Source organism: Arachis hypogaea, chromosome 16 (genome assembly GCF_003086295.3).
Source record: "Arachis hypogaea cultivar Tifrunner chromosome 16, arahy.Tifrunner.gnm2.J5K5, whole genome shotgun sequence".
Taxonomy (NCBI): Eukaryota; Viridiplantae; Streptophyta; class Magnoliopsida; order Fabales; family Fabaceae; genus Arachis; species Arachis hypogaea.
Window position 1 is genome coordinate 123,279,301 of NC_092051.1, and position 72,089 is coordinate 123,351,389.

The window sequence follows — 72,089 nt, forward strand, 5'->3', positions numbered from 1 at the left end:
TTTGGATATGGGAGTTCAACACCAAACTTAGAGTTTGGTTGTGGCCTCCCAACACCAAACTTAGAGTTTGACTGTGGGGGCTCTGGTTAACTCTGCTTTGAGAGAAGCTTTTCAAGCTTCCTCTCCATGGTTGCAGAGGGAGATCCTTGAGTTTTGAATACAAGGGAGTTCTCATTCCATTGAAGGACTATTTCACCTCTGTCAACATCAATCACAGCTCTTGCTGTGGCCAGGAAAGGTCTTCCTAGGATGATGGATTCATCCTCTTCCTTTCCAGTATCCAGGACTATGAAATCAGTAGGTACGTAAAGGCCCTCAACCTTTACTAATACATCTTCTACTTGTCCATAAGCCTGTCTTCTTGAGCTGTCTGCCATCTCTAGTGAGATTTTAGCAGCTTGCACCCCATAGATTCCCAGTTTCTCTATTACAGAGAGGGGCATGAGGTTTATTCCTGAACCAAGGTCACACAGAGCCTTAAAGATCATGGTGCCTATGGTACAGGGTATTATGAACTTTCCAGGATCCTGTCTCTTCTGAGGCAATGTCAGTTGATCCAGATCACTTAGTTCATTGATGAACAAGGGAGGTTCAACTTCCCAAGCATCAATGCCAAACAATTTGGCATTCAGCTTCATGATTGCACCAAGAAACTTGGCAGTTTGCTCTTCAGTGACATCCTCATTCTCTTCAGAAGAGGAATACTCATCAGAGCTCATGAAGGGCATCAGGAGGTTCAATGGAATCTCTATGGTCTCTAGATGAGCCTCAGAGTCCTTTGGTTCCTCAGAGGGAAGCTCCTTATTGATCACTGGACGTCCCAGGAGGTCTTCCTCCTTGGGATTCACGTCCTCTCCTCTCCTCACAGGTTCGGCCATGGCGCTTATGTCATTGGCCTTGCACTCTCCTTTTGGGTTCTCTTCTGTATTGCTTGGGAGAGTACTAGGAGGGATTTCAGTGATCCTTTTACTCAGCTGGCCCACTTGTGCTTCCAGATTTCTAATGGAAGACCTTGTTTCATTCATGAAACTTACAGTGGCCTTAGATAGATCAGAGACTAGATTTGCCAAATTAGAAGCATTTTGTTCAGAGTTCTCTGTCTGTTGCTGAGTTGATGATGGAAAAGGCTTGCTATTGCTAAACCTGTTTCTTCCACCATTATTAAAGCCTTGTTGGGGCTTTTGATCCTTCCATGAGAAATTTGGATGATTTCTCCATGTTGAGTTATAGGTGTTTCCATAAGGTTCACCTAAGTAATTTACCTCTGCTATTGCAGGGTTCTCAGGATCATAGGCTTCTTCTTCAGAAGATGCCTCTTGAGTACTGTTGGATGCAGCTTGCATTCCATGCAGACTCTGAGAAATCATATTGACTTGCTGAGTCAATATTTTGTTCTGAGCCAATATGGCATTCAGAGTATCAACTTCAAGAACTCCCTTCTTCATAGGCGTCCCATTACTCACAGGATTCCTTTCAGAAGTGTACATGAACTGGTTATTAGCAACCATGTCAATGAGTTCTTGAGCTTCTGCAGGCATTTTCTTTAGGTGAATGGATCCACCTGCAGAGGTATCCAATGACATCTTTGATAGCTCAGATAAACCATCATAGAATATATCCAGGATGGTCCATTCTGAAAGCATGTCAGAAGGACACTTTTTGGTCAACTGTTTGTATCTTTCCCAAGCTTCATAGAGGGATTCACCTTCTTTCTGTCTGAAGGTTTGAACATCAGCTCTAAGCTTGCTCAGCTTTTGAGGAGGAAAGTACTTGGCTAAGAAAGCCGTGACCAGCTTATCCCAAGAGTTCAGGCTGTCTTTGGGTTGAGAATCCAACCATAATCTAGCTCTGTCTCTTATAGCAAAAGGGAAAAGCATGAGCCTGTAGACTTCAGGATCTACTCCATTAGTCTTAACAGTATCACATATCTGCAAGAATTCAGTTAAGAACTGAAAAGGATCTTCGGATGGAAGTCCATGAAACTTGCAGTTCTGCTGCATCAGAGAAACTAATTGAGGTTTCAGCTCAAAGTTGTTTGCTCCAATGGCAGGAATGGAGATGCTTCTTCCATGTAAATTGGAATTAGGTGCAGTAAAGTCACCAAGCATCTTCCTTACATTATTATTATTTTCGGCTGCCATCTCCTCTGCCTGTTCGAAAATTTCTGAAAGGTTATCTCTGGATTGTTGTATTTTAGCTTCTCTTAATTTTCTCTTCAGAGTCCTTTCAGGTTCTGGATCTGCTTCCACAAGAATGTTCTTATCCTTGCTCCTGCTCATATGACAAAGAAGAAGGCACAGAAAAATAATAATAATAATAGAGATCCTTTATACCACAGTATAGGGATCCCTTTGTGAGTGGAAGAAAAGAGGGGGAGACAAAGAATGTAATATAATGGAAGAAACACAACTGTGAGGATGGAAGAGAGATGAAATGAGATGTTAGGATATGAATGAATAAATAGAATGAGATGGGGGAGGAATAATTTTCGAAAATTATTTTTGAAAAGGAGTTAGTGATTTTTGAAAATCGTTTTTGAAAAATATTTAGTAATTTTTTTTCGAAAAATTTTTTTTGAAAATAGAAATAAAAATAATTAGTTAATTAAAAAGAAATTTTTGAAAAAGGGGGAGGTATTTTCGAAAATTAGAAAGGGAGAATTAGTTAGGTGGTTTTGAAAAAGTTAAGAAACAAACAAAAAGTTAGTTAGTTAGTTGAAACAAATTTTGAAAAGATAAGAAGTTAGGAGGTTAGAAAAGATATTTTGAAAAGATATTTTTGAAAAAGATAAGATAAGAAGATATTTTTGAAAAGATATGATAGAAATTAGTTTTTGAAAAAGATTTGATTTTTAAAATCACAATTAATGACTTGATTCATAAGAAATCACAAGATATGATTCTAGAACTTAAAGTTTGAATCTTTCTTAGCAAGCAAGTAACAAACTTCAAATTTTTGAATCAAAACATTAATTGATTAGTTATTTTCGAAAATTTTATATAAAAATAAGAAAAAGATTTTTGAAAAATATTTTTGGAATTTTCGAAAATAACTAAGAATTTTGAAAAAGATTTGATTTTTGAAAAAGATTTTGAAAAAGATAAGATTTTCAAATTGAAAATTTGATTTGACTCATAAGAAACAATTTGATTTTAAAAACTTTTGAAAAAGTCAACTCAATTTTCGAATTTGATGAGAGAAAAAAAAGGGAAAGATAATTTTTTGATTTTTGAAATTTTTATGAAAAACATGAAAATTATGCAATGCATGAAATTTTTAGATCAAAACATGTGATGCATGCAAGAATGCTATGAATGTCAAGATGAACACCAAGAACACTTTGAATGTCATGATGAACATCAAGAACATATTTTTGAAAACTTTTTGATGCAAAGAAAACATGCAAGACACCAAACTTAGAATTCTTTAATGCTTACGCACTAAGAATTCAAGAATGCATATGATAAACATGAAAAGACACAAAACAAAAAATCATCAAGATCAAACAAGAAGACTTACCAAGAACAACTTGAAGATCATGAAGAACACTATGAATGCATGAAATTTTCGAAAAATGCAAGATGCATATGCAAGTGACACCAAACTTATGATATGACTCAAGACTCAAACAAGAACACAAAAATATTTTTGATTTTTATGCTTTTCTAATTTTTTTTTTGGATTTTTTTCGAAAAATTAATTGAAAAAAAGAAAAAAATAAGGATTCCAAAATTTTTAATATGAATTCCAGGAATCTTGCCATGTTAGTCTAAAGCTTCAGTCCAGGAATTAGACATGGCTCACTAGCCAGCCAAGCTTTTAATGAAAGCTCCAGTCCAAAACACTAGACATGGCCAATGGCCAACCAAGCTTCAGCAGATATGGATACTTTTCATGTATAGAACAACTAAGTGTGTGAGAATCTCTTCATTTGTGATGGTAAGTTGAAACCCCAGTCCAAAAATTAGACATGGCTTACAGCCAGCCAGGATTCAACAAATCATCATGAAACACTAGAATTCATTCTTAAAAATTTTGAATAAAATTTTTTTTTTTGAAAGCAATTTTAAAATTTTTTTTTTCGAAAACAGATGAGGAAATTTTAGAAATATTTTTGAAAATAAAACAAAAAGAAAATTACCTAATCTGAGCAACAAGATGAACCGTCAGTTGTCCAAACTCAAACAATCCCCGGCAACGGCGCCAAAAACTTGGTGTTGTTGCCGGATCAAAAGGGAATCTGGCACTGATGTTACCGGACCAAAAGCTTGCCGAAAACTCAAACAATCCCCGGCAACGGCGCCAAAAACTTGGTGCACGAAATTCTGATGTCCAGGCTCGGCTCCAAAGCTTGGTGCTTTGATCTTAATTCATAATTGTCACAACTTCGATACAACTAACCAGCAAGTGCACTGGGTCGTCCAAGTAATACCTTACGTGAGTAAGGGTCGAATCCCACGGAGATTGTTGGTATAAAGCAAGCTATGGTCACCTTGCAAATCTCAGTCAGGCGGATTTAAACATGATACTTTATTAGATTAAAATAAACAATAAAAGGGATAGAGATACTTATGTAGATTCATTGGCAGGAATTTCAGATAAGCGAATGGAGATGCTTTTCGTTCCTCTGAACCTCTGCTTTCCTGCTATCTTCATCCAATCAGTCTTACTCCTTTCCATGGCTGGCTTTATGTGATACATCACCACTGTCAATGGCTACTTTCGGTCATCTCACGGGAAAATGATCCAATGCCCTGTCACGGCATGGCTAATCGTCTGGAGGCATCAGCCTTGTTAATGGCTTCATCTTATCCTCTCAGTGAATAATATGCTCACGCACCCTGTCACGGCACGGCTATTCATCTGTCAGTTCTCGATCATGCTGGAATAGGATTTACTATCCTTTTGCGTCTGTCACTAACGCCCTGCAATCGCGAGTTAGGAGCTCGTCACAGTCATTCAATCATTGAATCCTACTCAGAATACCACAGACAAGGTTTAGACCTTCCGGATTCTCTTGAATGCCGCCATCATTCTAGCTTACGCCACGAAGATTCTGGTTAGGAGATCTAAGAGATACTCATTCTAGCTTAATTCATGTAGAACAGAAGTGTTTGTCAGGCACGCGTTCATAAGGGAGAAGGATGATGAGCGTCACACATAATCATCACCTTCATCACGTTCTTGGGTGCGAATGGATATCTTAGAAGAGAAATAAGAAGAATTGAATAGAAAACAGTAGTACTTTGCATTAATCTTTGAGGAACAGCAGAGCTCCACACCTTAATCTATGGAGTGCAGAAACTCTACCGTATGAAAATACATAAGTGAAGGTCCAGGCATGGCCGAGATGGCCAGCCCCCAAAATCTAAGAACAATGCGTTCAAAGATGATCCTAAGATCCTAAGATGATCAAAAGATACCTAATACAATAGTAAAAGGTCCTATTTATAATAAACTAGTCACTAGGGTTTACAGGAGTAAGTAATTGATGCATAAATCCACTTCCGGGGCCCACTTGGTGTGTGTTTGGGCTGAGCTTAAGTGTAGCACGTGCAGAGGCCATTTGTGGAGTTGAACGCGAGTTTCTATGCCAGTTTGGGCGTTCAACTCTGGTTTTGGATCCTTTTCTGGCGCTGGACTCCAGATTTGGGCAGAAGGCTGGCGTTGAACGCCAGTTTAAGTCGTCAATTCTTGGCCAAAGTATGGACTATTATATATTGCTGGAAAGCCCTGGATGTCTACTTTTCAACGCAATTGGAAGCGCACCATTTCGAGTTCTGTAGCTCCAGAAAATCCACTTTGAGTGCAGGGAGGTCAGAATCCAACAGCATCAGCAGTCCTTTTTCAACCTCTGAATCTGATTTTTGCTCAAGTCCCTCAATTTCAGCCAGAAAATACCTGAAATCACAGAAAAACACACAAACTCATAGTAAAGTCCAGAAATGTGAATTTAACATAAAAATTAATGAAAACATCCCTAAAAGTAACTAGATCCTACTAAAAACATACTAAAAACAATGTCAAAAAGCGTATAAATTATCCGCTCATCACTCTCTATTTTCTCTGATATGGTGGAAAAATTTCTGGAAGTCTTCATGGATGACTTCTCAGTATATGGAGACTCATTCAGCTCCTGTCTTGATCACCTAAAACTTGTTCTGAAAAGATGCCAAGAAACCAACCTAGTTTTAAACTGGGAAAAGTGTCACTTCATGGTGACTGAAGGAATTGTTCTTGGGCATAAAATCTCAAACAAGGGAATAGAGGTGGATCAAGCAAAAATAGAGGTAATTGAAAAATTACCACCACCTGCCAATGTTAAGACAATCAGAAGCTTTCTGGGGCATGCAGGATTCTATAGGAGGTTTATAAAGGATTTTTCAAAAATCGCAAAACCTCTAAGCAATATGCTAGCTGCTGACATGCCATTTGTGTTTGACACAGAGTGCCTGCAGGCGTTTGAAACGCTGAAAGCTAAGCTGGTCACAGCACCAGTCATTTCTGCACCAGACTGGACATTACCATTTGAGCTAATGTGTGATGCCAGTGATCATGCCATTGGTGCAGTATTGGGACAGAGGCATGACAAGCTTCTGCATGTCATTTATTATGCCAGTCGCGTTTTAAATGATGCCCAGAAAAATTACACAACCACAGAAAAGGAATTACTTGCAGTGGTTTACGCCATTGACAAGTTCAGATCCTACTTAGTAGGATCAAAGGTGATTGTGTACACTGACCATGCTGCTCTTAAGTATCTACTCACAAAGCAGGATTCAAAACCCAGGCTCATCAGATGGGTATTGCTTCTGCAAGAGTTTGATATAGAAATAAGAGACAGAAAAGGGACAGAGAACCAAGTAGCTGATCATCTGTCCCGGATAGAGCCAGTGGAAGGGACGTCCCTCCCCTTCCTTGAGATCTCTGAGACGTTCCCTGATGAGCATCTATTTGCCATTCAGGAAGCACCATGGTTTGCCGATATTGCAAACTATAAAGCTGAAAGGTTCATACCCAAGGAGTACAATAGAATACAAAAAAAGAAACTAATTACTGATGCAAAGTACTACTTGTGGGATGAGCCCTATCTCTTTAAGAGATGTGCAGACGGAATTATCCGTAGGTGTGTCCCCAGAGAGGAAGCACAGAAAATCCTATGGCATTGCCATGGATCTCAATATGGAGGCCATTTCGGAGGTGAGCGAACAGCCACCAAGGTCCTCCAATGTGGCTTCTATTGGCCCACACTCTATAAAGATTCCCGAGAGTTTGTACGTAATTGTGACAGTTGCCAAAGAGCTGGTAATCTGCCTCATGGTTACGCCATGCCTCAACAAGGAATCTTGGAAATAGAGTTGTTTGATGTATGGGGAATTGACTTCATGGGACCTTTCCCACCATCATACTCAAACACTTATATTCTGGTGGCAGTTGACTATGTATCAAAATGGGTTGAGGCTATTGCCACACCCACCAATGATACTAAAACAGTGCTGAAGTTCCTCCAAAAACATATCTTTAGCAGGTTTGGTGTCCCTAGAGTGTTAATCAGTGATGGGGGCACTCACTTCTGCAATAAACAGCTTTACTCTGCCATGGTTCGGTATGGAATTCGCCACAAAGTGGCCACTCCATATCATCCACAAACCAACGGGCAAGCTGAAGTCTCTAACAGAGAATTAAAGAGAATCCTGGAACGGACAGTAAATACCCGTAGAAAGGATTGGGCAAGGAGCTTGGATGATGCTCTGTGGGCTTACAGAACAGCATTCAAGACCCCTATAGGGACCTCTCCATACCAACTCGTGTATGGTAAGGCATGCCACTTGCCCGTGGAACTGGAACATAAGGCCTACTGGGCAACCAGATTCCTAAACTTAGATGCCAAATTAGCAGGAGAAAAACGATTGCTCCAGCTAAATGAGCTAGAGGAATTCAGATTCACAGCTTTCGAAAATGCCAAGCTTTATAAAGAAAAATAAAAAAAATGGCATGACAGAAAGCTGTCATCTAGAATCTTTGAACCAGGACAGAAGGTCCTGTTGTTTAACTCTAGACTCAGGCTATTCCCCGGGAAACTGAAATCCCGGTGGAGGGGACCATACGTGATTACAAGTGTGTCACCATATGGTTACGTGGAGCTTCAAGATATTGATTCTGATAAGAAGTTCATTGTCAATGGACAAAGAATCAAGCATTATCTTGAAGGCAACATTGAGCAAGAATGCTCAAGGCTGAAGCTAGATTAAAAGCTCAGCAAGGTCCAGCTAAAGACAATAAAGAAGCGCTTTCTGGGAGGCAACCCAGCCATGGAGCATTAATCCTCTAAGTATTTTGCCCTATTTTTCTTTTTTATTTGTTTATATAAAGTTTACTGACACTAAGGTAAAGGATCAATTGCATAAGTTTACAGGGTTACAGAAGGAATTTGCACACAAAACAGAGATTGGAAGCTCAATGGCAAGAAAACGCCAGTAATGGCAGCAATTGGGCGTTCAACGCCAGAAATGGCCACCCACTGGGCGTTGAACGCCAGGAATGGCAGCAACTGGGCGCTGAACGCCCAGGAGATCAGCATTTGGGCGCTGAACGCCCAAAACAGGCAGTGTTTGGGCGTTCAAACGCCAGGAGGACAGGGAGGAGCCAAATCCAGTAATCCCACACGTATTTCCATTTTAATTTCAAATTTTATGCTTCAATGCATGATTTTTACATGAACATATCAAGAACCCTGATTTCTAAAATCCTTAATTTCTAAAAATCCATCTTTCCAAATTCAATCCAACTCTTTTCAAAATCTTTTCTGAAAACAAATCTATCTTTTTCACTCAAAAATCTTTTCAACTAATCCATATCTTTTTCAAATATCCATATTATCTTTTTCAAATAACCCACCCCCCACCCCTTTAAATTGGGTTCGGCCCCCCCTCCTTCATCAACAAGTGCTACTCAATCTCCGTCTATCCCTCTCCTTTCTTTTCTTTTGCTTGAGGACAAGCAAACCTCTAAGTTTGGTGTGTTTATCCGAGATCACTACTAAGATTATGGCTCTCAAAGGAAAACAATCCACTCCAAGAGGCAAGAAAGAGAGCGTTCCAAAATCACTTTGGAATCAAGGGAAGTTCTTATCTAAAGAACATTCAGACCATTATCTTAAAGTAATGAGTCTGAGATCAGTGATCCCGGAAGTGAGATTCGATCTGAAAGAAGATGAATATCCGGAGATCCAGGAGCAAATTCGAACCAGGAACTGGGAAGTCTTAGCTAATCCTGAAACGAAAGTAGGAAGGAACATGGTCCAGGAGTTCTATGCTAATATGTGGCAGACTGACAAGCAAAGACTATCTGGAACAGCCTGCTACGAATTTCGGACCATGGTCAGGGGAAAGATTGTTCATACCACCCCTGACAAGATCAGAGAGATATTAAAGCTACCTCAGCTAAAGGATGATCCAGACTCCTTCAACAGGAGGATGATGAGAGTAGACATTGGCCTGGATAAGATTCTAGAGGACATATGCATCCCTGGAGCCAGGTAGACCACCAACACAAAGGGCGTCTCAAATCAACTCAAGAGAGAGGATCTCAAACCAGTTGCCAGAGGATGGCTGGACTTCATTGGGCGTTCTCTGTTGCCCACTAGCAACCGTTCTGAAGTCACAGTTAAAAGAGCAGTGATGATTCATTGCATCATGATGGGAAAAGAAGTGGAGGTTCATCAGCTGATTTCAACTGAGCTCTATAAGATTGCTACAAAAATTCAAAAGAGGCCAGGTTGGCTTATCCAAGCATGATTTCTCTGCTCTGCAAGGACGCTGGAGTCAAGATGGGAATAACTGAATATATCCTAATTGAAAAGTCAATCACCAAAGCATCAATGGAGAGACAACAAGCACAGGAGGATCTTATCAAGAAGAGAGCACAGGAATTCCTCCCAGAGATTCCTCAAGCGGAATATTGGGAATATCTTGAGACGTCTGTCACCAAGATACAGGAAGCTATGGAGCAAATAATAAAACAACAGAAGGAACACAGTCAAATGCTGACCCAGATGTTTAAAGAACAAGAGGAGCAGGGACGTGACTTAAGGGAACTGAAGCGCCAAAAGTCTTCTGTAATACCAAGCCTCCCAAGGATCAGAGGAACCCCCATACCCCCAGAATAAAGGTTGTTAATTTCCAATTTCTGCCTTAACTCTGTGACAGTGTCCTTATAAAAAGTTTACCTTAGAAGTCATATAATAGTAATTAGTATCTATTTGATTTTATCTCCAATTAAGCTGTAGTTTATTTTTCTCATCATCATTAAACATGAATAAAATAGTAGATCTTTTGAATAAGAAGCAATAAAATTTCGAGTTTAATAAAAGAAATTCTAATTGGTTAAATGTGGTGGCAATGCTTTCTGTCTTCTGAATGAATGCTTGAACAGTGCATATGTCTTTTGAATTTGTTGTTTAAGACTGTTAAATATGTTGGCTCTTGAAAGAATGATGAACATGAGACATGTTATTGATAATCTGAAAATCATAAAAATGATTCGTGAAGCAAGAAAAAGCAGCAAAGAACAAAGCTTGCAGAAAAAAAAAAGGAGAGAAGCAAGCAGAAAAAGCCAAAAGCTCTTAAAACCAAAAGGCAAGGGCAAATAAAAAGGATCCCAAGGCTTTGAGCATCAGTGGATAGGAGGGCCTAAAGGAATAAAATCCTGGTCTAAGCGGCTAAACCAAGCTGTCCCTAACTATGTGCTTGTGGCGTGAAGGTGTCAAGTGAAAACTTGAGACTGAGCGGTTAAAGTCAAGGTCCAAGCGAAAAAAAAAAAAGAGTGTGCTTAAGAACTCTGGACACCTCTAATTGGGGACTTTAGCAAAGCTGAGTCACAATCTGAAAAGGTTCACCCAGTTATATGTCTGTGGCATTTATGTATCCGGTGGTAATACTGGAAAACAAAGTGCTTAGGGCCACGGCCAAGACTCATAAAGAAGCTGTGTTCAAGAATCATCACACTGAACTAAGAGAATCAATAACACTATCTGAATTCTGAGTTCCTATAGATGCCAATCACTCTGAGCTTCAATGGATAAAGTGAGATGCCAAAACTGTTCAGAAGCAAAAAGCTACTAGTCCCGCTCATCTAATTAGAATCTGAGCTTCATTCAAAAACTCTGAGATATTATTGCTTCTCAACCTATTAGTCTTCTATTTTATTTGTCTAGTTGCTTGAGGACAAGCAACAGTTTAAGTTTGGTGTTGTGATGAGCGGATACTTTATACGCTTTTTGGGGTTAATTTCATATAGTTTTGAGTATGTTCTCGTCAGTTTTTAGTCTATTTTCATTAGTTTTTAGGAAAAATTCATATTTCTGGACTTTACTATGAGTTGTGTGTTTTTCTGTAATTTCAGGTATTTTTCTGGCTGAAATTGAAGGAGCTGAGCAAAAATCTGATTCAGGCTGAAAAAGGACTGCTGATGTTGTTGGATTCTGACCTCCCTGCACTCAAAGTGGATTTTCTGGAGCTACAGAACTCGAAATGGCATGCTTCCAATTGCGTTGGAAAGTAGACATCCAGGGATTTCCAGCAATATATAATAGTCCATACTTTGCACAAGGATAGACGACGTAAACTGGCGTTCAACGCCAGTTCTCTGCCCAATTCTGGCGTCCAGCGCCAGAAAAGGATCAAAAACTGGAGTTGAACGCCCAAACTGGCACAAAACTGGCGTTCAACTCCACAAATGGCCTCTGCACGTGAATTGCTTAAGTCTCAGCCCCAGCACACACCAAGTGGGCCCCAGAAGTGGATCTCTGCATCATCCATCATAGTCCACTCATATTTTGTAACCCTAGGCTACTAGTTTAGTATTTAAACGACTTTTAGAGACTTATTTTATATCTCATGACATTTCAGATCTAAACTTTGTATTCTCTGACGGCATGAGTCTCTAAACCCCATTGTTGGGGGTGAGGAGCTCTGCTGTGTCTCGATGAATTAATGCAAGTATTTCTGTTTTCCATTCAAACACGCTTGTTCCTATCTAAGATGTTCATCCGCGCTTAACTGTGATGGAGGTGATGATCTGTGACATTCATCACCTTCCTCAAATCATGAACGTGTGCCTGACAACCACCTCCGTTCTATATACGATTGAATGAGTGTCTCTTAGATTCCTTAATCAGAATCTCCGTGGTATAAGCTAGAACTGATGGCAGCATTCATGAGAATCCGGAAAGTCTAAACCTTGTCTGTGGTATTCCAAGTAGGATTCAAGGATTGCATGACTGTGACGAGCTTCAAACTCCTGAAGGCTGGGCGTTAGTGACAGACGCAAAAGGATAGTAAATCCTATTCCAACCGGATCGAGAACCAAACGGTGATTAGCCGTGCTGTGACAGAGCGCGTGAGCGTAGATTTTCACTGGAAGGATGGAAGGTAGCCATTGACAACGGTGATCCACCAACACACAGCTTGCCATAGGAGGACGTGCGTGCGTGAACAAGAAGACAGAGGAAAGCAGAGATTCAGAAGACAAAGCATCTCCAAAACTCCAACATATTCTCCATTACTGCATAACAAGTAACCTTTAATCCATGCTCTATTGTTTATTCGCAATTCAACTGATAAACATAATTGACTTCCTGACTAAGATTTACAAGATAACCATAGATTGCTTCAAACCAACAATCTCCGTGGGATTCGACCCTTACTCACGTGAGGTATTACTTGGACGACCCAGTGCACTTGCTGGTTAGTGGTACGCGTTGTGAAAAGTGTGATTCACAATTCGTGCACCACCAGCCAATCGGACATCCCCTCGGAAACTCTGGAAGACATCTCTACAATGTTATTGCGAGAAGACATGAGGCCAACTAAATCCTACAAGTAAGAAAAAGAAGAGGGGATTACTAAAAACATCTCGGACAAGGGAGAAAACAACTCAATACGATGCAGGAGATCACACAGAAAAGGAAAACCCCAAGACTCAAACCAAAATCTTGGGGCATCCTTTGGAGGCAATAATCAAGCAAAGTTTCCAAGAAAAATCTACAGCTCGCACCCCGACATCTCTCAGAAAGAAAACAAAAGAAAGCGAAAATGCAAAAAAAGATCACCCTCATACAGTTTATCAGAAGAAAGCACTATTTCTACAGTTTAGTAAAAATAACCAAGCGGAAAGGCGCAAACTTTTTCGAAATCAAGCAAAAAGCAAGCACCAACACCGAGCATACCAAACAAGAAATCATCAAAGACACCAGCCCCTTTTCCAGAATCAGATACATTATCATCAAAAGCACAAACGAGAAATAATATGTAGAAGCCCTAAGCACATTAAAGCAATAGGAAAGGCGAAAAAGATTCAAAGCACGCATTACGACTATAACCAGGCACAGTAGAAGCAGAAAGATCCAAACTTCCCTCAAAGCAAAATCGCAATTTAATCACGAAAAGCCAAAAGCAACGAAAAAGAAAGAAAATGCGAATGGAACTCACCTGGAGAAGAGAAAAGCTTCAAAGGAAAGAAGGAGAGGCAAGTTGTCCCGAGAATCGTCAAGCGACGCCGCCACGAAGGAAAAGAGGAAACGAGGGTGAAAAATAGAGAACGAGAAAAACGGAGGAAAATGGTGAAGAAGTTACGAAAGAGCAAAGAAGAGAAACCGTCTCTGAGCTTTCAAAAATCAAAATAAAGAGCCAAAGGAGAAACGGAGCAATTAATACTAATTAATTAGGGTATTAAACCCTCGCACGTTCCCCAGGACAAAGCGCTAATACAAAAGGGCGCGCTTTTAGAAGGAAAACGTTCTACATTAAAAAAAGCTTCTGCAAAGGAATCGACAAAATGCTTGAGTTCGGCTTCACTAAAGAAGGACCGAAGTCAAAGAACTCGACCTTAAACGGAAGACCGAGCTCAAGCAGGGGCACTGTTCATACCCAGGGTCGAGCTATCCGAACCGGGATGTTCAGTAGCGAAGCGATCGACTTGTTCAGGTCAAGCGGACCGACTTCTTTATGAAGAACTCGGCCAAAACGACAGCAAAGCCCAATAAAAGGGCCCAAATAGAGGAACACGACCCAGAATCCAAAGGCAATCCCAGCCTATAGAGATAAAGGCGGTTCCCTTGAAGATAAGCTGACTTCACTCAAGATAAGATAACTAACTTATCTTATCAGAAAGATCAGCCCACTCTACTATAAATATGCTGGAGCACCCAGGTATAACTCATACTCTGATTCTACATAAAAAACCTGCTTAATACCCGTGCTAACTTAGGCATCGGAGTCTCTTGCAGGTACCCCCCACCCTCCGGTGGCCAAGGATCAGCAAGGCAGTAAGTCCAACGAGTCGGACCCAACAACTCCGGCCGTCATCAGCCAGCCGGACACGTTATCTCCGACCAGTACAGAAGATCTCATCTGAGATCGACCTCCAATTTTAGGTAACCCTCGGAACAGTTGTGCATACCAAGTACATGTAAATTGCCTTCAAAGCATTCTAAAACTTTTGAATTGCATGTTTTGGCCACCATGTGATTTGATTTCATTATATATCATTAGGTAATTACTTCTATTCAATGCATTTTTTGTTAGGTGATGCTTGTTTATGATTGATCTTTATTTACATCGCCTAGTTCATGCATTGAGATTGTGGAATTGTGAAATTGGATCGTATGCTTACCTAGTGACATATTTTTTAGCTTTTTAAGCTTTGTGGACCATGCTTGCTATGTGATTGATTTTCAACTTCTACCTCTCTTTTTCTAAGTTGCATAGCACCCATGTCTCCCACTTTATGTCAATTAGGTTGCACACAAACTTCAAGGTGTGTCATTGTTTGATGTGCGCATTCCATATTTCATTTGTTTCATTGAATTCTCATGCACATCAACCAATGTCCATTCAATATCCATTTCACAATTGCTTGATTATTGCTTGAATGCTTTTATGCTTCTTTATTACTTGTTTGGCTATCTTAACCTACAAGTTTTTCTTTAAAGGATCTCAAGCACACTAGAATAGGTGAAGTGCATGCTTCTTTTGTGTAGTTGTGACGCACTATTTTCATCAATGTCACAACCTTATTAATTCACTTCATTTTAGTGATTATTACCTCATTCCAACAATTTATGCTCCCTTACTTTTTCATTTACTCGTCTTACTATCCTGTTTTCTATCTTTCAGGATGACCCACCATAAGCAAAAAGAGAAGCAGAAGAAAGAACATGCAGTAGCCGGTTGATCCACCAGCTGAAGGTGGCAATTCATGAAGTCGCCATACCCCCCTTTCTCATCTTTGAATGCACCGAGGACGGTGCAAACTTTTAAGTGTGGGGAGGTCGTCCGACCAATCGGCCAATCTTGGGTGAAAAGTTCTAATCCTAACACTTTCACATTTTAATTTTTCTGTTATTACTAGGTCTTTTAGAATTCTTAGTTGCATTGTCTTGATTTGCATATATATATAATAAGTTTAGTCAAAATAATAAAATTTTCCAAGGAATTTATCTATAGGGCATTCCAAAATTGATTTGAGTTAAAATATTTTTTTTTCATTGAAACATGCTTGAATTATATATTGTGGAACATGATTTTTGAGCTAGAACACACAACCTTGTAAGTTTTGAGCCTAATTGTGTGGTTACATCATATTAACCACTATTTTCATTCTTGTGTGTATTATTCTCTTTCTATGATTGTAATCTTTGATTTGTTTGATTCTTTATGTCCATTATTTTGTGTATGAATGCATTTATATGATTGAGGCCTTGATTCCATTTGAGCTCACTTACCCAAGTAGCCTACCTTGCATCAACCATTGTTAGCCAATTTTGGGCCTATTTTAATCCCCTTTTGTTCTTAATTTTAGCACATCACTACCCCTAACTGAAAAACAATAAATGTTTCTTATTTGGATCTTTAATTAGCTTAGACTAGTGAGAGTGTGTATTATTTAAGTGTGGGGAAGCTTGGGAACATTAGTTCAGGTAAAAGTGTATTTTGGGCTTTCATTGAAAATTTTAGAAATTGGGTACATACTCATGCATTAAATGTTGAACCATATGCATTAATCTCTTTTGTATATATTATGCTTTTTAAAAAAAACATAATAAGAGAAAAATAAAAAATAAAAAAAGAAAGAAAGAAAGAAGAAAGCAATAAAAAAGAGGCAAAATGTCCCAACGTAAAGTAATAATAATAATGCATATGGGATGTGAATTAAAAATGAAATGCATGATTGTGTGAAAAAATGAAGAATGGGTAGTTAGGTTTGTATTTGAATTGTATAGGTTGTTATATGTGTTAGGTGAGAGTTTAAGTTAATCAAAGATTCAAATTTTAAGCTCACTTAGCCATATGCATCCTCACCTTTACCCTAGCCCTATTACAACCCTCAAACGTCCTCATGATATTTGTATGCATGCATTGAATAATTGTTGATTGTTAGATGAAAAACAAATCTTAGAAAGCATGATTAAAGGAGAATTGAGTGAATCAACCCTATACACTTGAGCGATTAGAGCGTATACACATCCGGTGAGGGGTTCGATTGCTCAATTCTATGTTTTCACCTGTTATTATTCCTTATCTTGCAAGTTTATAATTCTTTTCAATAACTCAATTAAATTGTAGATTTGATTTGATTATGATTTCCTTAGCCCTTGTGTTCATATATGTATTCTTCGAAGTTAATTTATTTTGACCAAGTAGTTGCATTCATGTAGATAGGTTGCATTTAGATAGTGTGCATTGAATAAATATTAATACCCCTTTCTTGTCTTTCTTAGGTTTAGCATGAAGACATGCTATTGTTTAAGTGTGGGGAGATTGATAAACCACAATCTTATGGTTTATCTTGTATTGAATTTGGTGAATTTTATCAACTTTTCCTACATTTATTCAATGAAATAGCATAGTTTTGTGAATCTCTCCTAATTTGTGCTTAAGAGTGAAAACATGCTTTTTAAGCCCTTAATTTACTAATTTAATTCACTTTAATTCCATTCGATGTCTTGATATGTTTGTTGTGTGATTCTAGGTTTATAAAACAAGGATCAGATTGAAGAAGTGAAGAAAAAGCATGCAAAGTGGAGAATTCATGAAGAAATAAGGAGTTGGTGAATGCAAGGCCACGCGTATGCGTGACGGAGGAATTTGCCAGGCCATGCATATGCGTGACACTTGTCACGTGACCTCATTAAAGGAATACGCTGGGGGCGATTTCTAAGCTCATCCAAGCCCAAATCCAACTCAATTCTGAAGTATTTGAGGTCAAATTCAAGAAGGAACAGGAGAGAGCAATTAGGTTTAGTTTAGAACATGTTTTAGGTCATTTCTAGAGAGAAAAGCTCTCTCTTCTCTCTAGAATTTAGGGTAGATTAGTTAGATTTCTCTTAGATTTATGCTTTGATACTTGTCTTGATTTAGTTTTCCTTGCAATTTCTTGTTATTATATCTTTGCTCTCTTAGTTCTACTTGTTATTTCTTTTATTTGGTCATTTTTATATTTATAAACCATTGTTGATTTTAATTTTTATTAAATGCAATTTGATTTTTTTTTTTTATGTTTAATTGAGTTGTTATTATTATTTTCTTGCATTTGGTAGCTTTAGATTTTATTATTAGTGCAATTTAATATGCTTTTGTTTTCATGCACACCAAGTGTTTGATAAAATACTTGGGTTAGTTTTAGTGTAGTTTTTCACACTCTTGGCTTGGAATTGAGGATCTAGGTGACCTTGAGATATTGATGTCCATTCTTGATTGATAGATTAGGGTAGTTAGTTGATTTGGTTTTCACTAACGCTAGTCTTTCACTAAGCTAATTAGTGAGTTGGCTAGAATTTGTGGATTGAGATCAATTATGCCTATTTGACTTATCCTCGATGTTAGGGTTGACTAAATAGGATTAACTCTTCATAATCATCTATGTTTGTGGTCAATGGCTAGGATAGATAACCTTAACTCTCAATCCTTGCCAAGAGGTTTTTTAGCACTTGAATTTTCCTTTCTTTTGATTAATTGCCTTGAGTTTAATTGCTTTTGATATTTAGTTATTGTTTGTTTCTTTAATTCTTACTATTTACATTTCTCGCCTCTTGCTATCAAACCCCTTCCCTCATAGCCAATAATTGAGTACTCTATTGCAATTCCTAAGGAGAACGACCCGAGATTTAAAACTCTCGGTTTATATTAGTTTGTATTGTTACAATTCCTTATTTAAACTTTGATTAGAGTCAATTGTTGGTTTGGGACTATACTTGCAACGCCAATTCTATTTTGTGAAATTCCAAACCTACTTTTGGCCTTTGTCAAGTTTTTGGCTCCGTTGCTGGGAAATTGCATATGTGCGCTTGTTATAATTGCATATTCCGACTCCTCGTTTGGTTCTTGCTCTTTGCCTCTGATCAAAGATACTTTGTCCTCTCTTTGTATCTGCTTGTTAGGTGACCTCCTCTCCTTATTCAGCTATGGATAGGGGCCCTCTATGTCTACATATTCTCATTGTGCTTAGACCACAACTCTTGGAATGAAGGGGGCTCTATCGTGAAAACTGTGTCGAGAACGGCTTCGACTGCCACTTTTGCTATCTTCCCCTTGTCAAGAAGCAGCTCCTCTTTTTTTATTTGCAATCCAATTCCCAAAATCGACTCTAGGGACATAGAAATTATAATTCCTTGAGTAATTTGGTGCATTATTCTGCATCCATTTGTTGTTCGACACATTGTCAAGAGCCACTCTAGTCCAATTATTCATTCCTTGAGGATTTTGATTGACCATGACCACAATATGCATTTGTTTTTTAACAAGAGCACTTGTTAGGTATTGGCCCTTCCCACCACCCTGTTTTTATCAAGCTTGCCTTAGCTCTTCTTGATGAACGTGTATTACCTTACCACCATTATATTGCATCGAGGACATACAGCAACATTACCTTCTTCTTCCCTCTGCCTTAACAAAAAATCCAACAAGTCCTCACCTGCCTTTGGATAAATAGGCCTTCTACCTCAGACATGTCTAGTTCGAACTGTTCATCCTTCCCAATAGGCTCGACATTAGCCATGTTGATCGAGAAAATCATCTCTTATGTTTCAAGAAAGTTTGACGTGACATGGAAAGGATCAGAATGCACTTTCAGCTCAGGTTTGTCTGCAAAATTTAATCGAGTATCCTCAATAGCCTTTTGTTTTAAATCCCTGAAACATATACAATTATTAGTATAATGACCAGGATCTTGATAAGATTTACAAAACTTCTTATTCCTAATTTCAGAAATAGATGGCATTCTTTTTTCTTCCGGAAGCGTAAGTTGTTTATCTTTTAAAAGCATGTCAAAGATTTGTTCAGCTTTTGTTAAATCGAACGAATAACTACTTTCTCCTAACAAAGGGGTTTTGTCTTTTGCTGGATTAAGAGATCGACACACATAAGAAAGTCCATTTTTTAATTCTGTAGTAAAAGTAGACTCATTATTCGACTCCGCTTCATTCATACAATCAACATAAGTCACTTTTTTATTGAAGAAAGTCTTTCTTTTGCTCGACTCATGTTATTCTTTTTCTTTGTTTAATTTTTTAACTTTTTGGACCTTATCAGCCAACTGAGCCAAGTCAAGGAACTGCTGGTTTACTTCTTACGAATATTGAAATCGAGACCATTGATTTCCATCCTAACTACTTCAGGTTCAGGAATAAGAGTGAAATATTTGTTCCTGATATTCTTGAATCGTATCAAGTAGTCATCGGTTAATTCTACTTTTTTCCTTTTTGCTGTAAATAAATCAGATAAAGTTACTTTTGATTCTCCCCTAAAAAACTGATTATAAAAACTTCTTTCTAAATGAATCCAACTATGGATATCGAGTTAGGTTGTAAATTTGAAAACCAGGTAAACGCACTTTTTGTGAGGGAAGATGGGAAATATCTCCTTTTCAGATATTCATTACCAGCTAATTCTCCAATTTCGACCGTATAACGAGTTACATGCTCGACAGTCGATTCTCTACTTTCACCTGCAAATTTAGTGAGGTGCTTTGGAATTAACTCCTCTGGGAAGTTCGATTTGTAGAATATAGTCAGAAAAAGGAAAATAAAATAGGGCTGATTTGTTACTCTTGTATTAAATCCTACTCTATTCAAAATTTGCTTTACAGCTTGGGTTATATTTTGACCATAAGTTTAAGCAGTATTGTTTGCTCTCGCCCATTCAATACCCTATTTGGATCATCTCCTCTGTTCAAAATTATTGGGGGATTATTTGCATGAATCTCGCCTATCAGAGGTACAAATGGTCGATTGATTGCCCTTGCAATATCATCGACCCGTCGAGCTACTTGCTCTATTCTTTATTTTCTATCATTGGATCTAAAATTGTAGTTATCTGGTGGGTAAGCATATTAACTATGTCGTAATGGCTATCTTCAATTTGTTGCCTGAACACAACTAAAGATTCGATTGTGTTAGGAGACATTGTTCTGACCGAAATCTGTCTCGACATTTCTGAAAATATAGATTCACGTCCCACATTTGTTGGCAACCTGGTAAGGGTTGTCCCTGTACCTTGTGTCAAAGAGACATTTGACAACATTACAGTGGGTTGTAAAGGCATAGGTACTAAGCGTAAATATGGATGATTTTTTATCAAGTGTTGGAAAGGTATTATAATTTACCATATTAAGATCGTAACTACTTGGTATACCCACTGGAGGGTATCCTGGAGGAGGTCCAGGGTTGTATAGAGGATTATTTCTTGTTGTATTTGCACCTCCTATGCTCCCAACATTAGAATTTTCCAAAGTTGGAGAATAGTTTAGTGGCAACCCATACGGAGGCCATGTAGTAGCTGTAGTCGATGGGATTCCTTCTATTATTAGAGGATGCATCCGTCGACTTGTAGTTTCTATTGATGGGGCAGCTTCTGCCTTTGGACTGCTTATATGTTCTCCAATATTCTTAGCATCATTGTTTGATGTATCAGTAGTGGAAGTCTTATCGAACATTATTAACTTATCACTATGTAATCGCATGCAAGATTTGACACGTTTACTCAATTTCGGGATCCCACTGAACGTGCTAATTTATTTCGCTTGATTTTTGTCAATCTCAACACAGGTTTCGACTCAAGTTTGTATCAAAGATCACAATTCAGGAAATAGATATGACTCCTTTAAAGAGGAGGCTCGACCTGGGGTTTTACTGAGCGTGTCGAAGATACAAGAATTACTTATGAAGTAACTATAGAAAGAAATAAATTAATAATCAAAATACTCAGTGATGGGAACAAACAACGTAACTATAACACGGATAACAAAAGGGATCAATGAAAATGTGAATAAGAAATTTAAATCAATAAGAAAGAAAACTAAAAGAAATAAATGGACTAAAGAAAAAGAAAGAAATAAATAAATTCAAATTTGACTTCAAACACTCATATGCACTTGCACTCCATAGTCTTTTTAGACGTAAGTGTGACTTGAAACTTTTCAGAATTTCAGTGAAATTTTAAAGTGTTTTCAATTGAAATTCCTTTAATTCTCCTTGACTTCTCTATTTATAGACAACAATGCTGGATGACTGAGTTCTTTTCTCTTTTCCACGATTTAGCTTCAATTTTTCTCGAGTTCATCTTGTCTACAACCTTGCCTTGACCACTAAGGACCTTAATTTTCAAGTAATAGCCTCACGTTTTTTATTTACCACAAGCCAAATAATTTTCTCACGTGTCGTTAACGAAATTCGATCTGAGCCATTTTCGACTCATATCATGCATGGTGTAATTGACATTTTAATTATCATGGTGGATTCATACAAAGCATCAATTTTTTGCACTAACAACATTAAATTATAATGTTATCCTTTCAAGCATGTTTAATTTTTTTGATATTTTTTTTTAATATGTTTTTTATATAGTATTATTTTCTAATTTTTTTTAATATACTATAATTTTTCACTATTATTATTGGTTAATTTTTTATTTAATTTGCTCTATCTAATGGATCAATAATAATAATAATAACTAGCGGCTCAACAGGCACTATCGTGCCTGTTCAGCCGCTTTTCTATTATTTTTTAAAAAAATTAAATTTATTTTTTGCTAATATATTATTTATTTTTTAAATTTATTAAATAAATATTTTTTATTATTTTAATATTGGCATGACTTTATTTATATAATATTTTGTTAAAATTAAAACTATTATAAAAAAATTTTAAAATGTTAAATTATAAAAATATACAATAAACCCTAAACCCTAAACCCTAAACCCTAAATATGAATCTGAAGAGGTCTTCATTTTCTTATAAGTAATGAAAAAAAAAGAAGAAATGAGAATGTTTATTTTTTTATTTTTAAATATCAAACTATAAGAATAATTAATAAAAAAATAGGAGAATATAAAAATTGTGTACCTGAAAAAAATCTTCGTAATTCATCATATATATCCTTATTAATAATTTTTTGAGTCTTGAAAAATTGTCAGATTTATTGATTATAAAAATAACTATATAAACGCTTCAAGATTATTCAATTAAATTGATTCCTTAATATATTGATTCCTTAATATAGTAGGGACAAATTCAATTAATTCAATTAATTATAGATTTGATAAAATAATTTAAAAATAAAAAATTTATTTAAAAATAAATATAAAAATTTTATAAGTTATTTTATTTTTTAATTTTATATTCATAATTTTAATAGATAAAAAATATTTTATTTTTTAATTTTATATTCAATTTATTAAATTATCTTTAATTTAAATTTTTTTTAAATTATTAATGTATACTTTTATTATATCTTCTTATTGTATCACACACTATTATTTTCTCTTACTATTATTTCTATCGTACACTATTATTGCCTTATTCTCTTTTCTCATTTTCTTCTTCTCCTCACACCTTCTCTTTACCCAATCGTAATTAATTATCACAAAGTACTATTATCGCAACTTTCAATCTTGTCTATCACTTTGATCTATAATCATTTATTATGTTAACTTTTATGAGTCGTTGAAGTGTTGTTAAAGAATTGGTTTTTGTGTCTTCTGAATATCTAAATGTATGAAAACAGTAGTTTTTTCTTGATATGAATTTTAAGTTGTCTTATTATTCTATTAAAAAAATGTACGAAATAAAACATTCAAAATTTTTGCTCAAATTATCAAAATTTGATGTCAGTAATCCTTAAAAATAATATTAAATACATTATTTTAACTAATATAACAAAAATAGTATATTAATGTAAGTTTTTAACTAATAATTATAAAATTAAGTTGCAATTTAATATAGACCCTTAGAATAAAAGACTGTCATTACTTCTTACATTTGACTACTATTATATAAGTTGTATGTTTGTTTTATTCTTAATCATCACTTGATATAACTCATATTTAATAGGTTAAAAAATTCTTTCTTTCTCTCTCTTATATTCTTAACTTCTTCTATAATAAATTTTTTACATTATCTAATACATAAAATGTCACATCCTTACATTTATCTTAAAAGTTAAAAGTTAAAAGTTAAAAGTAAATTATATTAGTATTTTTAATAAAATTAAAATAAAAAGATAAAAAGCTACTGAAAAGAATAATATTAAATTTGAGTTATGCTATGTGTACACCAAAGTCCGCCACCCGTATAAAATACATGCTAGAATACAAATATACATTGAAAATAAATTAAACTACACATATATTTATTATACACAAATACATTGGTGGCTGATTTTGGTGTACAAATAGTATTTTTGATTAAATTTTATGTTCTTTTGTACCAGAATATTACAATTTATTAGATTATTATATTATCTTTGTACTACAGAACAAAAAATAAAATTCTATATCTTCTTATTGTTACTTATTTTACTTTATTTTTATTACAGTTTATTGTATTATTATATTATTTTTGTATTATATAACAAAAAGTAAAATTCTATATCTTCTTGTTGTTATTTATTTTAGTTTATTTTGGCTATCTAAATTAGCCTGTATAATATTGTAAAGGTTGAAACTGTTTTTAACAGAAAATTTAGATATTTATTGTGTTATCAGGTTATTTAAAAAAACTAACTCATAGATATTATTATCCTACCATATCTTTAATGTTATATGTCAATCTAATATTTAATAAAAAAAAATATTAACCGACATAGAACTGATTAAAAATTTAAAAAATAATTAGCAAAATATCCTTTGAGAGTTTTTTCACTTTACTATTGATACATACATTTTCTTTTCCATCTTTTATATGCCAATCAAATAATCAATACTATATACCAAATAAATAATATTTAATTAATTAATTTTTTTGAAATATAAATTATTTATTTTAATTGAATTATAAACAAATTTGCATATACTTAAATGTCAGAACTTTACATCATTAACAGTTTAGGAAATAAACATATCAATATTTTAACAAATCATTGGTAGTTACAATTTTTTTTGCGTCTTTTTATGTCAATCAAATAAGAATTTAATTTTGATATCCTATTAGTGTAAAATAGTTTTACATGTACATCTAATCACCATCAAAATTAAACTCATCAAATAATCAGGACTATATGCCAAACAAATAATATTGTGGAATAAAAAATTAGTAAATTTTTTGTTGTATAATTGATTTAATTTAATTTAAAAATAAATATTTATGTACTCAAATTTTAATTACAATACTTTATATAATCAATAATTTAGAAAATTAAAAAAATAACATCATTAAATACAAAACAGTTTAAAAAAATGAGATTTAACTAAAAGGTAAATATTGATGCACTTAAAATTTAAAAAAATATTCTACATAATTAATACTTTAAAAAATTTAAAAATTAATTTTATCTTGTACAAAATCGTTTAAAAAAATAAAAAAAATTAACAAAATAATTTATAAGAGTTCTTCGGTTCATTATTGATAGGTATATGCATATAAAAAAAATTAAAAAACAAATATCAGATAAAAAATAATTTTTTAAAATTAAATTGATGAAAGAAAACTTTAGATGTGAAAGATAGATTAAAAATATATAAGAATTAATACAGTTTGGTAAGTAAACTGAAGAGAAAGGAAAATGAAGGTGAAAGTTATGCGTGAAATTAATAACTATAGCAAAACGGTATAAAATTTGCAATTGTAGTGAATGGAAGCGAGGAAAAGATGGAGGCGATACAATCACGATATTGAAGGAAGGAGAATGATGGCAACAGTAATAATACAGAAAAGTGCACCTAATGGTGAGAGGAGAAGCACTAAAAATTGAATAATGAGATTAACTATTGGTATAAAGTACTCACATAAAGAATATACCCAAAATAAAATGATAAGATCGATAAAAAAATTATTTATCACTCCTAATTATTTTTTTTCTCCTTTCATACATGGCGTCTAAAATCAACATTTAGCATAGTCACTATCTAGTTCAGAAAATCACAAAAACTTATCCAAATAATTGTTACATGCAGAGAAGCAAATTCAGAATTGGAAAGAGAAATAAGAAAAATTGAAAACGGATAAAATTAATAAACGAATAAATTATTGGAATAAAGAATTAAAAAAGAGGTTAATCCGTATCGACATTATATATTGTTATAGATTTTTATTTGCCTGTTTTAATTGTAGTCAATCGGGCTACTCTTATGTTTGTGGTACCTCCACTTGTGTTTGGCATTGGAGTTGGAATTGGAATTGAAGTTGTATCAATTAATATGACAACTTGTTTTCTTGTCGAATCATCTCCAAATAAGTTGCTATCTTTGTTCTTCGGTCAGGTGTTGCTATCTTTGTTCTTCGGTCATTTTCTGTCTTCTTCGCCTAGCAGATTCTGTCCAAGTGGTCGACGTTGACGTGATTGTTGATTTCGTGATAGCAAGATGCAGAGAAGAAAAACGTTTGCGAGACCAAAATTGAAAGTGAAAGAGTAATTTAATTTTGTTGGGAGTTAAGTACGACTGAAGGTGGATCAGTTTTTTATTGAAAGTGGGTCAGTTTTTAAATTGAGTACGTAGTGGTAACAGTTTTTTATTGGAAGTAAATCAGTTTTAAAACATGTGGTGGGGTTGAAAGTGAATTAGTTTGATAAATTATTTTTTTGATAAAAAAAAATAGAGGACGTAGTAACAGTTTGTTATATTGAATTCAGTGTTTAACAAACTTAAAAAAATAGGGGTAAAATAGAGAGAAAAAATTGGATACTAAATTTTTCTATCCCATTATATATTGGTATAATCCATTATATATTGGTATAGATTTGATTAAGGAGTACTCTTCTATATGTAATTTTTTTTTAAATATAAACAATAGACATCAGAAAAATATATAAACCGTGTATTATAATTTAATAAATTGGTATAGATTTAATTAAGAGTACACGTTTATATGTAATTTTTTTTAAGATAAACAATAGACATCAGAAGTATTTAAACCGTGTATTGTAATTTAATTAATTTTGTTATAGAATATCAATAAATTATGTTATTATTTGAAATAAAATGAATTAGTTTTAAATTTTGTCATAGGTAAAAATAATTTTAAAAAAAAATAAAAAAATTAAATACATAGTAACAGTTTTTTTTATATTAAAAGTGAAGTGGGTAAAATATTTTTTTGAAAAAAAAGAAGAAAGAGGGTAAAATGGGAAGAAAGAATTGGATACCAAACTCCTATATCCCCATTATATATTGGTATAGATATTATAGATTATAGATGAGATTAATTTTTATAATCTAACGTGAATTTTTTTTATTATTTTGTTTGTCATTTGAATACTATCCATAAAAAATAGTTACTTAAAGTAAAATACTATATAAAGAGAGACAACGAATTTTTTGATTTATCGTTCTGGTTTGCTTCTTATTAATCCTCACTTAATAAGTTATTAATAGTGAAACACTATTTGATGGTAGTGAATTTTTGTAATTAGTTAAAAAATGTCAACTTTTTCTTTCTCTTTCTCTCTATCTCTCTCTACGATTTTGGACAAAATCAATTTTATTAGTAAAAAGTTTTTTAAATTTAGAATATTTTTAACTTCTTATATAATAATCAGACTTAATAAATTACCAAAATTTAAATCTATTTTCTTGAACTACTTCTGGATCATATAATTGGAATCGTTTAAACGAGAGATCTTTAGACTCTAAAATTTTCAAAATAAAAAAATATAATAAAATAAATTAAAAAACCTAATAAAATAAAATAGTTTAAAAAATAGAATATATATAAGAAAAAATAATAAATTAAAACTTACATGGTCCATGAGATAGAAAAATAAAGAGAAGAAAATAATCATTAAGATTAAAACAATAAAAAAAGTATAACACAGTTCTTATCTTACCACATTTAAATATTATATGTCTATCTAATAATCAATAAAAAATAATATTATTTAATGTAAAATAGATTAAAAATAAAAAAGAAATTAACAAAATTAATTAATAAATTTCTTATATTAGGTCGCCATATTATTTGAAAAATTAATTAACAAAGTTCTTATATTACTACATTTATTATGTTATATGTCAAACTAATAATCAATAAAAAAAATATTATCCAATATAAAATAGATTACAAATAAAAAAAAGAAATTAACAAAATATGTGTGAGAATTTTTTATTCTACTATTGATAGGTGTAGATTTTTTTGTATCTTTTATATGTTAACCATGTGACAAATAAATAATATTAAATTAATTAATTTTTTTGCAATATAATTTAGAAATTAATAAATGTCAAATCAAGTACTCTGTATAATTAAATATCAAATTCAATACTCGCGTCTTATATATATGCCACTCAAATAAATTGGCCAATATTCAAAATAAATAATATTATAGTAGATAAAATTAATAATTTAATTTAATTTTAAAGTAAATATTTATGTACTCAAATATCAAATATAAATAATACTTTACATAATCAATATTTTAGAAAATAAAAAAAATATTACATAGCAATTAAAAAAAATAAGTTAACCAAATATTTATGGGACTTTTCTTCATTCATTCGTTAATAGGTAAAGATATATAAAAAAATAAAAATACATATCAAATTGATAAGATAAAAAAAATTGTTTCTTTTTACATTAAATTGATTAAAAAAATGAGACATAGTACTATTTTTATATGTAAAAAGTTTAGAATAAATTAAAAAGATAGAGGAATTACTGAAAATATAGATTAAATAAGTAAATTAGAGAGAACAAAAAAAATATAAGTGAATGTTATGCGCGTGAAAGCAATAACCGCTGCAAAATCGTCCAAAATTTGCAACTGAAGGCAATGGAAGATGATGGAGGCTAGGGTATTGAAGAAAGGAGAAGAATGAATAGCAAGAAAAATACAGAAAAGTAGAAACTAAATTAACATAGAATTAAACAATAAAATATGAAGATAGTGAAGAATGTGAAAATATTTATTTTCATTCTCGTCTATTTTTTTTATTTATTAGCAATTCCGTCTGCATTTTTTGAAAGTGAAAGAGTAATTTAATTTAATTGAGGGTTAAGTATGACTGATGGTGGAACAGTTTTTTATTGAAAGGGAGTTAGTTTTTAAATTGAGTACGTCAGTTTTTTTTCGGTTTTAAAATATGTCGTGGGTTGATACTGAATCAGTTTGATACTTTATTGTGGGTAAATTCTTTATTTGATAAAAAAAGAATAAAAATTATGGAAGACGTAGTAACAATTTATTATATTAAATTCATTGTTTAACAAAAAAATAAATAGAGATAAAATAGGAAGAAAAAATTGGATACCAAATTTTTCTTATTCCCATTATACATTTGTATAATTCATTATACATTAATACAGTCCAATATGTAAGATAAATGATACTGGGATAGACAAAATTAATAATTTTATTTTATTTTAGAAAAAATATTTATGTACTATAATCAATAATTTTAAAAATTAAATAAATATTATTGCAAAGCAATCTAAAAAGTTAACAAAATATTTATAAAATTTCTTGATTCCATAGATAAAGACATATAAACAAAAATAAGAATACATATTAGATAAAAAAAATATTTTCTTTTTACATCAAATTAATAAGATAAAAAAATAATTCTTTTACATCAAATCAAATTGATTAGAAAAAAAGATAGAACTATTTTTTACCTGAAATATTGGAAATGAATTAAAAGAATAGAAGAATGACCAAAAATATAAATTAAATAAGTAAATTGAAGAAAAAAAAAATGTAAGTGGAAGTATGCGTGAAGCCAAATTAAATTTGCAACTGCAACGGATGGATGACGATGGAGGCGATAAAATTGAGGATGTTGAAAAGAGGTGAAGGTGGATATTATTGAGGATGTTGTCTTTGAATTTTATTTTAAAAATTAAAAATTAGTACTCAAAAATAAAATAAACCATGAATATAAAATACCTACCATTTATACCTATTATTTGGACCATTATAGTGTCGATTTCTATATTTTTCAAAAGGTAGAATATAGATACCTGTGTTTAACAATGAAGTTGGCGTATGAATTGTATCAACTCCATCATTTGCATAACCAAAATATAGCAAAACACAGAAAAAAGAATCGACAACAGCCAGACGACATATTTGTAAGTGGAGCAGTTATTTAATTTCCTCACGATTGCAGCAGTTATTTAATTCTTTTGTGGGTTGATGACTTTTTTTAATTAAGAAACAAAAATGTATTATTACTATTTTGTCCATAAATTTGATTTGTAGAGTGAATTATTTGAGGGTAAATGATGTCTATAAAAATTGGACACCAAACTCTGGTATTGACTTTATATATTGGTATAGATAATAATAATAATAATAATAATAATAATAATAATTTTAAATTTGTACATACAAAGCTAAAAGCATCAACAAAAAAAAAATAATTGAAAAAAAACTCATATAAATAGAAATAATAAGAACTTCATAAATAAAACAAGAACATGTATAAAGGGTTGGTAAAAGAAAATAATTTTTTCTAGTGAATAGATGAACGCTAATAAATGAACGCAAAATCTAAAATTTTTTACTTCATGTGAACGGAGTTAGAGTACCGAATCACATTTGCTTTCACAAGATAAAAAAAATAACCAAATAAAAAATTGAAGCGTTCAAAAAATTTGGATGTATTTTTCACATTTCAAACGTCAAACCAGACATACCCTTATAAGTCATAGATGTCTTCTTTGAATTTTTTTTTTCTAAAATAAAATAAATAAAATTTTAAATCCTAAACAAATTAATTAAACTTTATTTACTCACCTACGTATTTTTTTTAGTTGCATGCAAAATCAGAATACTTTTAGATGATCAATCCTGCTAAATAACTAATTAAGATACCAGTCAAGTACAGTCAACTATTAATTGGGTTGCAAGAAAATCCAAAAAATACTGAAAACATGTAATTCACTCCAAAATGTCAATTTTACTACCACAATAAAAAATAAAAACCATCTGAAACCCTCCTTTTGCAAAAGCCTCCTTTTGCAATGCTTCCCTCCGCCATGCATGTGTTTCCTTCCGTCATGTGTGTGCTTCCCTCCACCGCTTCCCTTCGCCGGGTCGTTGCCCCTCTTTTATGCGCCTCTCTTCGACGTGGTCAACCTCCCCGTCGTGCTCGTCTTCCTTCACACAACCATCGGCGACAGAACCTTGAGCACATTGCGAAGGAATACGATGTCATTTCTTTATTGGTTTTGGATGTTATCTTGTTTATGGTTTTGGATATTTTTTTTAGAATTTTTAGATATTACTAATTGTTATGTTTTGATTTTTTATGTTTCTTGATTTAAAAAAAATAGAAACATAAAAAATATAATAAAAAACATCTAAAATTATTGTAAAAAAATATTAAAAATTAAAAAAAAACATCCAAAATGTAACCAAAAAAATCTAAAATCATTGTATAAGAATTTTCAAAAGTGATCCGAAAAAGAGACAGAAAAAGAAAAGAGAAGAGAGGTGAAAGAAATAGAAAAGTGCACGTATTTTTAGTGTAAAACTAATTTTTTTAAATTTTAAAATCAGAATTTTTTAAAAAATTAGTTTCTTGGCTGCATATAAAATTAGTTTTCTAGACTTTCTCTTAGATGATTTACATGCAAATTGGGGTAATCCTCTCCGATTTTGTACACAAATCCGGGTATCCCTCCCCTATTTAGATGCATATGAATTTTATTTTCCCTTCTTTCGCTCGTGTTGCGGTTCTTCTTTCAACATTAGGGGCAGAGAGAAAAAGAAGCAATATAGGTGCAATCATTACAAGAGTAGACTCATTCACTTACCCATCATCCAACACATCCCATTTTTTGTCAATAGGTGTAGCAATTTTAATATTTTATAGAGAAGCTAATGCTTCAAGGTCTTTCGTTTTTTTGGGTATTCCATCTAGTTCAAAGAATTTTTTTTTTAATTTATAAAAAAAAATTGCCGTATTCACTTATTAAAATATGAAGCATAAATATATCACCCGAGGGTACACAAACATTGTTCAGTGTTAAATAATATTCTGGCATGAATCCACTATCTCAATACAATCACTCCTATGCATACCTCGAATGATAATACTAACAACTCTCCCATAAACTACATAAGATTACGTTGTAGAATATTTCTGTACATTCTCATACATATCAGCCAGAATCTTGGAATACCTATGTTACCTAACCAATATGGCCAATATTATAGGCAGCAAAATGCTTACCATCCATCAAGGCCTGAGAGAAAGCAAATTGCCTACATTTAGGGTCAGTGAAGTGCAGACACAATTGGCACAAGCTGGAGACGAATTCGACGAGGCCAAGCGGATTTAAGAACAGGCATGAAGTGTTGGAACCAGATGGATTAGCAAGGAGTTGTAATTAGTGACCTCACCATAACCACCAACAGAATAGCACACAATTCCGTCGATTTTTCTTTCCTTCTTCTCAGAGGGGCTCTCTGTGTTCGTTCTGGTTATCTTCATCAAATTCGTCGGGCAGACTGGATCTTTGGATATATGTTCGGAAATCTTCATCAACTTCGTTGGGTGAACTGGGATCTTCGGATACATGTCCTGAAATTTCCAGAGACTCGTGTGCATACCACCCCCCAACTGATCTAAAACCTTGTACAGACTCAAACCTGTGCTCAGGTGTGTGCTGCTGATTGAATCGGCCTGGAAGCTTTGAATGCGTTTTATGGCAATCACCGCAAAGATCAAAACCAATTTCTTCCTTACAGTCAATGCATTTGTATCTCTCCCCAATTATCGGATACATCTGTAACGACAATCCACAATCATTACAGTGACACATCAGAAAACTACTAAAAGGAAATCATTAAAACATGAAGAAATACATCACATTCAGCGAAAAGAGGAATCTCAGAAAGATCATATCTTGACATTGATGGATAATACATAAAGTTAACTTGTGCTCCTGCTTATTCTATAATGCAAAGAGGAACCCAAGGTTTTTAGTTGAAAATGGAAAAACAATTGGATGATTATATTGTCTATTTTATATCTTGTTACACAGGATTCATGATAACATGAACTATTATATAATATACCCTCACAGTTTTTACAACCCTGATGATGATTATATCACATCAATGTTGTGAACTATGCATGGATTAAAAAAGAGTTGTCTAATTTATTTTTATTATAATTTTGGCAGAAAAAAGACTCTAGAAAACTAGACCCAAAACCAACCACATCAGTCAATAGATTAGAAATAGCCCAAAAATAAAAAGCGATCAGGCAAAGAGAAGGCAGCAAAAAGGGCAAAAAAAAAAAAAACAATTAGAAAGAAATAAAAAAAGGGGCATTATGCCCTGTGCCACTCAATCGAGAACGAATGGTATAAATAGAGGGGCTATCATGGTCATGCCAGACACGAGTCTGCCATGGTGCCACCACCTTTGCTAGCAGTGTGCAAGACAAAGGGGACATAGGTGGTGGCTATCAATGTGAGGCATTTTGAGCAAGAACGACACATTGGTGCTCTACAGCAATAATGCCTAGCTGCAGCTGTAGGTTTTGAGATGATGTGGTGGTAGAAGTGGTGGTGGCAAGGAAAGTGACACGCTTGTGTGTGATGGTGTATGGTGATCATGATCAAAGGTGCATGTTAAATGGAGGCTGTGATAGGGGTGCTTGTGGGCAACATTAATGTGAGTGATGACAGTATCGCTGATTTGCATTAACTATGTACGTGATGGGGTTTATGCTTATGAAAATGAAGTGCTCAGCGTAAACTAATAATATGGAGCAATGTTATAGATAGATGAAGACACCAATATCCACACACTCAAGAACATGAGATCCACTAGAATTTTTATCCTATCATTCTTTTCTCTCTTAACTCCGCCTATGTTACACCTGCCGTACATAGTTGGTCCCAAACCCGGATAAAAAAGAAAGGTTGTGTTAGGCTTTCGACAACCAACATAAAAATTTAGTCGAATCTTCATGACATGGATCAAAGACGTTATTGCACTACAAGTAACAAAATGGGTCGGCATAAAGGCTAGAGAGTTGGATACCTCAGGGTTCAAACTTCGGTATACAGGAAAGGTGAAAAACAGGAATGGAGTAGGTATTATCGTGGATAAGCAGTGGAAGAAGCATGTAGTGGATGTCAATAGGGTGGGTGATCGGATCATCTCTATCAAACTTATGATGGAAGGAGGTACTTTTCATGTGATTAACGCCTATGCATCGCAAGTGAGTTCGGACAAGCAACACAAAATAAGGTTTTGGGAGAATCTAGAGAGTTTAGTCTAAGACATACTTTCGAGAGAGAAGATTTTTTTAAGAGATTTAAACGGGCATATTGGAAGAGAAGTGACTGGGTATGGAAGTATTCACGGAGGCCATGGTTTCGAGGTGGTTAATACCGAAGATAAAACTATTTTGGACTTCTCCTCAACCTGACATTCTCATCACAAATACATGTTTTAAAAAGAGAGGCAAACATCTTATAACCTATAGAAGTGGCATGACAAACTCTTAATTCGACTTTTTCTTTTTGAGGAGCATCGACCAGAAATTTTGCATTAATTGTAAAATTATTCCTGGAGAGAGTTTAACAACACATAAGATGCTCGTCATGGATTATCGAGTTGAGCAAAAGTTAAAGAAAAGATATCATACGAAAAATCCAAGGACGAGGTGGTGGCGAATGAAAGGTGAGGAACAAAAAAGCTTTCTAAAACGGATAAGAGAAGAGACAAAGTGGGAAAGAGATGGAAGGAGATGGCAGAAGTAATTAGAAGAACAGCAAAAGAAAGTTTTGGTGAATCTAGAGGGATAGGACCAAGAGACAAGGAGTCATGGTGGTGGAATGCGAGTGTACAAGAAAAGATAAAGGCAAAAAACGAGTGCTTTAAATAGTGGTATTTGTCCCATAATGCAGATAACTAAAAAAAATATAAGACGGCTAAGAAAGAGACAAAAATGACTATAAGTGAAGTAAGAACAAAAATATATGATGGTCTCTACCAATTTTTAGACACCAAGCAAGGAAAAAAAAGTATATATAGAATCGTAAAGAGTCATAAAAGAAGAACAAGAGACTTGGATCAGGTTAAATGTATAAATAATAAAAACGGAAAAATTTCGGCTCAAGATGAGAAGATCAATGAAAGGCAAATTTTGGGTGCATCATTAGGATAATGGAGAGATTGAACAGAATGTAAATCATAGGATCCAAACATTTTGGTCAAAATAACGAAGTGCGTCCGATTTTATATGTGACAAAAAAGTGCCTTTAAAACTTAAAGGCAAATTCTATCGCACTACTATCACAACGGCTATATTTTATGGTACAAAGTGTTGGGCGACCAAAGGAGAACACGAACATAAGTTAAGTATGACAAAGATAAAGATGTTGACATGAATGAGTAGTCATATGCGTTTGGATAAAATAAGAAGCGAAAATACAAGAAAGAGTTGAAATAACACCTATTATGAAAATGATAGTGGTTTGGACATGTGAGAAGAAGACCAACAGAGCACCCAGTTAACAGGGTGGATGAGATGGAAGATAAACAAGGGGTGAAAGACAAAGGAAGCCCTAGAAAGACCATCCATGAAGTGATCAAACGAAATCTACATGTAAATGGCCTCTGTTGACATGATATATGATAGAGTTCAATGACGTCGTTTGATCCATGTAGCTGACCGCACCTAATGGGACAAAGTTTTGTTGTTGTTGTATTCTTTTCTCTCTTCTATCTACAAGACTGCATTTGGAAGGGAGATTGGGATTGAGACTGGGAGACAGAGACAGAGAGACTAAAACTAAATTAAGTATTTATATTGTGTTTGGTGTAAAATATATTAGACTGAGTTATATCTCAATATTATGTTTAGTTTAAGATAAATATAGAAATTAAAGGGTAAAAAATTTGAAAAGTTAAATAAAGGTATTTTTGAGAAAAATTATTATTAAAGTTTCAGTTTCCGTCTTCAAAAATTCTAATCTCTTGTGTCCCCATTTTATAGAGGTACTGAAAAAACTGAAATTGTATCCTGAAATTGAAATTTTAGTTCCAGACTCTAACTACCGAACATAATACCGAGTCTCAATCCCCCAGTCTCAGTATCAGTCTCTGAAAACAAATGCTACCTAAGTTATACACTAAACATGGGTTCAAATATCTTTTTCTAATATCTGGATGATTCGGTGTGCATGCATCAGCTTATGTTATAGCTTTAGTCTGTGTGTGCCTTTGAATAGATGATACCGTGTGACTGATCCAAAGATTGAGAAAATCTAAGACCTTTTGAAAAGGTGGTTATGGAGTTCAAACTAAAAAGCTGTTACAAACATACCTACTAAATTTATAAAAATATGAGCTAGTTTCAAAGATAGAAAGGGGCGGAGTTGGAAAAGAGCATGTTAATAATAGAGCAAAACAAAACCTAAAACAAAATGTAAGATATTAGGAGATTTCATTTTACCCCACAAAAATCACATCCAACTCCTATGTGAATTCTTGATGGAAGACCAGACAATTCTGCTTCACCATTTCCTGATGAACCTGAAAGCAGACAATACATAGTAACGCTGTCACAAATATATCAAATAAATACCAAGATACATCATGAGTTAACCACTGTTCTAAAATATGATCTATTTCCTTTCATTTCCAAGAAATTCTCATACACGTAATTTTCTGTCCAAAAAACTACTAAAGTTGTTAAATGTGTGTGAGTCTGAAAGATGGACAATGAACAATATTACACTACTATTTATTGAAATTTAAATGATAATTAGAAGAATAGGATAAATGATCATTTAACTCTACATTATTTGGTCATTGAAGATCAAGTTTTATAAGCTATTTAGCTCAAAAGTTTAAACTACTAAGCAAAGGCACACAAATGGTTTTGTCTCAGTGAGTATATTATCTTACACCTGCGCAATATTATCTAACAAATGGTTTTGTTTATTTTTGGTTGAAATGCGTGGTAAATATGGTAGACTACATAGGGAAATATTGCTCTTTGCAGCTTGCTGAAGTGTGATTAATTAAACAGATTAAAATTAGTATTTCAACTTGTACCTAAAAGACAACAAAAATTTATTGGTAGGCTTTTCCACCAAAGACTTACTACTTTTAATTAAATCTCACATAATGTCATCTAAGAATTTCGTAAGTTGAATAGAAATCAATAATCGAAGCTTTGTTGAGCTCCTTATAGCAACAAAATTAAGAAAAATTGCATCTTCTTCTTATTATCACTTAAACAGTGAGTGTTGCTCTGAGAAATAACTGATTTTGATCTTTAAAAAAATCATCAAACCTTAAGCCCCCTCTGAATGGAGACAAATTAAAGACAAGAAAGATAAGCGTAAGTTATTAAACAAGAAAGGAGATAAGTCTAACTTAGCGTCTAGGCAAACCTTAGGGAAAATCTGATAGAAAAAAGGCCTCATGATGACCCTTTGATTAGCTAGTATTAGAAAGGAATAAGGAGTTAGGAAGCTATGCATTGGTATCAAAGGAATTGCGAGAAGGGTTTCACAAATACCCTCATGAATTGTAGTTTATTGTTCTTGTGCTAGGCTCCTTGATCCAGAGCACTCTAGTAATGCACAGATGTTGTGTCTCCCACTCTCCCTTCAGTTCTTCAATATCTATATCACCTGTTTTACTCCCAACCAAGTCACTACAGTGTATATATATATATATATATATATATATATATATATATGTATATATAATCTATGTTATTCAGGTTTTTCTGAGAAATACTTCAACGGGTTGAAAAGAAATACTTTTGAAGAAATATTTATATTTTTTATTTTTATCTTTAAAATTAGATTTTTATTATAATTTTGTCTATTTATTTAATTGTAACCGGGTCAGCAGGTTTAACTGTGACCCACCGGTTGAAGTAGTAACCCGGCTGACCGGTTCGGTTTTGACAACTATGTCCGCACCCATCTACCATCTAGATCATCACTAACCCCACATCATCATCATCATACATGTCTTATCCCCAATCCGCTAGAACATCAACCATCACCATCCTCACGCCACTACATTTACTTGCAACACCTTCACCGCACTGCCATAGTCATCCCTCTCAACCCCACCTCCACCTCCACCTCACATGTGCATATACCATATCCCTCACTTCACAGTTGCTGCCGGTGCATCACCTTCACCACTATCACGATCACACCGGCGCCCCCTTCTCCACTCCCATCCACCTTCACCCCACCAAAGCCGCATCACCATCAACCCCACACTCACCCTCACCATTCGCCACTCACCTCCATGATTCATGATCTGTAAGTTGTAAACTTGTAATAAGCTAGATCTAGTTGGTGGTGATGACCGAATGGTTGTCGTTGTTGTTGTTTGAAGGGAAGAAGATGAAGAGAGAAGAAGATGTTGGTGATGGTGGTTGTGGCTTGGTGGCAGTGGCGGTTGGGGTCCCGTGAGAGAAGAAAGAGGTGATGGTGGTGGAGATCGAAGGGAACGAGAAAGGAGAGGATGAGAGAGTGGAGGAAAGAGTCGCAGTGGAGGTTGGGGTATTGTAGTTGATGTTAACGGTGATGAAGGACCTAACTCTAAACGGATTTATTGAAAATTTTTAGTCATATTGTAGAGCTCAATACATGTTTGATCCATGTAGTTAACTCAGCTAGTAGGATAAGACTTGGTTATTTCTGTTTCAATTTGATTTCTTATAGTAAAAAAAAAAATCATCTTTTTAGTATTGCCAGTTTCTATTAATTAGAATTATTTCTCTCCCAGTGGTTTGACTCAGAATTGCATGATTCCAAAAATGTTTACAAAAGAATAAAAAGTAGGGAAAAAATACTTACAAGATGAGATCTTAGGTTTGACTTTGACTTGGCTAAATTGAGCAGCATCTCTTCGCTTTGCATATTCTTCTGGAAATTGTTCCTTCAAAAAGTGATCAAGGGCCAAGCAAACTTTTGGAAATCCTCTTGGATGCAAACTTTGACAAATTTGGCATTTAAGCACCTGATCGTCTATGTTCATCATGCAAACTTCACAGAATACTGTACAAAATGAGCAAAAAGTGAATAAGCATATGTAATTAACTTTTCTGCTACTGATGACCTTAATTCATTATAAATGGAAGAAAACATTTAATGCATCGAGTACCATGACCACAATTAAGAACAATAGGATGAAAGAGCAATTGCTTGCACTTTGTACAAGTCACATCTGCAATTGTTATTTTCTGTTGCTGATTGTGCTTGTCATTCTCGGGTACTTTTTTTCCTGCAATGGAAGTTGTTCCCATAACCTCAGGCGTTCTATTGGATGTGTCTTCATAAATGATGGCACCTTCTTTTTCTTCATGATTTGAAGAGCCTGATTGTTCCTTACATTCACAAGTTTCCAAGTTGCTTGAGTTGGATGAGGGATCTTTAGTAGCGCTAGAATGTGAACTCTCAGGATTATCAATTTTAGCTTGTGATCCACATATATCATCATCAAATTGAGGGGAGAAATATCCCAATTCCTTTTCTTCCTCTGAAACACAAGAAGAATTAGTATGGTCAAACTCAAACTTTACACAACAAAGTAGACAGAAAGATATTTCTCTTTTATGATAAATGCAATTTTAAATGACAGTTGCATCAAGATGGAGGAAGAAGAGATGGAATTAGAAAAGCAGGGAAAGAAAATTCACATATTAAAGTTAAGGTTAAGGTTAAAGTTGTCTATACTTATTTTTGCATAATCTGCACGGGTACTCAGTTATCATGTTCTCTTCATAAACATATAGTGGGTTTAGAACTTTCCTTGTGCTCTGCCTAAAAGAAAAGACCTCCTAAATACTCCAATCAAGAAATTCTGAATGCAAGGGAAGAGGCTATCATTTTTATCCCAAAATGAAAACAGAATGCAAAACAGCCAAGCCGTAATAAGAAAAGTATCGCTCAATCCACTCATCAGCCAAAGTCTTGTGATGATAAACATAAGAAATCTTCTTCCAAAGTTTGCAAAAGGCAACTACAACAGTGTAGCAAGCAATTACAATTTACAACAGCAGTCAGCAAGGTACTCTATTGCAGTGGAACTTCCACAGCCCATATAACATACATTTTTTTTTTATTTTCGTTCATTGTTTGCTACGCTGTAATGTCTAGCTTATCACAATAGGTTAGGATTAGATTAAATCAAGGGCTTTAAGGTGTTGCCACCTGAGTGCATATCTAAAACGGAAACATCAGATAGTGTGGTTCTAGAAAGTAATGTACCTTAAATCTAGCCAGTCATAATCATGCAACCACAAATCGGATATATAAATTGCGCTCAGAGTTTAAATTGGCTAATCTGTATAAGCCTATAAGGCTCATGACACTTATATGCTGATAGAGAAGTATTTAGAAAGAGAAACATACCAAGCACCTGATGTAACCTCCTCTTGTAAGCATCAGGATACAGCTTAAGAAGCAAAAAGTGAAGCATTTGACAGATTGTTGGAAAGTGATAGTATGATTGTCTACAAATCGGACAATGAGACTCACGTATAACATCCATTGATTTATGGACGCACCAGAAACAAGATAGATGACCACACGCTGTGAACAGGGATGAAAAAAATCACAAAAAATGTGAAAATCTATCACATAAAAGTGCTAAAACCTTACATGTAGCTTTAGAAATTGATGCATCATTACCTAGTACAATGGGCTTGTGCAACAGTTCTCTGCATTATAGAAGCAAATTCAAATAGTGCAATTTGATAAAGAAAATAGAACTAAGACATCATAGACCAACTTAATGCAAAGTCACAACAATCCAGCCTTTCTAGACAGGAGAATGCTATGATGCACCAAGATAAACTTGGTATATCGTAAAACTAAGATAAATAACACAATGGTATATATCTTAGCACAAAACTTATAACCAATAACTTTTATTAGATCTTCAACATTGAGATCATCTTGGTTCATCATACACTAACTTTAACTTGGTGCATTTATGTTGTTCCTAAATGGAAGAAAAACCAAGATTCAAAGTCCAAATAATTCAGCCAAATCATCTAAACCTTCCACGGTATAATGAAGCTGCAAGAAGCATACATTGGTCAAACTTAAACTGCAATAATACATTGACTTTTTTTCTTTTTCTTTGGGGGGGTAAATAACAATAAAATCACCACTATAACTTATCAAAATATAGACTACCTTAGTTCTTATTCTTATTCTAATAAATAGGGTTTAGTTACCACCATCGATCGAATTTTGAGATAATACAAATGCACTTGTACAGAATCCAGTTCCTTAAAATAATCTTACTCCAAATCGTTAACATCAACTAAACTTTAAAATCAGAAATTACAAAAAATATTAATGAAAAAAAAAATGCCGAGAAAACAAAGCTTTCGATTACGAACAAGCTTTCAATTAAAATAAGGAGTAAAAACAAATCAACTTGGACAGACCACAAAAATGAGGATTAATAATGAAATAAACAAATAACAATAATCATAATAATATGAATAAAGAAAAGAGGGTGTTACAGGCAAACACAGCAAACAAAGGAATCAGAGATTTCGTCATCATGTTGCTCGCTTTCTTTAATGGCTGCGTTGGCTTCCATTCTCGTAAGATCGATAAACAGAGAAGGAATGGATTTAGATTAATAAAAGGTTCCACTTTGTTATTTATTTTCGATAATTAATAATAGTGGATGTTAGAAGAGGTATCTAGTTCTTAGTATCTTACGGCCTTCAGAATTTCATATCACAGGCGTATGTTGTTGGCGGCCCAATTAGATTGTAGGATTTTTTTTTCTTCTATTATAAAATAAAATAAAAATTTAATTCCTATAACAAACAAGTGTAATAATTCGTGCTATACACGTGATAAAATTGAAATTATAATTTTAAGTTATTTTATTAAAATTAATTTAAATTATAATTATTTGATTAATAAAAAAGTAACATGTCATGCATTGTTTGTTTTTTCTTAATCTGGTATTAAGTGTATCAACTCTAATGTAGTTATTAATCATTTTTATTAACATACTCTAATGGCAAGCACGTAGCAGCGCAACGAGTTTGTTCTTTATGTTGTTGAGTGGCCACTAAATTTGTTTATTTATTTAGGTTTAGGACTATTTTTGGGTTTGGTTGTAACATGGAGCTATTAGACCTCAATTATGATGAATTTCATGATCCTAGTCAAAAGAAGAGGAAAATTGCTAGGTAGATTTATAAAAATATGTGAGGTTATTAAATAGGTGGGTTAGCGAGTTCTTTGCTGTGATTGTGTTTGGAGTTGAATTAAATGGGTCGTGCCTGTATTCGTATTTATAATATCTATTTAGTTTAATTTTTATTTTTATCATATGTTAAAGTTAATTTTAAAATATTTTTTAATACACCGTGTGCTAATATTAAGAGTATTTTTTAAAAAATATATACGTAAAAATAGATATAATATGATTACAGATATAACATAAACAAATATATTAAATAAAAAGTTAAACCAATATGCTTACCGGTGTATTTGGTAAGTTTTGCAAATTAGAGAATAAATATGTATTCGATTACTTGGTGATCACGTAGATAATTGAGTAATTAGATTGCATATTGATTTCATAGTGTGCACTTTATTTTTTCTTCATTTCTAAATAAAAGCGGAAATTAAGAGAAATAAGTAGTAATATATCATGAAAAAGGATAAAAAATTTTGCATATAAATAGATAATTATTACAAAATAAAATCTCATTGTGAAATATTAAACTTTCATATAATATAAATCATGAAGATCAACTACAATATAATGACCACTTTTATCTGTTTTTGACCATGATATAAGTTCTCTTTTTTCGGTCAAGAGTCCATTAACATCTAAATTGAAAAAAAAAAAACTGAATTAAAAGTATCAAATTAAGAACAAATAAATGAATAATATAATAAATTACTTATAAATTAAAGAGATTTTATCAATTTTTTTTATACTAAATGATAAAACTAACAATATATTAATGAAAGGATATACCTTAAAAAAATTCACAAATACAATTTTAAACATTTGTATAAATTAAATGTTAAAATTTATGTTATTGTTAAAATGACGCTATTATATAATTTCTTGGCAAAAATTAAAATAAAAAATAATTTTGTGTAGATTAATACAAAAATTAACTATGTACCAAATAAGTTAGACTGTTTATTTGTTTGTTTTAATATATCAGTATGAGCAAGAAAATTGAAATGATTGTAAGAAATTTTACGATCATCGACCGTATTTACTATACGTAACTCCTTTTTAAAAATTATTATTGGAAGATAAATTTTGATTGATTCCTCAGTCACAAAATTTGAGAACACATAGATTATCCCCTCAATCAGTTCATTCTTAAACATTTTTGCCAAATAACTCTTGATTGAATAATGAATTTTATTATTGTAAAATATTTCTCCCCTTAATAAGTTCATTCTTAATTATTTTTTAATCATTTTTTTAGCTTACAATCATTTAATAATTTTTTTATTTTTTATTATTAATGTTATCGTATGTGTAATCTTCATAAATTATAGTAATTTTTTTATTTATGTATACGTATATATTAATTTTGTTAAATAATTCTAAATATTTCCTTATTTATGCATACATATATATTAATTATATATAAAAATATTTAAATCACAGATATTAATTATTTTTTGTTATGATTATTTTTTATTCTACAATTGTGTAATAATTTTTTATTTTTTATATTCATGTATATTCTCCAATCTCTATTCATACGCATGATTAATAATTTTTTTAAAATAGTGATGTTTTAATTTTTTTTCTTTCACGTATCTTCGTATGTTAGCAAGAAAAGCAAAATCACGTATTGTGACTCTCTTTCTTTTACCACGCCTTAATTTTAATTAACCAATCTTGTATCTACACAATATAATTAAACTTTTAATCACTCTAATTTATTGATGAATTACACTTCTCTTAATAATTACATTACTAATCTGAAATACAAAAAAAAAAAGAAAAAAATAAACTTAAAAATTAAAAAAAAAAAGAAATTTTATTATAAAAATTAAAAATAACATATCCAAGAAGAATAGTGGTAATATATAAATTGAGGTAACAATTTAAATTTCTCTAAAACTAATCTAATTAAATATCAATATTAGAACTAAATTATTTAAGTAATATTTAATCTATTATAGTATTTAGACACGTATAGATTAGAGTTATTCTCGTAACGATAGCCAACTGAAACAACATCATAAGTTCGAACATTTAGAACTCATGCAAATTCAGACCATCCCCTTGTTAAATAAGTTTCATCATCCGCTATCCATGCAATGCGACAATGTATAGAATTGCCACATTGAGAAACTAAACTGACCATTATTCCCCTCAATGGCATTGCGTTGATGTAAAAGAAGGCTGGTAATTTTTTAAAAAAAAAACACAATATATTATAAAATTATTTTAATTACGAAATGTTTAAAATAAAAAAATTGAACTTATTATCAATCGTTGAAATTGCATCTCCGAGTTTGATACGAATTTACCAAAACTAAACTTAAATTGAGGAAATTCAATCTCATTATGTGCTCTACTTTGAAAATTTTCGAACAGAAGTAAAAAGCATGGAGGGGATGGAACTTGAACTTGGCCTACAAAGTTCTGTGAAAACAATTCCTCAATAAAAAATCGAGCTACTCCCAAGAAAACTAACTTTACCCATATCCCATTAGGTTGGTCATAAAATGTGAGTAGATCTAACCATCATTCGATAAAATAGAGTTTACTGCCCCTTCTTTTGACGCTTACATCCATGTAATTAGAACCCGAATCAGTGAATACAACTTGAGATTGTATTTGATGGATGCGGTGCATTGTAAACGATTGTGGTAAAAGATAATCTCACTAGAACATTAGACGAAAAGAATAAGTTGGAGTAAGAACAATAATTAAATTATCAAAAGAATAATATAATAGAATGAGCATATAAAAAATGTAACAACCCATCTTTTATCATGTCATGACCAATGCTAGCCGCCAGGAACTACTTCACGGCTTTTCTTAGAGACTCTAGACCTTATATTAAATATATCCATATGAGCCTGTAGCGCTAATCGAGATTGCATGTCAGATATATAGAAGATATAACAAAATAGGTAATAAATAAATAGATAATACATACATGAAGCATAGAAAATACAGAAACATAGTAATATCATTGTTCATACCCTGGCCCAACACTAAAAGTCCCAGGTCCTAATAGAATAAAAAGGGCCCAATCCATAGATTGGTCTCCACCCGTAACCGACCTCCTCCAAGGAGGTCGGATTCAACACAAACTTCACTACGAGGAAGTCGGGATCGAAGATTAGCTGCCAGATAACACTTATTCAAATAAGTAACTACCCCTAAAATCTCTCAACCCACTTCCAGGAGGCATATCTCAACTTCCCTAAGATAAAGGGACGGTTATCCTCCTTAAAAGGTGGAACTACTCCAACAGTGGTTATTGGTTCACCACTATAAATACACTGACACCCCTCAAGTATCTCTAAGTTCCAATACTCTCTAAACCTGCTTAGGCCCTTGCTAACTTAAGCATCGGAGTGTCTTTGCAGGTACCACCCCCATTCTCTCATACACACTAGTCGAACAGAGGCTCCCTGATGCGAACCAAGTCGGAGACTTTCTTCTTTAGACGATTAGGCCAACCCAACGAGTCCAGTCACTAATCTCTGGTTACCCAACATAACATTAGCGCCATTGCCGGGGACCTGAGAGATCAACCAGTAATGGTGGACAATTCACCCGAAGATGGCCACACAGCGTCTGATTCTGAGCAAGAGAATCTAGACATTGGGAACAACGACGTGGACATAGCCACCCACCAAGGGGTAAACAACCAGCATAGAGAAGGCACCTCTGGGTTGAAAGACTCAAAGACAAACTCTTCTGAAGGGCGTGAATCAGGAAAGGAAGGACAACCCCATGCAGCCGATTTCATGGGATTGTTCCACGGCCACCAAGGGAGCCTGGAGCAGTTGGAACAAGAACTGGAACGGCAACGAGAGGCAGAGAGAAACTTGAGGAACAAAATCGAGCGATGAAAGGAGCTCGAGAAAAAGCTCCTAAAGTTAGAATCTGCTCTCAAAGGCCGGAGTTCTCGCAGTGGCCAGGAGGATTCTCCACTGGGAGGGGAAGACCCATTCAGTGAGGACATAATGAGGGCAAAAGTTCCGAAAAATTTTAAAAGCCCTGATATGGACCTCTACGATGGGACCACGGATCCCAAGCATCATTTAAGCAAATTTAAAAGTCGGATGTACCTGGCCGACGCTTCTGATGCTACTTGCTGCAAGGCTTTCCCGACCACCTTAACGAAAGCAGCGATGAAGTGGTTCGATAGTCTTCCCCCAAGGTCGGTCACTAGCTTTGACGACCTCTCACGAAAGTTCCTGATGCGGTTCTCTATCCAGAAGGACAAGGTAAAGCACACGCCAAGGCTCTTGGGAGTAAAACAGGAGGCTGGAGAACCTTTGAGAGACTACATGGAAAGGTTCAACAAAGCGTGCTTAGAGATTCAAGACCTGCCCATGGAGGCAGTGATTATGGGCCTAGTAAATAGACTCCGAGAAGGTCCCTTCTCCCAGTCCATCTCGAAAAGGCACCCGACCTCCTTAAGCGATGTACAGGAAAGAGCTGAGAAGTATATCAATATGAAGGAAAACGCCAGGCTCCGAGAGCCAGGTTGGCGACATGAGCTCCCTCACTCGTCAAAAGAGAAAGAGAGGGAGCCCAAGAAAAAGGAGGAAGTTGGCCCGAAAAGGCCTAGGAGATATCACTCCTATACTCCTCTGCGAGTTTTCCTAGTTGATGTATACAGGAAAAATTGTCATACTGAAAGGCTACCTCCCCCCAGACCCATTAAAAACAAAATGGGGGGAAGTCGTGGCGACTACTGTGAGTACCATAAGATATATGGTCACTCAACGAACGAGTGCTACGACCTAAAAAACGTGATAGAAAAGCTGGCTAGAGAAAGTCGGCTTGACAGATATCTCGTCGAAAGGTCGGATCAACATGGGAAGAGGAAGCGAGACGACTAGGACCGAAGAGACCCACCACCACAGACCCCAGAAAGACATATACATATGATCTCAGGAGGATTCGGAGGAGGCGGCCTCACAAATTCATCTCGCAAGAGATATCTGAAAGAGGTCTTCCAAGTCGGGGCGAAGCTCCCGACCTCCCTACTATCTCTTTCACTAAAGAAGATGGGCAAGGCATCATTGCTGGACACGGTGATCCAGTAGTGATAACATGGTTCTTGCCAATGCCCATCTCCACAGAACCCTGGTGGATCAGGGAAGCTCAGCCGACATCCTGTTCAAACCAGCATTTGATAAGCTAGGGTTGGACGAAAAGGAATTGAGAGCTTACCCCAATACTCTTTATGGGATGGGGGGCACCCCAATAAAGCTACTAGGATTTATACCCCTGCACACGACTTTTGGAAAAGGGGTGAAATCCAAAACTCTGAGTATTGACTTCATAGTCGTCGATGTGGGGTCAGCCTATAACGTTCTAATAGGCAGGACCACCCTAAATCGGCTCAGAGCAGTGGTCTCCACCCCTCACCTGTGCATGAAATTCCCAACGCCAGAGGGGATAGCAACCATCAGGGGAGATCAGAAACTGGCAGAGAAGTGCTACAACGAAAGCCTGAACCTGAGAGAAAAGGGCAAGGAAGTTCACACCATAGAGCTCGGTGGAGTTAGAGCTAAAGAAGAGTTGCGGCCGCAACCAGGGGGAAAAACTGAAGAGGTACAAGTTGGAAAAGAGGAAGGAAAAAACACCAACATAGGGGCCAGCCTAAGGGAAGACCTGAAACAAAGGCTGATAAAGCTCCTACAAGACAATTCTGACCTCTTCACCTGGAAAGCTTCCGACATGCCAAGGATAGATCCCGAACTTATGTCACACAAGCTTTTAGTATACCCCGGATCGCGACCTGTCCAGCAACGAAGACGGAAGCTCGGGCCGGAACGGGCTCATGTAGTGGAAGAGCAAGTACAAGCCCTCTTAGAAGCCGGCTTCATCAAAGAGATCATGTATCCGTCATGGCTGGCAAATGTAGTGCTGGTCAAAAAGCAAAATGGCAAGTGGAGGATGTGCGTCGATTACACTGACCTGAACAAGGCGTGTCCCAAAGACCCATATCCACTTCCAAACATTGATACCTTAGTAGACTCCAGCTCGGGGTATCAATACTTGTCGTTCATGGATGTATACTCGGGATACAACTAAATCCCGATGTACAAGCCAGATCAAGAAAAAAACATCCTTCAAAGGCTAGAGCAAACTATTGCTATGTGGTCATGTCTTTTGGGTTGAAAAATGCTGGAGCAACATATCAAAGGCTGATGAATAAGGTGTTTGCTCCTCACTTTGGGAATTTAATGGAAGTCTATGTGGACGACACGCTAGTAAAAACCAAGGAGGAGACCGACCTCTTGACATACCTCTCGCAAGTCTTCAACACTATAAGGTTGCATGGGATGAGGTTCAATCCCGCAAAGTGCACCTTCGCGGTAGAGGCTAGAAAATTTCTGGGATTTATGCTGACACAAAGGGGGATTGAAGCAAACCCCAACAAGTGCAAGGCAATCCTAGAAATGAAAAGCCCGACTTGTCTAAGGGAGGTCCAGCAATTAAACGGCCGACTTGCTGCTCTCTCCAGGTTCTTGGCAGGATCAGCACTAAGATCCTTACCACTCTTCTCTCTACTAAGGAAAGAATGCCAGTTCGAATGGACACCTGAGTGCGAAGAAGCATTTCAGGAGTTCAAAAGGTTTTTAAGCTAACCTCCCATTCTGACCCGACCTAGAGTCGGGGAAGAACTCGTCCTGTATTTGTTCGTAGCAGACAAAGCTGTAGCATCAGCTCTAATACCGGAAGACGAGGTCGGACAGCATCCTGTATACTTCACTAGTAAATTTCTACAAGGCCCTGAACTAAGGTATCAAAAACTGGAGAAGTTTGCGTATTCCTTAGTAGTAGCCTCCCGAAGGCTACGGCCTTATTTTCAAACCCACACAATAAGGGTACGAATGAACCAGTCTATAAAGCAAATCCTTCAGAAGACAGATATTGTGGGTAGAATGGTTCAATGGGCAATAGAGCTCTCCGAGTTCAATCTGAAGTACGAAACTCGAACGGCAATCAAAGCCCAATGCCTCACCGACTTCGTGGCGGAATACGCAGGAGACCAAGAGGAAGCCTCCACTACGTGGGAACTATATGTGGATGGATCCTCGAACAAAATCGGAAGCGACGCTAGCATAATACTAGTCAACAAAAAGGGAACCCAAATAGAAGTCTCCCTCAAATTCGAATTCCCAGCCTCCAACAATCAGACAGAATATGAAGCATTGATTGCAGGATTGAAGTGGCAAAGGAAGTCGGCACAACCAAAGTAGTTATGTTCAGCGACTCTCAGGTGGTGACCTCCCAAATAAATGGAGAGTACCAGGCCAAAGACCCCAACATGAAGAGGTACCTAGACAAAATCTTGGAGCATCTTAGGCATTTTGTAGAGACCAAAGTTAAACACATAACTTGGGATCTTAATATCAGAGCAGACGCCCTCTCCAAGCTAGCTAGTACCAAGTCGGGAGGGAACAACAGAAGCCTGATACAAGAAACTCTCCAGGAGCCCTCTGTCTCAAAAGTAGAGGCCAAACAAGACATCCTTGAAGTATCTGGATTAGACCTTGGATAGATGAACCCACTAATCGAATACATGAAATTCGACATCCTACCCAAAGAGGAAAATGAGGCCAGGAAAATTTGAAGGGAAGCACAAAATTACACCTTGGTGAAAAATATCCTCTATAAAAGGGGAATATCCACACCACTGCTGAAGTGTGTCCCGACTTCAAGGACGGTTGAAGTACTAGAAGAGGTCCACAATGGTATCTGCGGGAACCACCTCAGGGCAAGGTCATTAGCCAGGAAAGTTGTCCGAGCTGGGTTCTACTGACCGACCATATAGAAAGATGCCACCGAGTTCGTAAAAAGTTGTCAGCCATGCCAAATGCATGCGAACTTCCACGTCGCTCCCCCCGAGGAGCTCATTAGCATAACTTCTCCATGGCCCTTCCCCTAGGCGCCTGGACAAGTGAAATATCTAATAGTGGGAGTAGACTACTTCATAAAGTGGATAGAAGCAGAACCATTAGCCACCATCACAGCCTAGAGAAGTCGAAAGTTTCTCTACAAGAACATTATCACTAGGTATGAGGTTCCCCACTCCATCACCACGGATAATTGGACTCAGTTCACCAACTCCACCTTCAGAAACCTAGTAGCCAGCCTGAAGATCAAGCACCAGTTTACCTCGGTAGAGTACCCACAGGCAAATGGGCAAGTCGAGGCGGATAACAAGGTCATATTGGCTGGACTGAAGAAAAGGTCACAAGAAGCTAAGGGAGCATGGGCTGAAGAACTCCCAAGTACTATGGGCTTATCGGACTACACCTCAGTCTGCCACAGGAGAAACACCCTTCCGACTTGTTTATGGCATAGAAGCCATGATACCAGTTGAGATCAATGAGCAAAGTCCAATAGTGAGCTTCTACGACAAGGTTGGCAACATACAGGGGCACAAAGAAGAACTTGAGCTACTCCCTGAAGTTCGAGAACAAGCCCAGATAAGAGAAGCAGCGCTAAAGTAAAGAATGACAAATAGATACAATAAGAAAGTCATTCGAAGAAGCTTTGCTCCAGACGATCTGATCCTAATCAGAAACGACATTGGAGTTAACAAATCTGGAGATGGAAAGCTTGTTGCCAACTGGAAAGGGCCATACAAAATTAGTGAGGTCCTAGGAAAAGGCTACTACAAGGTGACCGACTTGAACGGCACCGAACTACCTAGGTCGTGGCATGCTTGTAATATGAAAAAGTACTACAGTTAAAAGCGAACTCCACTCCTTGATGTATTCTTTTTCCCGACTTCATGGATTTTCCCAAAAAAGAAAGAAAATGGTTTTCCTGAAGGGGGCTTTAACGAGGCATCAAAGTGGAGACTAAGGGGCAACAATTCTGAAACCCCTTAGTAGCAAAAGGTACCTATACAAATAAATAAAAGATCTTTCCTCATTTTATATCTCTTTGTAAATTCCATTAAGTTATTTATTTCTACGAAATGCGCCGACTTAAGCTCGACAAAACGTAAAAATCCCATGACCGACCTAAGTGGTCATCAGGATAAAATGATGAGGTACAAGTCGGTGTAAAGAGGTTATAAAATGCTGATCATGTAACTCGGAGGGATAACGACTAACAAGTAGTAAAACCGAGAAAAACGAAATGAATCGCAAAAGTAGCGTAAGTTACTCACAATTTAAATAAGAAAATTTGAGTTCACAAGAAATACAAAAAGAGATCAAAGAAAGCCATCAAAAGGGCAAGATGTCTTAAGTCTTTTCAAAAATCTAAGATAACTTAGGCAAAAATACAACCTGCCCAGAGATAAGAGGCTTTCAGCAAAAAGATCAAAAAGGGTTTTTCGAAAAAACCTAAAGACAAGAGCAAAAAGCATGCACACACCAGATATAATTTAAACCCCTTATCCAAAAAAGGGGAACAAAAAAATTAAAGATATTTTTTGTTAACGGCCATAAAAGGCCAAGAAAATGTCAAGAACCGACCACCATAAATGAAATATAAAATTGTTTAAAAAATAAGGAGCCCACAGGCCGGGCCCCAATAACCAAATATATCAGTTGGAAGGAAGATCAGCACCACCAGAAGAAGGACCATCGCCACCAGAAGGAGGATCAGCAGGGAAAGAAGTCAGAGCAACAATAGCGGAAGATGGAGCAGGTTGATCAAGACCCTGAGAAGGAACCTCCGAGGAACTCGAAAGGCCCTCCTGTCGCGGAGGAGACTCTATGATTCTCTGCCCCCGAGTCTTCAAGTCGAAGTCAGTCTCAGGTCGGGGAGGAGAGATGAGGGTCCCATCAACTACAATCTTGTCGGGGTCAAGGGGAGAAAGGTCCAGGTCGGGAGCAAGAACCCCGACCTGCTCCTTGAAAACCCTCCAAGCCTCCTCCGCACCTTCAGCCACCGAGTCCTCCAAATTCTGGAAAGCCTCCCGACAACCTGCAAGCTCTTTCTTCAAGTCGAGGTTCTCCCCAAAGAGCCTCACGTAGTTTTGCTCAGCCTTCTCCTTAAGGCCATCCGCCATGACATACTGGCCCATTAATTTCTTCTCCCTCTCCCAAAGCCGATCCCTCTCCCCTTTCAACTCGGCGACCTCCTCCTTCAGCCTCTTTTCCTCCTCCTGATAAAGGAAAATCCTCCCCTCAAGCTCCTTCACCTTTTGAGCAGAACCCAAAGAGTTAAAGGGAGTCTTCTCCAAGATATCAAGGAGTTTTGTACACACCCCAGCCGCCCGGACACTCCCCTGAACTATAACATTCAGATGGTTCCGAACCATAGCATCCTCCAAACTGATTGACGTATGGGGAAAGACAGGGTTCCGGACAAATTGAGGACCATCGAACGTAGTAGCCCCAGAAGAAGAGCCAGAAGTCTTACGCTTCTTCTTCTCGGGTTCAGGGGAAGATCGGAGATGAGGGGGAGGAGAAGGAAGAGAAGAGGTAGAGGAAAAGGATACCATGATGGGACAAGAGGAGGTCCCCAAGTTGTGAGGAGGAGGAGGATGAGGAGGAGGAGGAGGAGGAGGAGGAGGAGGAAGAGTGCCGGCAGCCCTTGCCGCGTCCACCCGCGCCCGAGACCTCTTCTTGGCGTCTTGGACCTTCTGGTAGGAGGAGTTAAAAGCTTTCTTCACCATTTCTGAAAAAGAAGAAAGCAAGGAATCAGTCCACATATCAAAAGAAGTCGGAAGCAAATAAAGTCAAGTCCGAGAAAATAAAAAAGCGACAAAGTCTACCTATTTGGGTCCAAACAAAACTCGGGGACCCTTAAAGAAATTTTCTTGTATCCAGATAAGGGGCCCTTCTCCAAACTTCTCGGTAGAACCCCACAATAAGCTTCTCAACCTCGTCCAGATCATTCGGACCATACTTCTCCACAGGAGAAGCCTCTAACCAATAAAGGGGAAAGCGAGGAAAAGAAGATTGATCCAGGAAAAAGGGGTGGGGACCTTCTACGGCTTGAACTTTGAAAAAGAAGTTTTTAAAATCATGGAAGGACTCATAAAAAAGGTTAAAAATTCTCTGACCTTGAATAGCTCGGAAAGACACCCACTACTGCTTATTGTTCTGCCCACTAAAGGGCTTGGTCATATGAAAAAGATAAAAGAAGACTTTCAAAGAAGTCGGAAAATCCAGTGCCTGGCTGACAAGTTGAGAAATCTTTAGGAAACTCCCAGAGTTGGGGTGAAGTTGGGTATGAGCAACACGGTAGTGAGACAAAATAGCTACCTCAAAATCAAAAAAAGGTAGAAAAACTCCCAGGCGGGTAAAAAGGATTTCGTACATAAAAAAGAAATGAGGGTCAGTATCAGAAGCCCTCCGAAAACAAACCCGATCTTCTGGACCCGGGGCAGTCAATTCGTATTTTGGCTCATCCTCATCAAGAACACAGATCCTATGGTGGGTACGCAGATTAGTAATGTAGTCGGTGTCTACTAAGGGGTTCTCCCCCAGAACGGTGCCATCCACCCACTGTGAAAGGGACTTTAGGGAAGACATCTTAATCTAGTAAAAGGGTGACGAAGCCTACAAAGAAAAAGGGAAAAAAATCAAAACAAGGTCTCTAAAGGGCCTAAAGTAAGTTCCTCAATAAAACAGAGTCACTAGGCCTACAGTCAACACTCCTCTAAAAATAAAAATATGCAAATAAAAGCATTCGTAAAAGAGGAGAATAAAAAAGAACTGACCTTTTGCTGCAAAGAAGGCAGATGCGACAATAACCAAAACACTCGAAGAAGGAAAGAGTTTTTCGAACAGAGAGTGTAAGTGGAAAAGCTTTCGGAAACGAAACAAAGAAAGAAAGGGAAAAATATTTATAAACACGCCAGGGGCATAATGGTAAATGAACATGATCATTTAAGAAATGCGCCGTTACCAATGTAACTGCTCCCTACGTGTAAATACGAAACCTCTAACAGACGCGAAGTTTGATTAGACGCAACTGTTGAGGAATTTAAATCACGTCGATTTCGAAAAATCACCTCGGTTCTTCACCAAATCGGTTGCAAGCCCGAGTTCAAATACTCGAATCCAACTCATTAACAAAAGAGATCGGACTCGAGTAGGGGCACTATTCATACCCTGACCCAACACTAAAAGGCCCAGGTCCTAATAGAATAAAAAGGGCCCAATCCATAGATTGGTCTTCACCCGTAACCGACCTCCTCCAAAGAGGTCAGATTCAACACAAACTTCACTACGAGGAAGTTGGGATCGAAGATTAGCTGGCAGATAACATTTATTCAAATAAGTAACTACCCCTAAAATCTCTCAACCCACTTCCAGGAGCCATATCTCAACTTTCCTAAGATAAAGAAACGGTTATCCTCCTTAAAAGATGGAACTACTCCAGCGGTGGTTATTGGTTCACCACTATAAATACACTGACACCCCTCAGGTATCTCTAAGTTCCAATACTCTCTAAACCTGCTTAGGCCCTTGCTGACTTAAGCATCGGAGTGTCTTTGCAGGTGCCACCCCCATTCTCTCATACACGCTGGTCGGACGGAGGCTCCCTAATGCGAACCAAGTCGGAGACTTCCTTCTTCAGACGATTGGGCCAACCCAACGATTCTAGTCCACTAATCTCCAGTTACCCAACGTAACAATCATCATACATATATGCTCGAAGGATCATTTAGTACATCATAATTCATGTAAGAACCGTGAATTAATTAACCGATTAATTAACGTAAAATAATAATAAATTAATTGTCCAAAATAGGTTCAAAATTTTATAATATTAATTAGAAAATATAAATATGATATTTGGACTCAGTAGATTTTTCTGAGTTGGAAAATGTAATTTTCTTCGAAAAATTGCGTAAAAACGCATATTGATAAATTAACTGGCAGTATCGGCTTAAATCTGTCTGGTACTATGCGAGAATAATGAAAAATAGTAGAAACCCTTAGGAAAATATTTACAATTAAAAACCAGGCACTAATTTTAAAAGTTTGGCCCGAAATTGGGGTAAAACGGGCCAAAAACGCTAACGGATTGGACCGTGCCCAAGTTGGACCCAAGCCCAACACTATATAAGTGCACTAAGTGGCCATTTTAGCCACTTTAACACAACACAACCAGCAGCAACGCAAAAAGAGAGAAGAGAGGTAGGGTTCCACAATTCACTATTCATCTTCAACTTCATTCAACCATAACTTGAGCTACGTTGCTCCGATTCGCGTGCCGTCAGTGGCTACGCAAAACTCTTGCTGAGCCCGTCATTTCTAGCTAGGTATTGTGGTAAGCTTCTTGCAAATATCTGTCCAATTTTCTGCCCTAAGAAATTTGAAAATATAGGTTTCGGTTTTGAGGAAATTTTTGTGTTTTGATTGATTAGGCAGTCTCTAAGGTTGGGCTATTGGTGGTTTGTGCCTCAAACACCATTGAAAAAGGTAAAGAAGCTCTTTACCTTGTGAATTTGTGTATTTAGAAACTCTAGGTATTGATCTATGGTAATTTATATGGTTTTAGTTAAGTTCTGGCACTTGTTTGCACTTATTGGGAGCTTTGGATTGATTGTTGGTAATTGGAGGCTTAAGTTGGACTCAATTTGGTGATTTAGTGCATATTGGGAATCGGCCAAGGTATGGTTTCAGTTTTCTCTATGTAATATATAATATCTCTGGACACTTAGGCTACTGACCCATAGGATAGGATTGGATTAAATTGGTTGTTGGATTTGTTGTATGATGATATATGATGATTTGATAATTTTGGGTTATTTTGATGGATTTTGGTGTTGATTTTGATAAATGATGTTGGAGATTGAAATTGAAGTTGATATTCATTATTAGTAGTGATAGAATGATGATTGATGAGTTTGTAATTTGAGAAATGGTTTAGGGCGATATAATTGATATTTAAGTTTGAGAATTTGATGATATGAGTGGTGGAATGTGATACAAATGGTAAGAATTGATGTGAGTTGAAGTTGGCGTGGTTTTGATTTTGTTGTGGTTGTAAATTTTGGTAAGTTGTGAACCTTGTTGTCTTTGGTAAAAATGGGTTTTTGATGAACTTCAATGGATCATATCTTGAACTACAGTTTTTGAAACTTAATGAATTTCATATAAAAAAAAAGATATTTTAAAGAGCTTTAAAATGATATAAATTTTGTAGAAATTTAAATTTTGTAGAGAAAGATATGATCGTTGGAAGTTGGTGTTAGAAATTTGAATTCTATGATGTTGCAGAATTTGTGATTTCTGGTTTGTGTGTGCACGCACACTGCTGTGTACACGCTCTGGACAGTGGCTGTGTTTTAACTTGTACGTACGCACAGCACTGTGCACACGCACACCCTGTGAAAATCTTGAAAACGTGCGTACGCACACCCTTGTGTGCACGCACACACAGGGAGATGCCTACTGTTGGGAGCGCTAGCACACTCTAGTGCGCACACACACCTTGTGAAATTTGCAAGTTGTGCGTACAACCTCGTGCACATGCACACGCTGGGATTGGCAGTCTGTTCAGGGCGATCGCACGTATCTGTACGAGTGTTTAAAATGAAAACGTTTTCTTCTTGTGCGTACACACACTACTATGCGTACGCACAACCCTATACGTACGCACACTGCCCTGTTCTTCAATAAAAATCTTGTTTTTAACTGTTTTACCTTCCCGACAAGCTTGTAAACTTTCGTGATACTTATCTAAAATCCTTTAGCTTGTTTTTAGGTGTCAAAACATGGGGATGCTTTAGGTAAGTTTAATTAGATATTTTTCTTGTAAAAATTTTAGAAAATGGAGACGTAGGTTTCTAGAGTACTGAGGATGGATTTGGTTTAGTGAAAAGGCGGAGTATTGTGTTGATGATCACTGACAATGAATTGTGGAAATTATGAATTGATGGTGGTTGAGATGAGTTTGGGACTCGGAATGGAAAGATGGATCACTGATATATTAAATAAAATGATTTTGAAAACCACTTATGTAATATAGTTATACTAAAATTGTTGAGACATTATTCACCTGGCAGGGGCGGCGGTTGGATCCCGCCTGTTGAGGTTGCAACAGCGGCGTAAAGGCGGTGGTTAGTCCCGCTTACGTTGAGATGTGAGGTCCGTGGCAAGAGTATCCCGCTCGCATCCCTTCGGAATCACTATAGTATGCAGGCACTGACATTCTGGACCGTGATCCAGGCACGATATCTCGGGGGTTCCCATTATGATACCTAGGGGCGACATCTCCATGGAGGTGTGTCGGGTTGGCAGTTGAACCGACAATGTGATATCACAGCCAATACGATAGGCATTCAACATGTGCATCTTCTATCTGATTGCTTGCTTTGCTGACTTGAATTGTTTGCCTAATTATATAACATGCTTAGTTGCTTCCTGAATTACTGGATATACATGTTATACTTGTGCTTTACTTGCATTGCTATTACTTATGTTTTCTACTGGGATTAAGGAGGATCGAAAGGCGGTGGCGATGGGATCGCATGGTGGTTAGGCTGGCGAAGGCTATGGGACAGCGGTGAACTGATAGTTAGAAATCTCTTAAGTTAGTTTACCCCCTTTTATTATGGTTTTAAGTTATGGTTTGATTATAGTTATGCTTTAAGTTGAATCTTGTGTTGATATGAAGCTCAAGGATTGCCTCTAGCATCCCGGGGTCTTATATCTTACATTACTAGGCACTGTTACTGTTCTGACGGTTTATCTGAAACTTAAGGTCGATCTCGGATGAGATCTGCTGTGGTAATCGGAGCTGACGTGTCCGATTTGTTAGACTTGGTGATGTCGCTGATCCTTCGTCACCGGAGGGTGGTGGTACCTGCAAGAGACTCCGATGCTTAAGTTAGCACGTGCTTTAGGCAGTTTTTTAGTAGAATCAGAACATGAGTTATACCTGGGTGCTCCAGTGTATTTATAGTAAAGTGGAGTGATCTTCCTTTGAGATAAGATAGTTATCTTATCTTATCTTTGAGTGAAGTCATCTTATCTTTAAGGGGAACCGCTTTTATCCTTTCTAGGCTTTGACTGCCTTTAGATTGGGCTGTGCCCCTTCGTTTGGGCCTGCTTGGGCCTCTTATGGCGATTTGGTCGAACTCTTTGTGAAGAGGTCGGTAATGGGCCAACCTTCAAAGAGGTCGGTAATGGGCCAACCTTCCAAGAGGTCGGTCATGAGCCAACCTTCCAAGAGGTCGGTCATGAGCCAACCTTCTAAGAGGTCGGCCAACCCGGTCCTTTATAGCTCAAACGGGATGTATGAACAGTGCCCCTGCTTGAGTTCGGACCTTTCCGAGGGATCGTGCTTTCAGAGCTTCGATCTCTTTGGGGAAGTCGTGCTCAAGTATCTTGGTTCGATCCTTTCTTCTGTTTGTGAGTTTTTTAAATGCGAAGCGTTTTTGCTCCTTTATTGTCATGTTCGTTCCTCGTTCGACTTTCTTTGAGTGGTAATGTGGATTTTTCTATCCTCGCCTTTTGGATCATGCCTTTGTGGATCTTTATAGAGTGTTGGTACTTTGCTGTCCGACCTCTTTTGATCACTTTTGGTTGTCCACTTTCTGCTTGGTCGAGGTGATCCTTAGGGCTAATTTGTCCGACGACTTTTTAGTGTTCTCGGATAGCACTTTTTAGTTAGTCTGAACAATTTTGATAGCCTTGTCGTGGAGTCGTGGCTTTTTGGGTGAAACTGTGTCCCTTTTAGCGCACGCTTTTAGTTGGTCCGACTTCTTTTGTCTATTCTTCTTACGTTATTTTTAGTAATTCATTTTTAATCAGACCTCGTCAGGCCTCTTTCTATGGATTACTTTTTATAACTTTTGTCGCTTTGATCGGTTTGGTCCGACTTCTTCGTAATCGGGCGATGAATTTGGTTTTCATCTTGCCGACTTTGTCGTGATCGGGCGATGAATTTGGTTTTCATCTTGCCGACCTTGTTGTGATCGGGCGATGAGTTTGGTTCTCATCTTGCCGACCTTGTCGTGATCAGGCGATGAGTTTGGTTTTCATCTTGCCGACCTTGTCGTGATCGGGCGATGAGTTTGGTTTTCATCTTGCCGACCTTGTCGTGATCGGGCAATGAGTTTGGTTCTCATCTTGCCGACTTCATCCACCTCACACCGAAGAATTCTTGCGCTCAGATTAATGCGTCTTGGTAGGAAACTTTTTAGGGAATCTGCAAACTTTTAAACAATAAAATAAAGATATGAATAAGAGTGTGTACATGTTAGTGCTTACTCTTCTAGGTCGGGCAATCTTTTAGATCTCGGCCTGGCGCCCTTCTTAGATTGCAGGCATGTCATGACCTTGGTAGCTCTCGCCCTTCGAAGTCGGACACTTTGTGGTGACCTTTCCCCAGTACTTCTAAAAAACTTGGTATGGTCCTTTCCAGTTGGCTGCTAGCTTCCCTTCTCCTGACTGACCTTAGTTCCATTCGATGCTTTAGTGCTTCCTCTCTAATCTGAGCTCTTTTTCGGACTTTTGGAAGTAGGTCAAGCTCTTCCATTTGAGTTTGGGAGCTGGTATCTTTGTTGTAGAGGATCACTCTAGGGGTTTCCTCTTCTACCTCCATAGGAATCATTGCCTCCATTTCGTAAGCAAGTCGAAATGGTGATTCTCCGGTGGTTGGATGTGATGTTGTCCGATATGCCCATAGGACTTGTGGGAGCTTTTCTGGTGGGGCTATATGGAAGTTTGGCATGCTTCTGGCATGGTGGGCATGTCTTGACGAACTTTGTTGCTTCCTTTTGTAAGGTCGGCCAGTAAAAACCAGCTCGGAGTATCCTTTTTGGCAAGAGCTCTTGCCCCGAGGTGGTTGCCGCACATGCCTCCATGGACTTCCTCTAGGACGTCGTGCACTAGGGTGTAGTATTGTGCTTCTCGTACTAGCCTTTTGGCCTCCTTCTTATCTGTGGGGAGTGTCTCTGACTTGAGGTAGTTGATTATGGGTGTCATCCATCCTTGACCCTGACCTGATATGGTTAGGACCTTTTCTTCCTCCGAGATTGATGGATTTTTCAGTGTTTCTTGGATGAGGCTTCTATTATTGCCCCCTGGTTTGGTGCTGGCCGGTTTTGAAAGTGCATCAGCTCGGGCATTCTGTATATATCGGACCTCATATCCTCCAAATTGTTCGAGCTGTTGGTACTGGCTAGTTTTGAAAGTGTATCAGCTAGGGCATTCTGTTTCCGAGGTATGTGTCAGACCTCATATCCCCCGAATTGTCCGAGCTGTTCTTTGGTTTTGTCCAGGGTCCCCAAATTATCCGAGTTGTTCTCTGGTTTTGTCCAGGGTCCCCCGAATTATCTGAGTTGTTCTCTGTAGGATGCCTTTTATGGCTGGTTGGTCCGAACTCTGATAGTGTGAGCTTGAAAGTATGGGTGGAGTCGTCGAGAAGTGAGTATGAAGGCGTAGGTGAACTTTTCTATCTTTTGATAGTTTAGTTCGTCCCCTTGTAGAGCCTTGCTGATAGTAGACGGGTTGTTGCCCACTTTCGTCTTCTCTGACTAGTGCTGAGGCTATTGCCCGACTTCCTACTGCGAGGTATAATATGAGTTCTTCACTTTCCCGTGGTCGGGTAAGAATGGGTGGTTGCCCCAAGATTTTTTGAAATCTCAAAAGGCTTGTTCGCACTCCGTTGTCCTATTCAAACCTCTCTCCCTTCCTTAATATACCTCTTTGAGGTGTCTTTTGCGAGATGATTTAGAGATTCCTCCTCTTGCGAATCCTCCATTTATCATATGAATATGTCTCTCAGGGGTGTGAGGTGGACGTTCAACTCGTCCGACCTCTTCGGTGTGAGGTGGACGTTCAACTCATCCGACCTCTTCATCCCTTCTTCTCTTTCTCGGTTTATCCGCTTTATTGGCTAAGAACCGATCTGGTTGCCCTTCTCGTGCCAATCTTTCTATGACATTCTTTAGGTCGAATCACTCGTAGAATTCGGTGGTATTCGCAATACTCTGACCGACTTCCTTTTCTTTTGTTTTTGATTGGGCGAGGTGGTGGGATCTTCTTAGTGTTGCATATTTCTCAGTGGGTTGGTCTTCTTTCTTCTTGGATTCTTTATCCTTGTCCTGTGGTGGGTTAGGAGAATCCGGTTTTTGAGCTTTCTCCTCCATGTTGATATACTTCTCTGCCCGTTCTTGTACCTCGTTTAGAGATGTTGGATGCTTTTTGGATATTGAGTGGCTGAAAGGTCCTTCTCTTAGGCCATTAATGAGTCCCATGATGGCCGCTTCTGTTAATTTGTATGTCAAGGCATGCTTTGTTGAATCTTTTCATGTAGCTGCGAAGGCTTTTCCGATCTCCTTGTTTAATTCCCAGCAAGCTTGGAGCGTGTTTGGCTTTGTCCTTCTGGATGGAGAATCTGACAAGAAATTTTTTGGCCAAGTCGTCAAAACTTATGATGGATCTAGGAGGCAAATTGTCGAACCACTTAATAGCTGTCTTTGTTAGGGTAGTCGGGAAGGCTTTGCATCGAATAGCGTCCGAGGCATCGGTGAGATACATTCTGCTTCTGAAATTGCTGAGATGATAGCTTGGATCGGAGGTACCGTCGTACGGGGTCATGTCGGGAGCTTTAAAATCCTTTGGAACTTTAGCTTTCATGATCTCTCTGGTGAAGGGATCTTGATCCTTGTGGGAGCTGTCATCGTGACTGGTCTAGATGGTTTTAAGATCAGCCTCAAGCTTTAGGAGCTTGTCCTCTAGCTCTCGGCGTCGCCTAGTTTCTCTCCGGAGGTCTTTCTCGGCTTTCCGTTGATGCTCGGCCTCTTTTTCGAGTTGTTTAAGACGATCCTGTTGAGCTTGTAGGGCATCCAGAATTTCTTCATTTGGGGAATGCTTGTCTCCATTCGGTTGAAGTGTATCCTTTGATGTGATGTCCGCGTTCTTATGCGGCGTTCTGTTCTCCAGATCAGAATTGTGGTCGTTGTCAAGGTTGTCCGCCATGATGATGGGATGACTTCCAGGTTTCCCGGCAACGGAGCCAATGTTCCGAGGGTTTACCTGAAACTGAAGGTCGATCTCGGATGAAATCTGCTGTGGTGATCGGAGCTGACGTGTCCGATTTGTTGGACTTGGTGATGCCGCTGATCCTTCGTCACCGGAGGGTGGTGGTACCTACAAGAGACTCTGATGCTTAAGTTAGCACGTGCTTTAGACAGTTTTTTAGTAGAATTAGAACATGAGTTATACCTGGGTGCTCTAGTGTATTTATAGTAGAGTGGAGTGATCTTCCTTTGAGATAAGATAGTTATCTTATCTTATCTTTGAGTGAAGTCATATTATCTTTAAGGGAAACCGCTTTTATCCTTTCTAGGCTTTGAATGCCTTTAGATTGGCCTGTGCCCCTTTGTTTGGGCCTGCTTGGGCCTCTTATGGCGATTTGGCCGAACTCTTTGTGCAGAGGTCGGTAATGGGCCAACCTTCAAAGAGGTCGGTAATGGGCCAACCTTCCAAGAGGTCGGCCAACCCGGTCCTTTATAGCTCAAACCGATGTATGAACAGTTACCATACTGAGAACCTCCAGTTCTCATTCCATACTTTGTTGTTGTTTTTCAGATGCAGGTCGCAAGCCAACTCGGTGAGTTGCTCGATGGTGACAGAGCGGAGGACCTTTATCATGTTTTGGAGTCTTTTGATTATTTTTATTAGTACTCTCACTTTTGTATTTTATTTTACCTTAGAGGCTAACTTTATGAGAGATATTCTATATAAGCTGTTTTACTTTCAAAACTCTGTATGTCAGTATTTAACTAGTCGACCTAAACTCCACGGACTGTGGCTAGTATCTTATGATTTATTATACTCTCTTATATACTTACATCTTGTTATTTTGTATCTTTATCTTGTGTCTTAAGCTTGTAGCTTCGTGTGAACGTTTCGCGCTTTTAAAACTCTGATTTTGAGCTTATTTCTTCATCGGGCCTCTAGAATTATTATTTCCTTCTATATATATTAATATATAAGCCTTAGGATTGTCGTGACCTCTAATTAACCTTTGCTTTATGGCATGAGGTAAGGTTTAGGGTAATTAGGGTGTTACAATTCACATTGGGTTACATCATTGCTTATTCATGAAAATATTTACAGACTCTATATTTATACTAACAGGCCTCGACTTACAAGAGACACCCTAGTCCAGGACCCATTCTATCTTGTTTATATAGGTATTTACAAAAGCACATAACCTTCTAAAAGTCTATACAAAGCAAGGGCAAAGACAACAACTACTACTGCTACTATTATAACTACTATTGGTCATCAATCGCTAGTAGCTAAAGAAACGTGGAAGTACTATGTGGAAGTAAGAGAAGTCGCTCTGACCCTCCGGTAATGCTACTGCTGCTCGCTAGTCCCAAGGTTGGAAACTCAAAGAAAATCTCGCCGGTTTGCATCTGCGGAATGAGAAAGTAAGGGGAGAGAACCTAAGGTTCCCAACAAGGTACTACACAAAAATCCTAAGGGGTTCCGCAACTTAAGTCTAAGACTTCGCCCAATTAGGTTGGTAAGTCACACAAACAAGTACATGCACAAGTATATAGCCGAATAGTAACAAAGTACGGAATACAAGAAGCACAGACAAAATACAATCACAGGTACAAGTAAGCAATCACAAACATAGATAATGCTGCAACCAAGTATGATGCATGTCTGGTCCTATGCAGGCCATGAGCTCATGCGTCGGTTGACTACCTGCAACCCAACGTTACCTAGGAACTAGTCCTAGATATGGTTTTCCAATTGCATCCATCCGTGTATACGTGTCGATGTGGTTAAAAATACCAGCATTCCATGACAATAGGCAATCGTTGCAAAGCTTGACGCCATAATATATGCACAAAGAGAAAATAGAGTTTTAACAGTCAGTGGGTAATACCCGCCTCCAAACAACCTTAAGCACCTTGGGGTTTACATTTCTTTTTCCGTAGCACATCTCAATAAGATTTTTCTCTAAGGGACTTCTCTGCCCTTCTCTTTAAATAAAACTTGTGCCCGGTTCTTTCTTAAAATGTCTCAGCCTTGTCACATATTTTACCATTTTACCTTAGTAGTTTTATATATTTTCAATTTTGTCCTTTTGTACATGACTTCTCTTTTACCGTTTTCTTTAGATTTTTAGTGACGCTTTCACTATTAGTGTTATTACTCTATCATTCTACCCTCGTACTTTTACTAAAGACCTTCTTACCTTCCATTAAGTTAATTAATAATTTTTAGTTTTGACTTTATGCTTAAAATTACTAATATGCCCTGAAGTACTCTAGTTTTACCGTTTAACCTGATTTACCGTCAAAATGTTATCGGGTTAATCTTAATATTTTTATTTAATTCCAATTCTACCCTTAGAGACCTAAAAGATCATTTTATCCTTTATTAATTTATTTACTTATTCTAGTTACCGCTTTTTACCGTTTTACTTCTAATTTTTACTAAAACTTTTATTTAGGCCCGAAATTTTATTGTAATTATAATTTTAACTCAATTAATTTATATAATTACTAATTTATTTTTAATGATACTAAGTTCAGAATTTTGCTTATCTTTCAATTAAATTATATTTTTAACCCTCTTTTTATCCAAAAATGACCATAACACTCTTTTTACTTTTACACCTTGTTCCATAGGATTAAAATCAATTTTCTAACCTCTTATTAACCATTATACACATGACTTTCATTATGATTTAGTGACTAAATTTTTAGGGGTGCAGTTTTTTATTTTTATCCATTTTTAGTGACTTTTAAGACTTAAAAATTAAACCCCAAGTGCTCCAAATAATTTAGTGGTTTCATACAATTTTCAAAGGCAAATAAGCTTCATATGTCACTCAAATAATAGTCCAAAAATAGAGAAGCATCACTAAATTTTTAGAATTAAGAATCAAGTACAAAATCACCACAAAGTGGCTCATATAAATACCGAAAATAAGCACAAACATACTTTAACTAATCATAACCCTTACCTCTTATGTAATTTAATTAGTAAACATTTCTCACACTAAAAAATGTGTACACAAGGGCAGAACACATAGCTGGTGGTGGTGAGTTTCGTTTTTGGCCTAAAATGTCACAAAAAGGTCGAAATTCAACCACTTTGAGCTCGAATTTCTCTAACTCCTTAGGCGTGCTCTACGGGTGCTTCAAGAGGATTTTTCTATACATGGAGGAGAGTAGGAATTTATCATATCAACTATTTTTAAAATAGAAAAGGAAAGGAGAAAGAACAAGAGTTTACCTAGCCGAAATTTCGGTATAAACGCAAGGATTAGCGAAAACAGGCAACAGTTTGTGCTTGTATGGTTTGAGTCCTTGAAGAAAATATAAAGAACAATGGAATAAGAGTTAAAATAGGGGCTGGGTCACAGAGAATAAGTTCAATAATTTTCTCTCTTTCTCTCTCAAGATTTCGGTCAAAAGAGTGTAAAAATGTGTAAAGTATTTTGTGAATTTTGTGGCCAATGCTTCCTTAAATAAAAAATCAAAGTGTTGCTGAATTTATTATGATAAAAGTGGCTGCAATTTTCGTGGTCAAGGGCTGGGCTTCAATGAATAAGGGGCGTGAAAACGAGGAAGTTTGGTAAGCACTTGCGTGTCGAGCTTATCCACATTTAACCGCAGTTAGTTACTCGAGGATAAAAACACAACAGAAAGGGGTAAAAGGCTGATATAGTCTCGGTATAGAGGCTGAGAAGGAGATACAAGTTACTTGAATGCCAAGTAAGAAGATTTGGGATCTCTAGAAGTTGTTTGCAGAATACTAATCAGAAATTCGGTTCGGATAACTTTTACCTTGCGGTAAAATAATTAATGGCTAATATTTATTCTTAAAAGACTAAATCATGAATGAATGCTAATATAAATCTTGAGGCACATTTAGTTGGGTAGAAATTATTTTGACCACTGATTCCGAAATTTTTGGCTACTAGAGTTTTTCTCGTCATGCGCAAAAACATCACTAAAAGTGAATTTCCGCCTCAAAAAGTCTCTAGTGAGAAAAACAAACTAATAGTAAACTAATATTTATTGTTTACTAGTCGAACTTGATTTAGGGGGATTAATTACCCCCATAAAGTCAATTTGGACTTTATTAATGGCTTTTTTCTATTTTGTTTTTTTTTTTATTTTTTACCGTTGGGCCAGCCTCACTATTTCTTATTGAGCCGTGGTTCGGAATTTTGTGAAATAAATTTTAAAAGATCCAGAAAAGTCTGTTTACTGAAAATCGGGTTCTTACAAAAAATACTATAAAAAATTATAAAGTGTACCTTAAAAGGATCAACTTCGATGAAAAACGAAGAATACATTCTTATTCTATAAAGTAGTCAAGAAAGAATAATAAATTAAAAAATATAAGTTGACTCTCATATCTAAACTCACGAACCAAAAAAAAAACACTATATATAGCCCTTTATTAGAACAAAAATAATTATATAAATTAGTTATTATGAAGTTAATTTTTTATTATTTACGTTATATATCATATATTTAACGTAATTGAATAAACTGTTATCATATCATATACATTTCTATCATAATTAGAATAATTGAAAATGCTAATTTAAAATTATATTACAATAATTAAAAATTAAATTATTGACAATTAACATAATTATGTATTAAATATTTATTTGATGTATAATTAAAAAAATTATTGACAATTAACATGTATTAAATGCTAATTTTATGTATAATGATTGACAATTAACATAATTATGTAGAAAATAAAATATAGCAACTAAAATTAAATTTGTTAACTAATTGAAGCTAGATAAACAATATTTGGCAATTATTTTAGTATTTAATTATTATTATTATTATCATCATCATCAATTGATATCAATATAAATGGGTCACTATTAACGTAACAACTTGTCACTAATAAAATTATTGTATAATAAATGAGAATTAGAATTGTATCAATATAATTAAAATGATTAAAAATATTTCTGATTGATAATTAGTTTAATAATGCATTAAATATTAATTTTATATAATTATAACAAAGATATTTTTCAAAATTAGTATAATTATACATTATTCATTAAATGTTAATTGTAATATAATTGTAATATTGTAATATAATTATAATAAAGATATTTTTCTAAAATAAATTTAGAAGAGAGAATAGTGCTTTCATTTTGGAGGGAAAATGAATTCATGAAAAATTGACACCTCACTTTCATTAGTTGATAATGTATTAAATATTGATTTTATATAATTTATTTAAAGATATTTTTCTAAATTAGTATAATTATGCATTATTCATTAAATGCTAAGTGTAGCATAATTGTAATATAATTATAATAAAGATATTTTTCTAAAATAAATTTAGAAGAGAGAATAGTGATTTTATTTTGGAGGAAAAATGAATTCACGAGAAATTGACACCTCACTTTCATTAGTTGATCATGCATTAAATATTAATTTTATATAATTATAATAAAGATATTTTCCTAAATTAGTATAATTATGCATCATTTATTAAATGCTAATTGTAGTATAATTGTAATATAATTATAATAAAGATATTTTTTAAAATAAATTTAGAAGAGAGAATAGTACTTTTATTTTGGAGGAAAAATAAATTTATGAGGAATTGACACCTCACTTTCATTAGTTGATAATGTATTAAATATTGATTTTATATAATTATAATAAAGATATTTTTCTAAACTAGTATAATTATCCATTATTCATTAAATGCTAATTGTAGTATAATTATAATATAATTATAATAAAGATATTTTCTAAAATAAATTTAAAAGAGAGGATAGTACTTTTATTTTGGAGGAAAAATGAATTTATGAGAAATTGACACCTCACTTTTATTAGTTGGAGAAAATCCAATTTTAATATATTAGTAGATTAAAACATCTTTATTTTTTATAATTTGTTTCTTTTTTTGGAGTTTCTATGAAGTTCACCGTTCAGCATATAGCTCAAAGTTCGTCAAAGCTCTTAGCGTTACTTTAATTTATACAAAGTTTGCCTAAATTTTAGGTGAACTTGATGCTATTCTTGAGGTACAAGACTTTGATAAATTTATTCCTATTTTTCTATAAATATCACTGAGTGAGAAATTTTCTTGTGTTTTATGTTGAAAAAATATTTTATTAAACTTAACATTTAATAATAATTATATCATTAAATTTAATTTAGTATTAAAATAAAAATAAATAAATAAATAAACTCAAAAAATAGTGATAATTAATTTTATTATATTAGTTAATTAGTTAATAATTAAATTAAACTTAATTTTCTAATTAAATACAATTTAAATTATTAGTGACTTTTTAAAATATTTAAGATAAAAACATATTATTTATATATTAATATACTCTATTAATATTTATTATTAAAATATCTTGTTTATAGTAATTATTTTGGTTAAAAAAAATTATTTATACCATAAAGATTATAATAAGTATATTTTATAGTTAAATATAAGATAATAAAAAATAAAATAATTATTTAAGAACATATATAAAAAAGTAAAATTTAGTCATCTTAACAATAAAAAGAAAGCCATTATAAATTATTTTTTTATTATTTTGAATATTATATTGTGTGAAATTATTTTTTTATTTTAAACATTATAATAAGTGATTGTGTATATTTTGAGTTCTTATCAATATGTATAGATAGTTCTAATTTAAAATTTTAAATATATTTAAACAAATTTGGGTTGATCGAGTGATCAGCTTAGTCGTCTGCTTAAACAAGTATTAGGAGTTCGAATTCCATCTCGTATGTGTAGCAACTCATTGGCCCTCTTAAATGAAACTCAAATTCAGGATAGATTAGTCCTTAACTTGTTGGGTATTGTGGGAAGTAAAAAAAAAATATATCTATACCTAATTTTATTATATTTTTGCTCCCACGACAAAATTTTTCTAGATCCGTCACTAGACCTAGGTATCAGTTACGTGATGACAAGGACATACATTTAATAAGGTTTAGCATAATTGTTGGGCAAATGTTCATCTCTGGAGTTATTTGTTTTTCCGGTCGACCTATTGTTGGAAATACATGTATGCACCTAAATTCAATTTGTCAATGGTTCTAGTGCAAGTGGGAGATTGTTGGAGATAAGTGTGTATGTCCAACAAAATACTATCATAAATTATTATTATTATTATTATTATAATGGCTCCATTATTGTCGCACAGTAATGGAAGTAGTTCTTTAATTAAAGGCACCACACTAATCTCGTTTATGAATTTCTTCATCCAAATAGCTTCTTTAGCAGCCTCACTTACTGCTATGTACTCAGCTTCAGTCATTGAATCAGCTATAGTAGTTTGTTTGGAACTTTTCCAACTCACTCCACCACCATTTAAGGTGAAAACATAACCTGGAGTAGATTTGCTATCATCTTTATCTGAGGCAAAACTTGCGTCAGTGAATCCTTTTGGTATAAGTTCAGAATCTTCATAGATGAGGAATTGGTCTTTGGTTCTTCTTAAATATTTAAGAATGGATTTAACCACCTTCCAATGTTTCTCATCCGAATTTGCCTGATATCGATTGGCTACACCTAGCGCATATGCGACATCAGGACGTGTACATGTCATGGTATACATGATAGCTTCTTCTGCACTAGCATATGGTATTCTACTCATGTGTACTTTTTCTTCAGGAATTTTAGGACAATCTTTTTTGTTGAGAGTAATTTCAGTGCCTATTGGTAAATAGCCTTTTTTGGAATTTTTTATGTTATACCTTTTCAATATGGTATCAATGTACATAGACTGTGAGAGTCTGAGCAACATTTTAGATCTATCTCTATAAATCTTTATTCCTAAAATATAGGCTGCTTCTCCCAAATCTTTCATGGAGAATTACTGAGATAGCTAAATTTTAGTATTTTTTAATACTAGTACATTTTCTATTAGTAATATGTCATCAACATAGAGTACTAAGAAAATGACTGTACTCTCACTAAACTTTTTGTATATGCAAGGATTCTCTTCATAGCGAACAAAATCAAATTTTTCGATCATCTTATTAAAGCAAATGTTTCAACTTCTAGAAGCTTGCTTTAGCCCATAAATGACGCATTGCAGCTTACAAACTTTTCTATGATCAGACTGGAGTGTGAAACCTTCAGGTTGTGTCATGTACCCTTCTTTTTTGAGTTCTCCATTAAGAAAAGTTGTTTTCACATCTATTTGTTATATTTCATCATCATAGTATACTGCTATAGCAAGTAGAATCTGAATAGATTTAAGCATTGCCACAAGAGAAAATGTTTCTTCATAATCTATTCTCTTCTTTTGACGGTATTCCTTGATAATTAGACGGGCTTTATGAGTCTCTACCTTACCAGCTGCTCTAATCTTTTTCTTGTAAACCCATTTGTAACCAATAGGTTTCATATTCTTTGAGGATTCAACCAAAGTCCAAACATTATTGATCCTCGTAGACTCTATTTTGGATCCCATGGCACTTTGTCATTTTAGACTTTTAAAACTTTGCATTGCCTCTTCATAAGTCTTAGGATCATTATCATCATAATCGATTCCATTTTTCACATCATCTTGTACCATTAGGTTTAGCCTCAATGGTGGATAATGTTCTCTTGTGGACCGTCGAAGAGGTAGTTCTTGTATCAAATTTGGAGGTTGCTGAATCGGCTTCAAAGGTAGTTGAAGGATTGGTTCATTAATCTCTCTGTGAACTACTATCGGTTCGTTATTCTCAACTCTTGAAGATGATAAATTTGGTGTTAGTTTGAGTACATCCAAAGTTAGTTGCTCAACTTGAATTTCATGTTCTTGAGCTTGTACTATTTCATTGGTTTCTTGAACTTCATCAAGTTCTATTTCTTCACCTTGTTTTCCTTCACAAAGAAATTCCTTTTCTAAACAAGTTTCACCTCTTGCCACAAACACTTTGTGGTCAGAAGGGTGATAGAAATAATAACCCATTGTTTCTTTAAGGTAACTAATGAATCTACATTTATCGGACCTAGCATCAAGTTTATTACTTTACAATTTCTTAACATATGCTGGACATCCCCAAATTCTAATGTGTTTGAGATTTGGTTTTCGTCCTTTCCATATCTCATATGGTGTTGAAGAAACTGCTTTAGTGGGTACTTTATTTAGCAAATATGCCACTGTTTCTGAAGCATAGCCCCATAAATTTAATGAAAGATCAGTAAAATCCATCATGGATCGAACCATATCTAGTAAAGTTCGATGCCTCCTTTCTGAAACACCATTGTGTTGTGGAGTACCAGGAGGTGTCCATTGAAAAAAAAATCTTATTCTTTTTTAAGTACTTAAGAAAATTATCATTTAGATATTCTCCTTCACAATCAAATCTAAGCACTTTAATGCTTTTACTTGTTTGATTTCCAACTTCACTACAAAAAATTTTGAACATTTCAAATGACTCATATTTGTGTTTCATAAGATATACAAAGCCATATCTAGACATATCGTCAGTGAAAGTGATAAAATAAGAATATCCTTTTTTGACTTGAATTTTCATTGGTTTACAAATATCTGTATGTATTAGTCTCAAAAATTCTGTAGCCCTTTCTCTATGTCTCATAAATGGAGTTTTGGTCATTTTTCCTTTTAGACAGAATTCACAAGTTACATATGATTCATAATAATATTTGTTATGGTAACCTTCTTTATGTAACTTAGAAATCATTTTTCCTCTATATGACCAAGTCTACAATGCCAAAGATATGATTCATTTACTTGATTATCCCTATCTCTTTTGAGAGTAGAAACATGCATGACAGAATTACCATTTAAATTGGAAAGAATATAAATAGCATATTGGAGATAGCCATTTAGGTATAAATCATCACCATAATAAGTAGAACAAATGTCATTTTTAATATTAAAATAAAAACCACATTTATCCAACAGAGAAATAGAAATAACAGTTACAACAAAATTAAGAACATAATGACAATTCTCCAATACTAATGTCTTGTCCGTAGGCATTGCTAAAGAAATAGATTCTATAGTTACAGCAGCAACATTTGCTCTGTTCCCGACTTGAAGGTAAGTTTCTCCCCTCTTTAGCCATCTACTTACTCATAGTCCCTGCAACAAATTGCAAATATTATGAGCACTTCCGGTATCTAATACCCATATAGAAGAATTAATAGTAGCTAAAGAAATCATGAAAATAATTTTCAAGCATGTCTCACCTTCTTCCTTGGTTTTTAAAGAAGCAAGGTACTCCTTGCAGTTTTTTTTCCAATGACCTCTGCCTTTACAATAAAAGCATTCAGCATCATTTTTGTCAGCCTTTTCTTTTTTGCCCTTGGATTTGGTCATACTACCTTTAGGTGCCATGGGTTCTCTTTTAGAATTATTCTTTCCTTTTTTTTGCTTTCCACTTTTCTTTCTTCTTAGAAGAGCTACCAACTATTATAGCAACTCCTTTATTTTCCTGAGATGTAATTTGATTCTCATAATCAGTTAGCATGT

At 35.5% G+C, this 72,089-nt stretch overlaps 1 protein-coding gene and 1 non-coding gene across 2 annotated transcripts; one reads left to right on the forward strand and one right to left on the reverse strand.

The window, feature by feature from the left end:
• Positions 1-1,637: 1,637 nt before the first annotated feature.
• LOC112761029 (small nucleolar RNA R71) lies at positions 1,638-1,745 on the forward strand. Its single transcript, XR_003181438.1, has one exon. It is a non-coding gene; the product is annotated as a small nucleolar RNA R71 (small nucleolar RNA).
• A 29,656-nt stretch (positions 1,746-31,401) lies between these two features.
• LOC112754838 (E3 ubiquitin-protein ligase PRT1) lies at positions 31,402-41,224 on the reverse strand. The gene is made up of 7 exons (XM_025802623.2): positions 40,972-41,224; positions 40,127-40,155; positions 39,848-40,027; positions 38,598-38,972; positions 38,291-38,491; positions 35,911-35,990; positions 31,402-32,221 (listed from the first exon to the last, which is right to left on the reverse strand). Exons 1-7 carry the CDS (start codon positions 41,049-41,051, stop codon positions 31,889-31,891), a joined length of 1,278 nt encoding a protein of 425 aa, XP_025658408.1. The 5' UTR covers positions 41,052-41,224; the 3' UTR covers positions 31,402-31,888.
• Between the last annotated feature and the right edge of the window lie 30,865 nt (positions 41,225-72,089).

Coding starts and splice junctions, on each gene's coding strand:
- LOC112754838 (XM_025802623.2), bottom strand. CDS start 41,051: ATGGAAGCCAACGCAGCCATTAAAGAAAGCGAGCAACATGATGACGAA. Junction 40,156..40,971: donor TTTGTTTGCTGTGTTTGCCT/GTAACACCCTCT, acceptor TCTATAATGCAG/AGAACTGTTGCACAAGCCCA. Junction 38,492..38,597: donor TGTTCTTAATTGTGGTCATG/GTACTCGATGCA, acceptor CATTTTGTACAG/TATTCTGTGAAGTTTGCATG.